The 72,089-nt window shown below is 37.0% G+C and overlaps 4 protein-coding genes across 9 annotated transcripts; 2 read left to right on the forward strand and 2 right to left on the reverse strand.

Moving 5' to 3' along the window:
• The first annotated feature begins 12,466 nt into the window (after window positions 1–12,466).
• LOC108995520 (peroxisomal membrane protein 11A) lies at window positions 12,467–13,612 on the forward strand. Of its 2 annotated transcripts, none has more exons than XM_018971097.2 (2): window positions 12,467–13,389; window positions 13,461–13,612. In XM_018971097.2, exon 1 carries the CDS (start codon window positions 12,600–12,602, stop codon window positions 13,365–13,367), a length of 768 nt encoding a protein of 255 aa, XP_018826642.2. In that variant the 5' UTR covers window positions 12,467–12,599; the 3' UTR covers window positions 13,368–13,389; window positions 13,461–13,612. The 2 variants fall into 2 exon arrangements, with proteins under 2 accessions (XP_018826642.2, XP_018826641.2); XM_018971096.2 differs by having other exon boundaries at window positions 13,477–13,612.
• Window positions 13,613–21,966: 8,354 nt separating this feature from the next.
• LOC108995554 (lysophospholipid acyltransferase LPEAT1-like) lies at window positions 21,967–47,065 on the forward strand. 4 transcript variants are annotated; one of them, XM_018971137.2, is made up of 9 exons: window positions 21,973–22,810; window positions 23,747–23,866; window positions 24,019–24,056; window positions 25,096–25,160; window positions 31,397–31,465; window positions 37,263–37,396; window positions 38,502–38,642; window positions 45,755–45,818; window positions 46,217–47,065. In XM_018971137.2, the coding sequence occupies exons 1-9, from the start codon at window positions 22,268–22,270 to the stop codon at window positions 46,234–46,236; spliced, it is 1,194 nt and encodes a 397-aa protein (XP_018826682.2). In that variant the 5' UTR covers window positions 21,973–22,267; the 3' UTR covers window positions 46,237–47,065. The 4 variants fall into 4 exon arrangements, with proteins under 4 accessions (XP_035547192.1, XP_018826682.2, XP_018826681.2 ...); XM_018971136.2 differs by having other exon boundaries at window positions 21,974–22,810; window positions 45,755–45,901; window positions 46,217–47,002; XM_018971134.2 differs by lacking the exon at window positions 46,217–47,065 and having other exon boundaries at window positions 21,974–22,810; window positions 45,755–46,211.
• A 2,670-nt stretch (window positions 47,066–49,735) lies between these two features.
• Window positions 49,736–54,625, reverse strand: LOC108995570 (deSI-like protein At4g17486). 2 transcript variants are annotated; one of them, XM_018971156.2, is made up of 4 exons: window positions 54,305–54,625; window positions 52,083–52,379; window positions 50,707–50,994; window positions 49,736–50,213 (listed from the first exon to the last, which is right to left on the reverse strand). In XM_018971156.2, the coding sequence occupies exons 2-4, from the start codon at window positions 52,330–52,332 to the stop codon at window positions 49,969–49,971; spliced, it is 783 nt and encodes a 260-aa protein (XP_018826701.1). In that variant the 5' UTR covers window positions 52,333–52,379; window positions 54,305–54,625; the 3' UTR covers window positions 49,736–49,968. The 2 variants fall into 2 exon arrangements, with proteins under 2 accessions (XP_018826701.1, XP_018826702.1); XM_018971157.2 differs by having other exon boundaries at window positions 52,083–52,395; window positions 54,305–54,617.
• A 6,113-nt stretch (window positions 54,626–60,738) lies between these two features.
• Window positions 60,739–65,704, reverse strand: LOC108995567 (J domain-containing protein required for chloroplast accumulation response 1-like). The gene is made up of 9 exons (XM_018971152.2): window positions 64,962–65,704; window positions 63,876–64,693; window positions 63,367–63,761; window positions 63,122–63,230; window positions 62,578–62,645; window positions 62,210–62,275; window positions 62,044–62,121; window positions 61,722–61,898; window positions 60,739–60,994 (listed from the first exon to the last, which is right to left on the reverse strand). The coding sequence occupies exons 1-9, from the start codon at window positions 65,432–65,434 to the stop codon at window positions 60,956–60,958; spliced, it is 2,223 nt and encodes a 740-aa protein (XP_018826697.1). The 5' UTR covers window positions 65,435–65,704; the 3' UTR covers window positions 60,739–60,955.
• Window positions 65,705–72,089: the final 6,385 nt, after the last annotated feature.

The following is a 72,089-nucleotide window of genomic DNA, read 5'->3' on the forward strand; positions in this document are numbered from 1 at the left end:
TGCTTGAATTGGTTTGTTCTTTAAGGCCAGGTTTTGGTTTGAAGCTAGCTTTTGGACTGGTTGCCACACCGGTTCCTTAGTTCTCCCTAGGCACCTTTGATCTTGGGGATCAGCCTGTAGCCCTTGTCCATAAATAGGCTCCACCTCAGTACCAAGAAAAACTGGACATGATTGTCTAACATGCCCCAGACACCCACATCCATAACAAAGTTTGGAAAGACGCTCGTATTTGAAAGAAATTTTTGTTGGAGCTTTTCCCAATCTTGGTAGATTAAACCCATCATACTTTGCAGTATTTAACTCCACTCTAATTCTAAGGAATTTTTTTGCATACAGACCAGGGATAGAGTCCTGATTAATCTCTAACAAGTTTCCCATAACCTTACCTATTTTATCTGCATTTTTCTCATTCATCATCTCAAGAGGGAGTCCATGTATTTGAATCCAGAAAGCTGAATGTACAAGATCAACTTCTTGAAGACTCTGCCAAGGTAGCCACTCTTTTAGTATCATGTGATAGCCCTTAAGGCTCCATGGTCTTTGATGAAAAACTCGATCTTTGTCTTGTTTTGTGGGAAACGTAAGTAGGAAAGTGTTTGTATCCAAATCCATAACGTTTAAGCTAGTTACAAAACTCCAAATTTCTTTGATTGTAGAGTGAATGGTATGCGTGTTGAGCACTTTCGTTGAAACCAATTTGCCTATCAAAGCATGATTCAAAATATTAGCTGTTGTTTCTGGAGCTGGTTCAAGGATGATATCCTCCCATGATAATGCTTTTGTTTGGGAGATTAGCTGTTCAATGTCTTGCAAGTCATTTTCCATAGTTCAGGAATGGTTGGTAAAGTTAAAGGTTCTCTTAGGTGGATTTATGGTTGACGTTAATGGGAAGGATTGTGGGTAGGGCTGTAAATGAACCAGTCTACTCGATAGCCCGCTCGGTACTCGCTCGGTTAAACTCGAATCGAACTCGACTCGTGAAAAAAAAAAGCTTGTTCGTTAAAGCAGATACCCGCTCAAATTGTAAATGACACATACCCGATAAAACTCGACTCGACTCGACTAAGGCTCGTTAAGGCTCACTCGTTTATGCTCGAATCGACTCGTTAGCCCGACTCGATTAAAACTCATTCATGTATTGATAAATATATACACACACATATATATGTAGTAACTAATAATATAAGCATACCACTTTTATAATTAAATATATAATATGTAATCTAATGACTTGTATCTATATAGTGAATATATACTTCATAGGCATATTTTATAATTTGTATAATAATTAGTAGATAAAATTTAATAATTTTATATACTAGTATATGAGAACCATATATGACATAGACATATAATATCATATTAAGTGTATGTATTAATAATATATGTAGGCATATAATATATTGTTATTTTAGATAAATATCAACTAGTTAGATATTAATTATTTATAAATTTTTTAAAATTTTATAATTCAATAGAGGTTATACTTGTTAGTTGTATAAATTCAATATTAGATTTTTATTTATTTATTTATGAATTATTAAATCTTATTAAAAACAAATACACAGTTCAAGCTCGAGCTCGGCTCGACTCGAACTCGTTTGTGGGACGAGCTCGAGGAGCATTTAGCTTATCGAGCTGAGCTCGAATGAAGAATAAAAAAAAAAAATCTCGAGCTCGAGTATATTGAGTCGAGCCCAAGCTCGGCAAGCCAAAGATCGGCTTGACTCTGCTCGTTTACAGCCCTAATTGTGGGTGTTGGATGGTTTGTGAAGATGATAGATTGTGGGTGTTGTTTGGTTGGTGAAGTTGAAGGTTTGAGTTAAGTTTGAGATGCTACTAAGAGTAGAGAGACCCATATCTAGAGAGAGACTAGTTCGGAAGAGTAACTCTCTTATTATTATTATTTTGATTGGGAGCATCTTTGATTCTTTCATTTTTAACCCTTTTTCTTTTATTTTTACTCTAAAATCTAAATAGATTGCATGTCGCATTTAATTGAAATTAATAGATTCAGCACACCGCACTAAAGATAGTCCTTAGGAAGGTCCAAACATAAGCACCTAGGAAGGTCTAAATAGATTTCACCTTTTTTCCATCTCCAACATGAGGTCTCCCCATCTCTCTAGTGAGTCAAGCCCGTCCTAATTGGATGATCATCTCTTTCATTTCTAACCAATCCATCAACCTTAGTCTTCATTCTGCGCAACTCCTTCTGCATTAACTCTTACCTGACATTGTGCACTTATTCCATTGTTCTGTAGTCATCACAATTCCCACGGCTACTAAAACGAAACTAACCATTTTTCTACACACCTCACCACTCTCACAAATCTTTCTTTCTTTTTGTAAAACACCATGGACCCTTCTCAAGTGCAACTTATGATCAATTTAAACCCAACCCCAAAATGGAGTGACTTGAATCTTGAACTAGAAAATGAACTTGCATTGCAACTCTCTACTCTTGTGTTGATTGGTCATATAGTCTCATCCAGGCCGTTGAACAAACAAGCACTCCATGCAATGATAAAATCATTATGGAGCTTTCCAGTAGGGCTCAATATTGAAGATTTGGATGTAATAAATTTTTATTTACATTCACATCAGAACTAGAAAAGCAATGGGTCTTGGAGCAACGTCCCTGGAACATCAAGGGCTTCCATATGCTGATCTGAGACTGGCCACCTGGTTTAAGTTTGCAATAGATCAATCTCAAGATGTATGTATTCTAGGTGCAAATTCATAGACTCCCTCTTGAGTTCATGAGCAACCAGAATGCTAAAAAAATTGCCACCAAGCTAGGAAATTTCATGCAAGTTGAGAAGATTACTAGCCCAGGACTTCTGCTTTGAAAATATATGCATATATAAATTGAAATAAATGTTGAAAATCCACTGCTTAAAAGTTTTCCTCTGGTTCGTAAATGAAGACCGGCCATTTGGATCAGCTTCATGTACGAAAGTCTTTCGAACTTCCACTTGTGGGTGTTTAGGGCACATTCAGCAAGAATGTCCAGTTCTGCAAACGCAATCAGTGTTATCCAACTTTGGGCCTTGGATGCGTGCTGAGAACCAAGTGATAAGAAGGAACATCCATGTTGATAAACCCCTATACCCCTCATAGTCAAGGTCCATAGAAATCGTGCACTTTGATGCCAATCCCTCAGACAAGGAGACAAAATAGGTTTTTCCGTTAAGCTGATGTAAGGGAAAAGGAATAATACATTAGCAGTAAGAGCCATGAGACATGGAAATCTCCAAGACCTGGAAATGTCATTGCACTAAACTAGAGTTCAACAACAGGATGAAGAAACACGATGAAGAAGTTCTATCAAGGAGGGGGAATTGCATGAGCATACGCTTCAGAGATCTTTTCACTGGGAAATGTGGCAATCAAGTAACAAAGGAGACAAAAGCAGCAGGGACGGGTACAAAAAGTCTTTTCCTACAACCAGATTTCGAATCAACAGCATATGCCAGGCCTAAGGAGATTACATCAATCAATGTAATTTCAACCATTCAAAATGCTAAAGAAGATCTAACGGCTCAAGTTGCGCCTCCTTCATTAATCAACAACCCAAAGGCTTTAATTCACATCAGTTCGAACCACAGTGCAATGCCGGCAGATCAACAAAAACCAATGGGTCAAAAATTATTTCATCAAATCCTAGCCCAATTTGAGAACCTCAAAAGCCCAATGGACCTCAGCCTTACAAATCACTCCCTTTCTCTATTGGCCAGCCCATCTAGAAAATCTGTCCTAGCACTAAGACCCAACCCAAAAATAGGAAGCCCGTCGCAAGCTGTTTTGAAACCCAACCTAGAATCAAAACCCATCTTCTTCCTTTAGCTTTCAGAACACCGCAACCACCCAAACCCTAGACATTCACTGCACACTTCCAACTAAAACCTATGTGGATCTAGATAGGTTCGAGTTTCCTCAAGAGAGATCAGAGGAAACAACATTTCTTGGAGATGGAACTAAAGGGAGACTCAATGGAGATGAGGATGCACCATTTGCTGAGTATTTCTAGCCAACAAAATCCAAAAGTAATGAGTCCTAAGGGAGGAAATAAAAAAGAATCAGATTCACACCCTATTAGAAGGAAAAGACCATCTTGGGTAAAACTACTTGTTCTACCTTTCTACAATCTCTTTGAATTACTAATGAGGCTAAAGTGGCAGGGCTGAAACTACCACCAAGCCATAAATGAAGGTTTTATCCTAGAATTGCAAGGGTCTTGCCTGACCCCTTGCAATCAGAAGATTAAGGGCAATGATCAGGACCTATAAACCTGATCTAGTCTTCCTTTCGGAGACAATTTTGACTAATGTGAATATCTCTACTATTATGAATAGGTTAGGCTTTTCGATGTATATATTTGCTCCCTCATATGATAAATGGGGAGGACTACTAGTAATGTGGATGTATGGTTTGGACTTAGAACCTATTCTTGTTCATTGTAATATAATTTCAATGGTTGTGTACGTATCCTTCCCACACTCCTTGGCTTATTAATCTGATATATTGCCCTGCTCAAAACAGTAAAAAAAAACTACTTTTTTGGGAAAAATTAAATTATGGTGTGGACAATTTTGATGGACCTCAACTAGATATTAGTGACTTTAATTCTATTATGCGTCGAAGTGAGAAAATAAGGGGAAGACCTTTTGCTAGTTCTTCAAACTCGAGTGGTTTGAGAGTTTATATGAATAGGAATGGAGTGATGGATCTAGGATACCATGGGCCAAAGTACACTTGGACTAATAATAGGTATGCTATTGGTCATATCAGAGAGGTGCTTGATAGGGGTATAGTAAACCATTCTTGGATGGATCTGTTTCCAAACACTATGCTTCAACATCTACCTATTCATGCTTCAGATCACTCCTCTATCTTTCTTGATACTTCTAGTAGGAAGTTTCATAAAATTGGTTTCAAGTTTCATAAAATTGGTTTCAAGTTTGAGTAGTTTTGGACTAGGGACCGCACTAGTCAAATGGTCATTCAAAATGCTTGGAACAATCGGTTTGTGGGCAACACAAGCTACATCCTTCTTAAAAAACTAAAAGTGGTCCAAAAAGCTCTAAAACACAAGAACGAATTCCACTTTGGACATATCCAGTCTTCCATAAAGGATACTAACAACTCCCTCTTGGATATTCAAGCTAGAGATCCAAACCCCCCAAATCTTGATTGAGGAGGCTGATCTTAAAGTTAGATTGAATGAACTTTTGAAAAGAGGAGATTCTTTAGAAGCAGAAGTCCAGACTATAATGGTTGACTACCATTGATCTTAATACTAAATTCTTTCACTTGTCAACTACAATGAGGAGGCGTACAAATTCCATTGACAGCATCAAACTTAGTAACCAAAACTGGACTTCAGATCAAGAGGTCATTCAAACCACTTCCTTGGAACACTTCAAAAACATCTTCACAACAAGCAATCCTAGGATTCAACCTGAGTTGGAGGAAATTTTTCCTTAAAAACTTACAACCTCTGACAACACCCTTCTTTGTGAAATCCCTACTAATGTGTACTTTAAGGTAAATTCCTTCTAGCAAAACCCCTGGTCCTGATGGTTTCATTGACCTCTTCTACAAGAACTATTGAGAGATCATTAAAGTTGATTTCAAAGCGGCCATAAAAAATTTCTTTAGAAGTGGTAAACATCTCAAAAAAATTAATCATACCCATATTGCACTTGTCCCAAAGACCAATAATCCCAATAATGTTCACCAGTTCAAGCCAATTAGCCTTTTAAATGTTTGTTACAAAGTCATAGCAAAAATCTTGGCTAACAAACTCAAACAAATTCTCCCTAGGTTCATCTCTCCGTACCAAACTACTTTTATCCCAAGTAGAAACATTCAGGAGAACACCATTGTTGCTCAAGAGGTTTTTCACTTCTTAAGAAAAAAGAAAGGAAAAAATGGTGTTATGGGTATCAAAATTGATATGGAAAAGGCTTTCGATTTCATGGAATGGGGCTTTATCTTCAAAATCTTGGAAAGCCTTGGATTCCATGCAAATTGGATTAATTGGATCAAACAATGTATCACCACAGTCTCCTATTCTGTGATCATCGATGGTAATCTTTATGGTTACATCAAACTAACAAGAGGATTGAGGCAAGTTGAACCCATTTCTCCCTTCCTTTTCATTCTCAGCACTGAGGTTTTATCTAGGTTAATAGCGAAAGAAGAAAGGTTGGGTCATTTGAGGGGTGTTTCTATCACTAGAAATGGCTCCCATATCACTCATCTTCTATTTGCAGATGATCTCATTCTCTTAGGTAGAGCTACCACTCAAACTACCTCTAGCTTCAAAAGTTGTCTGGAAAAGTACTCCTCATGTTCAGGACAAAGGGTTCACATTCAAAAGTCCTCCATTAAATTCAGTGACAACACCTCCCCTAGACATAAGTTTGAGGTCAAGAATGTCTTCGACTTTAAAAATGCCTCTTCCGGCATTAAATATCTTGGTTTCCTTCTCACTTTTGGCAACTCAAAAAATATTAACTTCCAAGATATCCAACAGAAAATCTCTTTCAAAGTAGCAAGTTGGAAATTGAAATTATTGTCTTAGGCTGGTAGAACTACTCTCTTAAAATCCGTAGCTAATTTAATACCCTCATACTTTATGGCCACTACCTCTATCCCAAAGAATGTTGCTAGTAATATAAATAGGAATTTCATGAAATTTTAGTGGGGTTTTCCCTGGAAAAAAATCATAATCTTATTCTCAAATCCTGGAAGTCTATTTGCAGACCAAAATCTATGAGTGGCATGGGAATTAGACTTGTCTCAGATTTTAATAGAGCTTTCCTTTGTAAAATTGGGTGGCATCTTACTCTGGGAAGTACTAATATTTGGACTAAAATGCTTAGTGACAAGTATTTGAAAATCACTTCCTTTCTCAATGCTTCTCAAAGACCTACAGACTCATGGGTCTGGAAAGATATCCTCAAGCAAAGGGAGTTTTTAAAAACCAGTCTCTATTACCAGATCAACAATGGTGTTAATACTAATGTCTGGGAAGACCATGGATCCCCATTGTCCCTCAATCCTCTCCAATTCCAAAGGATAACTCAATCCACATGGATCCCACTCTTTAAGTTTCTGAATTGATGATGGAAGAACCGAGAAGTGGAGCACCATTCTTCTACAAGCTCTTTTCCAATAAAGCTCTGTGATGGAGATTTTGAAAATCCCTCTTGCTCAATACAATTACCATACCATTGCTGATAAGCCTATTTGGAGTCATCATAATTGGAAAAAGTTCAGTATCAAGTCAGCTTATGCTACTATTGTTGGGACCCTAGATATGAACTCCAACCAAAATTCCACTCATGCTAATCCTTGTAAAAAAACTTTGGAAGATTAAAATTCAAGATAGGTTAAAATTCTTTTGTTGGAAGGTCATGAGCAACATCATTCCTACTCAGTCCCTTCTGAAAAATTCATTTCCAATGCAAAATGATGAAATACAATGCCCCATCTGCAACTTTGGTGAAGAAATCCCCTCTCACCTCTTTCTCAATTGCACTTTTACTAGAATTTTGTGGCGCAATTCTTTTTAGTCCATGAATATTTCTATTTTGGGAAACAATAATGTGAGTCAATGGCTTAACTGCATACTAGTTCCATCAAGAGAGTTTGGCATTCCTTTTATTGATGATCACTACTTCCAGATCTTTGCTATTATTGCCATGGATGGTATATGGTTCCTAAGAAACAAAATTGTCCATAATAGTTTTAAACCTGAGATTCATGCTTTTGTGTCCTCTAATTTAAGAACATATAAGAAATATTGTGACGCATGGGGCAATAAATCAATTAATATAAGTCACAACTGGAAAGCTATCCCAAAGGACCATTGCCTATTAACTGTTGATGTTAGTAGTTCGAGACGTGGGTAGAACTGCTGCAGCCATTTGCAAGAAGGAGGATGGTTCTATTATTTTTGTGCAAACTGAACACATTCACTGCCAAAATTCCAATAATGGGGAAGCTGCAGCATTGCTGTTAGGGTTACAGGAGGCTAAAAATAGAGTTATTGAGAAAATTGTGATTGCGGGGGACTCTTTAAACACTCTTCTAGCAATCAAAGATTCAAATGCCACTACGGATTGGACAACTCAGCCTATTATTTAAGACATAAAGTTTGCTCTCTTATTATTACAAAGTTGAGAAATCTGGAAAATACGTTGCACCTTCAATCGATATGCGCATTCAATTATGCAGTGGGCAGCAACCAAAAACCTTTTTGAAAGCATGCCCCCAATTTCTATTTCACCTTCAATGCTAAATTCTCATAGTGGGAAGGACCCACTTGCTTATGTATAATTTTTATTCTAGTTGTACTGTTGTTGTTTTGGAAACTAACATTGTTTTATTATAATATTAGAGGTGCTTTTCTTAAATTGTTTTTCTTTAAAAAAAAAAAAAACCTTTCAAAGGCTACTGTGCTGTAGAATTTTATGTAGTGGCCAAAATTGAAACTTTAACCTGCACAATGGATTTACTGCTACGAAGTATAACTATATATATATGCAGCATATGTTGTTTTTCTTCTAATTTGTTTGCTTCTAATTATTTTTTTTCAGCATAGTTGATTTGGATATGGATGCTTCACTTACTGGAGACGATCATCCATAAGGGGATGCCATAGTTCCTACACTGACAAGCACTTCCACCCTTAGACTCATACCTAGAACAGCTACTTCTTGTGCAAGTAGTCAAGTTCCAATAGATACAGAAGATGAGGGCAGTCGATCGATTACCATGACCTAGTAAAACAAAGTCGTGGACATGGGAACATTTCATAAAAATTATAGATGATCGTGAGAATCTGCAGGCAAGATTTCACCACTGTAGGCAACTTTGTGGTTGTCATTCGAAGAAGTAAGGCACCTTTGTATTCATAGCACATCTTATGGGCTGCCAACGGTATAAGATACACAACGGGTTGGTGGCCAATGATCAGACGAAGTTTAGTTACGAAACTTCTACGGCCACTAATGGTACACAAATTAAGAAACTATCAATCACTCAATACAATGAGAAGATGTTGAGGGATTGCTTGTGAAAATAATCATCTGTGATGAGATGCCTTTTACCACCATTGAAAAAAAAGCTTCCGTAAATTTGTGCCCACTCTTGAGTCATGATTTTTCATGCCTTCATAGTATACCGCGATATGAGATTGTTTGAAGAGGCATACCAAGGAGAAGGCAAAGATGAAAGAGATGTTTATTACCATTGGTCAGAAAGTGTCATTTATGAATAATACATGGACACCCATAAACAATGTCAGCTACATGTGTATCACAACCTATTTTATTGACAGTGAATAGACATTGGACAAACGTGTTATTAACTTCAAAGAAATTGTTAATCACAAGGATTTGTCTATTGGGGGAGGAGATGGATGATTGTATAAATGATTGAGGGATTAGAAAAGTGTTTTATATCACAGTTGATAATGTCAGTGTCAATAACACTGCAATTGATTGGTTTAGGTAGAATACGACAGTAAAAGAGTATATCATTCGTGAGTAAGAGTTTATCTATGTTCAATGATGTGCTCATATCATCAACTTCATAATTGCCGAGGGGTTGAAGGAGGTTGATGATTCTATTACCAAAGTCTGCAACTTTGTGGGATATGTAAGAGCTTTCCCCCTAAGGCTTGGCAAGTTTAAGGCAATAACAGAATAACTTGAGATCTCGTTTCGACTTGATGAAACTCTACATACATGATGTTGCATGTAGTGCACAAGTACTAAAGAGTGTTCAAGCGAATGGAGGTCGAAGATAAGAGCTCGAGGTATGCTTTATTGGAGTCAAAAGGGGGGAGAAGGGGGCTCAGTGCGCCTAACATAGTTGATTGGGCCAATGTGAGATAATTTGTTCAATTTTTAAAATTATTTTATGACATAACTATGCGGATGTCTTGTTCTAGATATCCTACTGCAAACATGTACCTAGATGAGCTCTTGGAGTTTTATGACCACTTGCAGCAGAGTTGTACTGACACTATCGGATTGTTGAATGTTATGGTTATGAGGATGAAATCTAAATATAATAAATATTAGGGGATGTTGAGAAAATAAATAGATTAATATTTGTAGTTACGATCCTAGACCCCCAATATAAGTTGGTTATTGTAGAATTTTAGATTAGGGATGTCCTATGTGATGACAAGTCTGATTAGTTTATTAAAGAGCTGAGATGTGATAGTGATGACTTATGTAACCATTACAATAGCAGTGGTCAGTCTTCAACCGAAGGTGGTAGCTCCTCACGACCAACTAGGTCGAAATCTTCCTTAGATGACACACATGCACCGAGTTCATTTGTTTTAATGCAACGGTTTCATCAAATCCGTGCATCGAGGAATATTATGTAGTGTAAGTATAAGATTGAGCGTTATTTTATGGAAGATGTCAAGCCACCTAGTGATGTATTTCAATAATTTACTTGGTGGAATGTTAATTCCACCAAGTTTTCAGTCCTTTCCCGAATAGCCCGGGATGTGTTAGTCATTCCTATCACTGCAGTTGCCTTTGAGTCAGTGTTTAGCACCAGAGGTCACGTGTTGGATGCTTATTGGAGTTAATTGTCTTCGACCACCGTGTAGACCCTCGTTTGCATACAAAATTGACTTAGTTCAATGCCCAGTGAACTAGATACCGTCAATGCTGAGAGTTATACACTTGAATCTAATAACTTTAATAACTTTATGCTTATAAGTGATTATTTACATATTTTGAATGTTTTAATTATTTAACTTATAATTTTTATTATTGTGTAGAGCTAGATGTGAACCCTAGAATAATTGCGGATGACTGAGACAGACGCACTGTGGGATAGAGAACCCCCTTTATTGGTGAGAAATGAAATACAATTAGCAAAAAAACCTTTTTTTTTTTTAGTTTAAAATAATGTTTTAGCTCTAACTTTTTTTTAATTTCCAAAACAATGTAGGATGCTTGAGATTGGAGGTTGATGGTGCTACAAAATTGAAAACTATTGTCAAATTGTAATTAGTAATTTGTAGTTTTTTGCGTTGGAGGTCAGAGGTGGGTTTTCCAACTCCATCGGAGTCGGAGCCACCCCCAACCGAGTGCTAAGACTACGAGTTGCCAATGTTTGAGCTACACAGGGGTAACGCTGGAATTTAATCAAGAAAATGTTTATTTTATAAGTATGTTATTAATACACTACCTAATACCTAATATTAAAAGAGAATGGGGTGGATTCTACTATGAGAAAATTGATTTTTTCATGTGAATCTTAAATTTTTCTTATTTAAAAAAATATATGAAATTTGAACACTTTAAAATTGTATAAATCATGTCCTCTATATATTATAAATAAAATTGTTTTATATTTCTTTTATAAATGACATTATTCTTTAATAAACTACAGATTTAAGTTTTTGTTTGAATTTAATTATCAAGTGAGAAAAATTAACACATAAAATCGATCCTATTATATTTATATTTAACACGTCAGTTTATTTTCGTGGATTTGTTTTTACTAAAATATTTAGGTCCGTTTCGATAGTGAGATGAGATGAGTTGAGATGATTTGTAAATAATAGTGAGATTAGAGCATTGGTAGAGGCTTATGCATCTTCATATTCATCTTCATATTCGTATAGGAAAATTCTAGATACCATTCTATCATCTTATTTTTATCTCACTAAGTAAGATGTGACATATTTATTATCATTAAATTATCATTTATTGCATGTTTCTTTATAATCTAATGGTATTGAATATGCAACATACTACTTAGTATGATCAAAATAGGATGAGAGTGTGGTTTATATCATTACTCATTTGCATAATATCTCCTCAAATTGGTCTGCATTGGATTATGAATCTTTAAAATTTTGCATAACTATGAACAATATTTCTTCAAAATTTAAAGAAATACCATTCGCTCTCAAAACATTATTTTACTGTTTTTTCTCTCTCCTACTCTCTCTCTCTCTCACAACAACAACGCAAACAGAAAAATTAAAGAGGATCGAATGAGATTGATAATTACTTATTTGAAGCATATCAAGAAAAAAAAAATTTAGGAAAAAAAATTTAAAAAATAATATTTTATTATTTAATTCAAAGATGTTAATATAATGTAGAGAGTTTTGTTAATATGTAAAATGCATATGTATATAAAAAACCAATATTAATATATATATATATATATATTTTGAAATAAAACCAATATTAATATTGATCTATGTATCCGATCAACCTTTACCTTCCGCGAATTTTGTACTATGGCAGAGGACACATTTGCCGTGTGGCGAATGTTTATTGGTGGTTGCGTGCAAGCCGTTCTAGTGGCACGCATTACAATAATGAGCTGACGAAGTTAAACATACCAAACGTCGCCGTATGCGTAAAATCTGTAACCGATTTCATTTCAGAGATCTCCCAGAGCGGCACGGCTGTAAGAAAGAAGAGACGATGTCGTTAGGTGGACTCAAATAGCCAATAATTTTCTTTCCAGAAATAATTGAGTTGGAAAATTTCGTTGGGCTTGCTCTTCTTTCTCAGGCTCTCTGTGCAACATCCATGGAGTCGAAAGTTTCGACAAAAATAGCTAAGACCTCTCTTCAGAGCCCGAAACCTAAAGAAAGAGACCTCTTGCACCACCTCGAAGCCTACCTCGCCAAGCGAGATGGCGTGGACAAGCTTCTCAAGATTTCCAGGTACGCCACCAAGATCATCCTCGCCTCCTCGGTACTCCCCGAAACCCTTACCCTAACCGGCAGACTGAAGAGCTTCGAGACCAGCGTGGGGCTCAGTCGGAAGGCTTTCCGGCTCGGCAAGTTCGTCCAGGACCTGAACGCTCTGAGGAACTCCCATTTCGATTCGAAACAAGAACTCGTCCTCTCCATCATCGCCAATGGGGGCGAGGGCCTGTACTACTTTGTCGAGCAGTTTATTTGGCTTTCCAAATCGGGTCTGATCGATAGCAAATACTCGCGTAATTTGCAGAAAATCAGTGCCTGGGCCGAGTTTATCGGCTATATGGGTAGTCTCTCGTTGAAATTTATGGATTTAAAGCGGATTAAGGAAGATGAGTTGTGTTTGGAATCGACTATTGAGATTGCGGTTACGAGGGGAAATGGGTGTCTCGAAGAGGAGCAGAGGTTGAGGAAATTGAGAGAGAAGAAGCTGATGAAGAAGCTCTCTATTGTTCAAGATTTCGCTGATGGACTAATGGCGTTGGCAGATATTCGTGACGGGAAGGGGCGGCTTTCGGCTCCGCTTTTTGTTTCATGTGCGGGGCTGTTATCGGCGCTGATTAGCACTCATAAGAACTGGGTGTCTTGCTGAGTTTGGTGGCCTTTTTCGCAAGGTATGATTGCGGGGCACTTGTGGGTTTTTCTTCTAACGTTTCTAACTTTTTAGTTGATTTATAAACTTCAGGATTGGTAATCCGCAGATTGGGTGAGACAGAAAGATAACTCTGTAAGAGAGACAAATGTGAGCACCATGAAGGTTACCCGGTTCTTTTACACAGTTCTTTCATGAATAAAACTATTCAGGGATAGTTGATCAATATGATTCGATTTATTTTAGATCGGCGTATTTTAAAATTGTCTGATCAGACTGATTAGAAATGCCCAAAATTTTAGATAAGTTTTTATATCTCTTTTATTGTAGCTTACAAATTTGAATTTGGATTCATCAGTTAAAATGGAGTTAGCATGGCGTTGATTAGATGGAAGAAGGAAATGAGTTTAAAAGCAAAAACTATCCATTGTTTCCCTTGTTTCGATGATGAAGGCAAATTTGACGTTGTTTAGAGAAACATATTCTGTTAGGAATATAGGATGTTTGGTTATCCCCACCATCTTTTCTCCAGGCGCAAACATGTAAAACACACTTTAAATGGGCTTCTTTTCTTTTCATTTTGGATCATTCGTTCCAAATGAAGCCTTTATATCTTTACTTGATTATGGGAAAAAGTAGTAGTAATTCACCTATGTAGAAAGAGTATGGATTAAAACAATTAGGAAAGGTCCATACAACTATGGCAGTTGCTGTTGGAGGTTTCTGCAGTCCTCAAAGTAGGTTCTTGACCTTGGGATAATTTGGGTTGAGGTTTGTTAGTCTTAGTTGTGATATGAATTGTGAAGAATTTACTTATAAAAAAAAAATGAATTGTGAAGAAATTCTTCTATTGCTGAATACCATTCTAAAACTTGAGGTTCTTCAAGTGGATCCTTGTCATATGAGTTAATTTTTCATTAACTTTCTCTGGTAGAATTTAGGTCTCTATCTTATGTAGACTAAGGGCTAGTTTGGGTAGTGGAGTATTCATTATTTTATTATTACGCCTACTTTTCACTACTATTCAATATTCTATTATTATTTTTTTCACTACTATTCACAGAATATCTGATATCACCTCAATACTCAAATGCAACCTAAGAGCTAAAGTTGGTAGAAATGGATCTATGGCACTCAACCTCATGAGTCATAGTTTGTCTCGTTTGGATGTTGAGATGAGATGAGATGAAAAATCTGTGAATAGTAGTGACATAGTTTGTGAATAGTAGTGAAATGATTTGAGTTAAGGTATTTTATGGGATTTTGGGAAATTGGTACGAAAAAGTTAAATAAAAATATTATAAAGTTAAAATATTGTTAGAATATAATTTTTGTTTTGAGATTTAAAAAAGTTGAATTATTTTGTTGTTTTGTTTGGAAGTTTGGAAAAATTGTAATAATTAAGTAACGATTAGATAAAAAAAGTTAAATATAGGAAATTGAAAAGTGTTTGTGTTAGAAAAATGTCATCCCAACATCCAAACGGGGCAACCGGACCAAGAGCTAATTGTTTAAGATTTCAGGGTTTCTGTCCAATGCCTGCTTCTAATTACTAAACTATAAAGAATTTGTTTAACCTTCCAAATTTCGGTTTTTAATGTGGTGATGGATTCTGTCTTTGAAGTTTGAACCTTTTGTACTTGTTCTTTTCCTTCTAGTTATTAGGGAGGTGGTGTCTTATATTTAGATGAAAAATGCTACTTTGCCCACTCCATTTGCCCCCTCAATTTGACACCTCATGTATTTTATTTTATTTTTAATTATTTGATAGTTAAGGAAATGACTATTAGTATATTGATATTTTTTTTATATTTTTTAAAAATATTTTAAAATGATAAAAAATATGAATAAAAAAATAAAAAAAATAAAAATGAAAGTTTGAACTAGCAATAACATAGAGTGGTGCAAGCGGCAGAGTAGCTAACCCTATTTAGATTATCATATTTGGGAGCTGATATCTAGTTTCATCTCACATTCCACAAGGTTTCTGTGATGGGCATATTTTTCACTGAAATTCATGTCTTTGCCCCCACATCACATATTTCACTGCCTAACAATAGATTGAGTTGGTTTTACCCAAACATTCAGTGAAGCTAAGATCATAATTCAGCTGGACTGAGTAACAATTGAGAGGGGTGGGCTCCTATATTTGTGCAGGTTCCTGGAGATTCTGTCTTGGTGGTTCCAAACCTTTCCCATTATGTTGAGATTCGAGTGCACCCATTAAAATCTCTGAGGCATTGGAATGATGTTATATGATTTTGGATATCATTTTTCCTCACCAAGTACAATTTGTGATGCATTTACATCAAAGCACTCCAAGTACCCCTGAGGATTGCAGAATTTAGACTTACATCTTCATCTTGAGAATTTCAGATGATCTTTTGCTTCTCCATTAGCATAACTCAACTTAAAAAAGCCTAACCTAACAGCAGCTCAGCCTAGTGTAGAATGTTCTCATTTCTCAAAACATTGGCTTTCCCTTCCAATGGGTTGGCCTCTTCCATCAATGCCTGCTCATCATGAGGACATTCTACAGGAACCTCTCTTTCTACTTCAGTCCAAGAAATAAACACCTCGTTTGTTTTCACAATTCCTCTCAACCCATCTCATCTAATCATTACAACTTTTCTAAATTTTCATACAAAATAAAATAAACAACTCAACTTTTTTAAATCACAAAATAAAAATAATATTAAAAAAATATATTCTAACAATATTTTATTCAACTTTTAATTTTAATTTCAACTCATCTCATTTTTTTTTATATAAAAAAAAAGAGACGAAGGCCAGTCCATGAGTGACTCCCGCCAAGCTTTATTAAAAAAATCATCACTTATGGCGAATGAATACCGTGCAAACAAAAAATCAGCACCCCAAACCTTATGAAAAAAAAACAAAACAATAACGAAGCACCAAAACAAATCTAAAAAGCCACATTGTCAAGTTCTAACGTGCGGCAAGTCCAGTTTGTCCAACCTAAGCATACCCCTTAAGGTTCTCGATAGCGAACTCCAATTCGTGTATTGCTGAACAATCCCCGCCTCCCCTTGTCTCACAAGATAGTCTGCCGAACCATTACCTTCTCTAGGTTGATGTGCAATAGTGAAATGAAGTCTCAACTCATTTTATCTCATCTACGAAAACAAATGATAAAAAAAAAGGTATGTCTCTTTGAACTTTGAAGTCATTCTCTGCGGATCAGAATTGAGGAGAGCAGGGAAATGGACAATGAAAAGCATGGTTGGTTTCAAAAGATTTTCAAGGATTTTTTTCGCTTTCAATCCAAACATCTTTTAAATTAGTTATAAAAATATATATAAATATATATATATATATATCTTTTAAGTATACACCAATTTTTCATCTCTAAAAAAGATCATCTAATTTTATGCCTAAATTTTTTCAAAAAAATTAACAAAACCAAAAAGATTTCACTAAAACTAATCTCACAAAAATATTTATATTCTATCTATTTATTTTTATAAACTTTAATACAAAAAAAAAAATTGCCTAAATAATTTTTCATTCTATCAAATCCGCTTCCATAAACTCAATATGATACACAATTTCAAATTCGTGCTATTTAGGGCCAAGGCCCTCCAAATGGGCTTTTTCCTGGCCACCTAAATGGGTTGCTTGTTGCGAAAGACTGTAGAAATTAGAAAGAGAAAATAATGCTAAATTGAGGCAAATGATTAACAAAGTTTTATTATTACTTTGTTAAGAGCTAGTTTGGATAGTTGAGTATTATCATAATATTTCACTATTATTTATTATTTTATTATTACTTTTTTATCTACTTTTCACTACTATTCACTAGGCGTGCACACAAACCTGCCCAAACCAGATTTGGGTTTGGCCCGACCCAACCCGTAAGGAATGGCACACTAACCTGACCTGACCCAACCTGAATTTTACCCAACCCTTAAAATTTAGGTTGGGTCGAAATTCGTTGTTCTTCTTCTCCTCGTTCGTTCCAACCATACAAGGGCAAAAAGACTCAAACGACAACAAAAATCTTGAACAAACAAAAATCTTATGGACGATTGTAAAAGAGAGAGAATAATTTCTCTCTAAACTAACCATAATCGACTACTCTTTCTGGGTGCTATATAGGAGAGGAAATAATGATATCGGGTGGAAAAAGTATGTAGTGGTTTGACCTTTAATGAAATTTTCAAGAACTCTTGAAGTAGGAGAAGAAGATTAAAAAAATAAAATAAAAAAATCAAGATTGAAAGGACTAGCTCCTTTCATGGCTTCCTATATTAAGGCCCTCATTGGGTATATTTCTTTTTCACCACAATACTTATTCCATTTACAATAAAAGCGAGAGAGAGAACCCTAAACACCCAAACCTGTCGCCACCCCTCCCCCACCCTAGCTGGTTTGTGGTATCTCACCACCGCAACAGAGGTTGGTGTCGATCCTCCCTCCGGTGACCGGATTTCACTGCTTCTGTCTCGATTTTCGTCGTCCGTGTAGTCCTTCTGTGACGTCTGTCGCCATCGTCTATCCCTGTCTCTACCTCTGTCTCCGTCTCTCCATCGTCTACCTCTATCGCTGAAACCATATTTGTCTCTGTCTCCCTACATAAACGCTGCCACCCTCTCCCACTCTAGAACGGTGAGTGACCCCTCATCGCCAACACATATAAGGTCGACGGGTCCTGGTGACTCCGCCGAGGGCCGTCCTGTGTTAACCCCCTATCCGGTGACTAGGTTTTTTCACAAAAACCAACCTGGATGAAGCTTTGTTGTTTTACTTTAAGAAGATGAAGTTGGAGCAGTAAGGAGTAGTGAACACAGAGGGATTTGACAATGATGATGCGCGATGTGGACTCGTCTCAGTTGGAAGGTGAGAGGTGGTTGAAAGTGGAATAAAAAACTTTTGTTTTTACGAAAGAGGGAAGAAATAATTTTTGTATTTCTGAACGTAGCAAAAGGATGTCTAAGTTCATGTATCTAGGGGGGATGACAGCTTCGTGGGTGGCTAAGGGGATTGAGGATTGTTTAGAACTTATCTTTCATAAAGGTTTCTTTAGAGAGTTAAGGATGAGTAATGGAGTTCTTATCATTCAACATCATGCTAACGCAATGGGTAGCTTTTTGCAACTCTTAGAATTTTGGAATGGAATGAGGAAATGATTGTTGGCGATTCCGGAGGGCACTAATGGCATTGGATGGAAAGGCTTTCTGCAGTCCGTTCGAAGTGTTATTGGGGAGTTTGGAAAAATAGTGGGAAGGCCGTCCTCAGTCAAAGGTGCTTCGTACGCTACGGTGTTGAAGTCATTGGTGGGTAGTCCGGTCGAGAACAACTTAGTGGCAGAAGGATACAGTAAGGCACTTGTAGGAGACAAAGGCCGTCAGGTGACATTGGGAGAGGTGGAGGGGGTCTTGTGGGATGTCAAAGCTCAATTGAAGGGAGTTATGAAGTATGTGAGAGATCTGATGATTAAAGTGGATAAGGGGCTGGACTTAGTTGTGGGTTTTGGCGGTGGACCGAGCATGAATGAGGGAGGGCAGGGGGTAGGTTCTTCGGGCTTGAAGGCCACAAGTATGCCGACAAAGGGCGTTTCAACGCCATCACATATAGGGTCGTTGGACGCTGGCATCTTTGTCCATGCTGATGTCACTATGCCTCTTGAGGGAGCTGTAGGACCTCAATCACCATATGCAAATGGGGTTGATACTTCTGTCTAGGGTTCATCCTTAGTTGAAGACGGGGGACCCTCCTCCAGGGTCTCGAATATTTTGGAAGAAATAGTCAAACCTCTTTTGGAAGATGCAAACGGGGTTACAAAAGGTAGTGCTTCCCCTTCCTGTGTTACATAGGGAATAATAGGGCCAGACAAAGCGACACGACAAGGATCGTTGGGGGGTGGTGCAAAGTCAAGCAATGTTGGTGGAGGGGAGGAACCTGTAATGGTGGCAGAAACAATGGACACTAGCGGTTTGTCGTTGGTGCCTCATGTGGGGGAAGGTTTGGAATCGGGAGTGCAGTTGGGTACGGTGGCTGGAGATAATGTCGTTCCCTTGGTTTCTATCCCTCCGTTAAATGATATAGCAGGTTCACTATCAGATTGGGTTCTGAATAAAGTTAACGGATTTCAGTAAATTATGGGGCTTTCATATGGAGAACATGGAGAATATGAAGATCAATTTAAAGCTCTCCTCACTGCGATTGAGGCGAGTCACGCGCTTGAAACCAAATCACATTTTAAGAAAACTAAGGAGTTAAAGCGTCTTCTATGTTTAATCAATTACGATGCTAAGGGAGATAGCTCAAGTCGAGAGAAGAATAAAGGGAGGGCATTGTGAAGACGATCTTATTGTGGGATGTTCGAGTAGAGAATTAGTTTTATAGAAACAAGGGATTGGGGTTGGGGTTAGGGAGGTGTGTCCAATTTGGGCTTGGTGTACTTTGGATAGGTTTCATGGGATTTTTGGGTCATTAGGGGCTCTCTTGTATGGGTTAGGTGTTTTCTTGTATACGTCTAGTGTACTTAGTTACTCCTATTGATTTATATATATAATATATTTTTACTTATATAAAAAAAAATATTAAGGCCTCAGCCAGTCAACTTGCTGCAGACGTTAGCTTGAGACCATATTTCACCACAATAGGCTTCTTTGCTTCTACAGTTTTTCCTTTGGCCTCTGCCCAGGCTCTTTTCAAGAGACACTCATTCTTTGCAGCCTTGTCCTCATGCTTGTACTTGAGAAGCATCTTGAACATGTTTGTTGCCTAGTTCTTGCCGAGGGTTTGGTAAACTGGTTGAGAGCTAGTAGGACCTTGAGCCTCTGCTTGAGGATTCTTTTCTTCCTCTGGATCTAAACGGTCTTGGGCCACAAGTGAAGACAAACAAAGATGAAAAACAGGGACAACAAGTGAAGAGGAAAAACAGCGGTCAGGGTTTGAGGAGAAAGAAAAACATTTTGGTCGGGTGATTGGTTTCGACCGACTTTGAGAGTTGTTAAACCAACTTGTTGCTTAACCCGATCAACTCGATTTTGTTCGGACAAGACCCAATCGGGTCTTTCGGTTAGATTGGATCCAGAGCCATTTTGCACAGGCCTACTATTCACTACTATTCAATATTCTATATTATTTTTTCATTACTTTTTCACTATTATTCACAGAATATCTGAGATCACCTCACTATCCAAACGTAACCTGACAGTAAAAAATTCATGAATTAGAAGAACCTTCATGGAGAAGCTACTGTTATCGAGCTGAGTAATATTAGATACAGTCTTAACATATATAAGTTTCGTACACTTATTTAAAAAAAAAAAATTAGAGTTCATCATTAAAAAAATAATATTTTCACGTGAATTTTAAATTTATTCATTTTTTTAAAGGGAGTGCATGAGACTTACATGTCTTAAAACTGTAAATATCATTCCCTATCATAGCAATGACTAATAGCATGCTAAATTTAAACGATAAACGAGGATGGAACCTTCTAGTTTCATCTATTTGGATGTAATAAATAAGTTATAGCTTATCGTATTATCGAAAGTTGGATTATTAAATAGATTTTTTTTAAATAGATAAATAATAGGTAATACGACACAATTGTAATGGTTAGATATTCAGAAAGAAGGCCAATTACAACGAAGAGCAGAATAAAATGAATTATTAAACAATTAAATAGTTCAATTATCAAAAAAGGAAATGTTATTTTATTATTATTTTAACTTTTTTTTACCCTGGTATCAACTAATTAGAAAAAAGTAAAAGATTAAAAATAAATTTTCAATTATTTAATATTACACATGGGTTTGAATGATTAAAAAAATGGTGAGCTATTACATAGGATTGATGTGGGAAACTTTGGGATGTGGCTGCCTTTGATAGTGACTGTGATGAAGGTTGGTTAAACAAAAGGCCACAATGACTTCAGCATTCAACCATTTTATGTCTTAAATTGACAAATCTCGTCCAGATTATTTAAACAAAAAGTAAATTTTACTATAAAAAGTATAGGAAGATTTATTTATTGTTAGTAAAATTCACTTTTTACAAAGGACTTGTGTCAATTTTGTCTATTTGAAATTGGGTGACTCTACAGTTACTGTTCGGGACTCCCGCTAGTTGATTTTATTTTATTATTTTTTTTACATGTAATTTTTAATATTTTTAAATTAAAAAATTTACAATATTATTAAAAAATATTTACTTAATTATTAAGTAAAAAAAATTAAAAACAAAAAAACTCAGCAGTAATCTCCAGCAGGAAGAGTTTAAATTACTATAACTAATTTTATAAGACACATTTATAACTAATCATAAAAAAATTACTATAGAAACTAAATATGATTGATATTTGAATTTATTAAATTATAAATGATTTGAAAATTGATCTCTTTATAATTATTTTATAACTCTATATGAAATTAAGAATAATTTTATAAAATTAAAATTTATTTTTAATAAAATTTCATAATTATATTGATTGATTATAAAATAGTCATTAATTATGATTTTATTATTATTTAAGTTAAAAATAGCCATTAATTATTTTTTGAAAAAATTAAAGTTAGGGAATATTTTTGTTGAAGATTCTGACAGTTGGATCTTTGGTCTCAACACTAGCAGTTTCCCGTCTTCGCATTCTGTTCTTTTCTTAGCTTCTCGGCTCTCGCTATCAGAGCTCAGCTCGAATCTAATCCAACGGTCAAACCCCAATCATCCGACATTCCTCATCTCCACTCCTAACCTATAAAATTCCAGCTTTAATGGTGGATTTGGTTTAAGCTTTGTTTTCTTCTTCCCCACATCTAGATGCTTCTCCCAGATCTACATAAACTCCTCTCCGCTACTTTCTCCTCCCACCGCCAAAACCTCCCTGTAATGCCAATGTCTTTCCGCTGATTTAGGGTTTCGCAATCATGGAGACCGAACTCAAAGACCTCGATTCGACTCGAGGGCAAGGCCTGCCCAAGCCCCAACCATCCGAATCCATCCACGACAATGGCTCCACCAAAGACGACCGCCCGCTACTCAAGCCCGAGTCTTTGTCTGAGTCCTCCTCCTCCTCCTCCCTCCTTATGTCTCAAGAGAGCCTCGACAAGAAGTTCGCCGCCTTCGCTCGACATGACGTGTACGGCCCCTTGGGATGCGGCGAGCTGCCGTTGGAGGAGAAGATCCTGCTCGCCATCGCCTCGGTGATCCTGGTGCCGATACGCGTGGTGCTGGCGACGAGCCTGTTGCTATTTTATTACCTGATATGCCGGATTTGCACACTTTTCTCGGCGCCGAATCGGGACGACAGTGAGCAGGAGGACTATGCGCACATGGGCGGGTGGAACAGGCTTGTGATCGTCCAGTGTGGAAAGTTCCTCTCGAGGGTCGTGCTGTTAATTTTCGGTTTTTATTGGATCAAGGAGACGTTCCAGATTTCTGATAGTGACTTGAAGTCATCTGCCGCTCAGGTACCCAATCCCACTCTCTTTCCATGTCAAAATAGCTTTTTGAATGCTACTGTGTAAAGTTAAACGGAAGATGTATACATCGAGGCTTGAGCACATCGATAAGAAACTAATGGCTGAAATACATTTTTCGTATCGATCAAATTTTAAAGTGGCAATGACAGTCCCTCCATACATTTTTAGTCTGTTCAATTTGCTTAATGCTACCTTATGTATTCAGGGATGAAAATCAAAAGCAGGTCAAATTTCATGGACCAAAATTGTACTAGATTGGTTATATGAATCACATCACTGTACTTATCAAACAAAAAAAAAATGAATCACATCACTGTTCTGTTGTATGCCCTATGTAAATCAACTTTACTCTTAAAAGTACTGCTTTCTATAAGCTATGTAAATCCACATCTATTACTATATATAAAAGCAGAGTCATATAATTTCGACATGGCATTTTACTCATAAAAGTAGGCATTCTACCCATTAAACTTGAAGTGTTATGTTTATGGAGCGGTAAGCATTTTAAAAGCAATGTATCATTATGAATTGTTGTAACTTTTAAGTTTTATTTATTTTCTAACATATAAATATATAAACTGATTCAATTCTCCACCCAAAGACACTATTTCAACATTTATATTGTTTCGCCAAATAAACCGCCCTATAAACCATTTCAAATTTCTTCACTATAAAACCCAATCTCTCTCTAAATCTCTCTCCCTCATACACAACACACAACAATCCGCTCATTGCGCGGATTATAGGCTCGTAACCTTTAATTGTAGAGTTATTCCGAAGATGAGTAGCTGACTAAATTACTTTGGTTCTCCATTCGTAAATGTTCTTTCTTGTTTGTTGTTTGGGTCCTGCTGGATTTGTGTACGAGATTTCTTTGGTCTTACTCCTTTTCAAATTTTCTTGATATGTTTTTTCTAATGGCAGAATGAGGGAGAAGATGAGTCTGAAGAGCCTGAAAGACCTGGTGTGATTATATCTAACCACGTATCCTACATAGACATACTGTACCACATGTCTTCTTTCTTCCCAAGCTTCGTTGCTAAGGTTTGTTCATTTGGCTGGCTGCATAAAAAAGAAATTACTTATTCTCTACTTTTGTTACATTTGATGGATATATTTTCTTTGCTTTTAGTGTTCTCACTGATACATTTCTGTTCTAAATCTTTCGATTGTAATCCTGGATTTCATTGCTGAAGCAATCAGTGGGCAAACTTCCTCTAGTTGGTCTCATCAGGTTAGTTCATTTCTTGTGAGCTTCCTCAAGTCTTCTGGTTTCTTGTGATGATTCTCATAATTGAACGATTGAATAGTCAAGTATATTATTGCAAATAATGAGACTACTAATATAAAAGGTATAATATGCTAAATGATGTTAAACTAGATGGTAATCCTATGACGTTTTGACTAATCATTGCTTAATCAAATTTTGTTTTGCTTTTATTATGCATAAGATTAGTGTTCCTTCTGCCTAATGAATTCTACGATTGTTCAACTTTAGTCTATGATTTTGGGAGGAGAAAGATGTTATTTTAAGGAGAATGTGCTTAAGATATGTTTGACTGGATTTCTGAACAGACCCTTAAAGATCTTGGTGCCATGTTGGAATGTTCTTGTATGTCAGTCGGGCAGTAACATCAAACATGATAATTACACATTGCCACGAGTGCTGCAAAAAGAACATACTTTGTAAAAATAGCCTAAAGAGGCTGAACATCGGACTACAGGGAAATTATCAAACGCATAAATAAAATAAAATAAAAAGGGAAAAAATGAGAGATCACCTTTATTCAGGTAAGGAGTCCTGCTTGTCAAAAAATTCAGGGGAGTCCTGACAGGACATGGTACGATAACAATAGAGATTATCCATGGAGGGAGTCTTACATGTGTGTGTGCACGCTAAACACCATCTATTAAAAGCTGCACGTAAACTATCACACACTCTATTTACAGAATAGTCACCACCAGACCAAAAGGAGAGAACTACAGCTGAAAAATTTTAGCAATTATCAGAAGTTCAGATTAATATTATAAGTTAAGTGTTGGAATTAGTTAATAATTTTTTTATTAATTTAATCAGAAAAACACTTTTCGATTAACATAATCAGAGAAAACACTAACAACTTGCAGGCCTTACTTTTGTCAAATATTTTATGTCTTACCTTGAATGGGTGCGAAATGGTTGAATGGGGAATGTCTGTAATACTTTCTCTATTGCTGAAATAGCTTGAATGGGTACAAAATGCTTTACAATTCGTTTGGCATGTTTTTGGCAGCAAGTGCCTTGGTTGCGTTTATGTTCAGCGGGAGTCAAAGTCATCTGACTTCAAGGGTGTTTCAGGTACAACAACATGGATAGCTATATTCTTTACTTTTGTTCTACGTATTGGAGGATAAGCACATTACTCAAAATGCCTCCCTTGCCTTTTTTTTTTTTTTTGTCTTTTCTAGTGTTTATCTTTTTTTTTTGATAAGTAAGGAATTTATTGATTGAAAGAAACTAGTCAACGCCCATGTACACAGGAAGTATACAAAATGGACTCCTAATCACATTCTAGAAATCTGAAAAGAAAATAAGAACTCGTGAACATTCCCTCCCTTTAGTACAATAGCAGCCAACCATTGAACTAAAGAAAACACAAAAAAATTCCATAATTCCCCCACATTTCTCTCCTTCTTGTTGAAGCATCTCTCATTCCGTTCCATCCATATACACCACAATAAACACAAAGGAACCATCTTCCATGTCGCTTCTAGTTGAGGACAATGATGTTGCCTCTTCCAACATGCTAAAAGTTCTGTCACGCTCTTAGGCATGATCCAGGACAGGCCGGCTCGACTGAAAATACCCGCCCATAACTCCCTTGCCACCTCACAATGCAAGAAAAGGTGCTCAATTGATTCGCCATTACTCTTACACATGTAACACCATTCCATCACGATCATACCACGTTTCCTCAAATTGTCAACCGTCAAAATCTTTCCCAAAGCAACAGTCCAAATAAAAAAAAGAGACTTTTGGTGGTACGGGAGCTCTCCAAATACCTTTCCAGGGGAACCGAATGGGCTGATGAGCTGCCAACACTTTATAGAATGACTTAACAGAAAAAATTTTGCGCCTTGAATGTTTCCACAGCATTCTATCCCACCCATTTCCTCCTAACTTCTTGGAATATAAAAGGCTGTAAAAACCTGCTATTTCATCCACTTCCCAGTCTTGCGCATTTCTGGATAAGATCAAATTCAACAGAACACTCCCATTGTCAGTGCACAATACATCAGAGACAGCGGCCTGCTGGTTTTCAGCCAATCTGAAAACAGTTGGAAAAACAGTAAATAGAGCACTCTCACCACACCATACATCAAACCAAAAACTAATTCTAGTCCCCACTCCCACCTCAAAACTAGTGTGCTTTACGAACTCCTCCCACCCCTTTCTGATAAATTTCCAAAGGCTTACACCAAAGGAACCCCTACCCTCCGTGGAACGCCAACCCCCCCAATCACAACCATACTTCCGAACAATAACCAATCTCCACAAAGAATCCTCTTCCATTTGAAATCTCCACAACCACTTTCCCAAGAGAGCTTTATTAAAAACAGATAGACTACGCACCCCCAAACCTCCCAACTCCTTCGGACAACACACTTGCTGCCAACTCACTAGATGAAATTTATGTTCTTCCCCCATACCACCCCACAAGAAATCCCTAAACAATTTCTCCATCCTATTTGCCACTCCCACCGGTAAAAGGAACAAAGATAGAAAATAAGTAGGGAGATTGGATAGAGTGCTTTTGATGAGGGTAAGTCTCCCCCCTTTCGATAAGTATAGCCGTTTCCAACCTGCCAATTTTTTTCCTACCTTCTCTACAACTCCGTCCCATATGTATTTAGCCTTGAAAGAGGCTCCTAAAGAGAGGCCCAGGTATTTCATCGGAAGAGAAGCCACTTTGCACCCCAACAAACTTGCTAGCTGATTGATATTGTCCACCACTCCCACCGGGACCAACTCTGACTTTCCCAAATTCACCTTGAGACCCGAGACAGCTTCAAAACACAAAAGAACAGCCCTTAAAGCTTGCAACTGTCCACTCTCAGCATCACAGAGGATTAAAGTATCATCTGCATACAATAAATGAGAAATGGAAAAAGCACCTGAGGTAGAGTTACCCACTGAAAAACCAGCCATAAAACCTCCCCTTACCGCGGCCTCTACCATATGACTCAAGGCCTCCATCACTACAACAAAGAGAAAAGGAGATAACGGGTCCCCTTGTCTCAAGCCCCTCGAACTCGAGAAGAAACCACAGGGTTGCCTGTTTACTAAAACTGAAAACCGAGCGGATGATACACAATGTTTCACCCAACCGCACCACCTATCTCCAAAACCACACCTCTTCAACATATATAACAAAAAATCCCAGCACACATGATCATAAGCCTTTTCCATATCCAACTTGCAAATTACTCCTGGAATACCTGCCCTCAACCGGCTATCCAGACACTCATTTGCTACCAAAATTGAGTCCAAAATTTGCCGTCCACGTACAAAGGCATTTTGGGACTTGGAAATGATTTTATCCATCACTAAGCTCATTCGATTCGCTAACACCTTTGAAATAATTTTATAAATCCCGCCTACCAAACTGATGGGGCGGAAATCTTTCAATTCAATAGCACCTGCAACCTTCGGGATGAGAGCCATGAAGGTAGCATTAAGGGACTTTTCAAACTTTTGGCAAGAATGAAATTCATGAAAGACCCTCATCACATCCTCTTTCACTATGTCCCAACTTTCTTAAAAGAAAGCCATAGAGAAACCATCCAGACCTGGAGCTTTATCTTTGTTCATCCCTCTTACTACCTGCAGCACTTCTGACTCCTCAAACGGTCTCTCTAACAAACTCGCTGCACTACCATCCAACTGATCAAAATGTAGTCCATCCAATTTAGGGCGCCACACCTCCGTCTCTTTAAGAAGCTCTTCATAGTAATTCTCTATATGTGCCTGAATGTCTGCTGGAGATTGATGCACTGTGGTACCTGAATGAATCACCTCTATCACATTATTACGCCTGTGAGAATTTGCCATTTTATGAAAGAAACTAGTACATTTGTCACCCTCCTTCAACCACGTCATTCTAGATTTTTGTCGCCAAGATATTTCTTCTAACAGTAACACCCTCTCTATTTCGGACACCACCTCAGTTTTTCTCAACGAAGACTCCTCGTTTACCTCCCCCTCTTCTAAAGAGCTCAACTCACTCCACAGGGTACTCTTTTGTTCCCTGTATGTCTAAAAATCTCCATATTCCACTTCTTCAGATCCAACTTGAGTGCTTTAAGTTTAGAAGCCACAATAAAGCTAGGAGTACCATGAAAAGAATATGAGGCCCACCAATTACACTTTCTCCCCAAAACCGACCGTTTGAAGCCACATATTTTCAAATTTGAAATACCTCCTTCCCCCATGGAAGCCATCACAATCTAATATAATGGGGAAATGGTCAGAACATACCCTTGGTAAACGCTTCTGAATTAGATCCGGAAAATGAGACTCCCATGAAGAAGACTAGAAACCTGTCCAATCGTGACCCCCCTCTACTATTAGACCATGTGTAAGACCCCCCCACTAGAGGAAGATCAATCAAATTGAGATTGAAAATCAACTCCGAAAAATCTTCCATTGCCCATGTCAAAGAAGAAATTCCCGCCCTCTCACAAGGAAAGCGTACCACATTAAAATCCCCACACACCACTCAAGGTAATTCCCAAATATGTTGCACTCCCGCTATCTCCTCCCACAACAATCGTCTATCTCTATCCATATTAGGACCATATACCCCCACAAGAGCCCACCTCCAACCATCCTCAACATTCTTAAAAGAAACGGCCACTGAATGGTTCCCAATGCAATCCTCTACTAGATCCACTACTCTTTTATCCCACATTAACTATACCCCTCCGGATGCACCCAAAGAGGCTAAAAAACTCCATCCCACAAACGAGCAACCCCATAGACTCCGAATAATATTCCTATCAACATTGCTCAACTTAGTCTCTTGGATACAAACTATATCAACTTTCCAACTACGAAGAAGAGAACGGATGCGAAGCCGTTTTATTTGTATCGTTAATACTCCTGACATTCCATGATATAATTTTAGGCTTCAAACTATAATTAGGAGAGGTTTGGATTCAGATATGAGTTGAGATGGGTTGAGATGGTTTGTGAATAGTAGAATAAAAATTGAATTATTTATTATATTTGATGTTGGAATTTGAAAAAGTTGTTTTGGGATTTGAAAAAATTGAATTGTTTATTATATTTTGTGTGGAAATTTGAGAAAGTTGTAATGATGAGATGAGAAGAGTTGATGTGAGTTTTGAATCCAAACGTCTCCTTAATGTTCAGACTGCATGTCATGGTATTATTTGCATCAATATGAATCAAGCTGAAAAATTTAGTTTACCGTGTTGATTTCATCTATATTTTGGGTATGTTATAATAATATTTCCACAATGCATAAATATTAGCTCGTAGAAGTTATTGAAGATGTGCAACGAACTTTTAAAAGATATGTTCTGCATTACTGTAATTTCATGGACAGAAGAACATGCCAATACCTCAAATTATGAAATTTGTGAAGTAATGGCAATAAATTAAATAATTTATCATATGTCACAGCTTGCCTTGACTGACTTCAATATTCTAACTCATGCTAGTCAAGATGCCACCTCACAAGATTCCTCCTATGCAAGGCTAACACTGCGAAGTTTCCATTCATTAAACTTACAATACTCTGCAAAGTGAGGGTCTCTTGAAGACACAGGTTTGGGTAAGGGGATGTGAAGGGTGAGAGGAAAATTTGAAAAAGGGAAGGTGTAGAAAGCCCTCACTCCTTTGCTGCTACACTTTCATCAGCAGCCTCCCCACCTGTGATAGTGTTGGTTAAGGAAGGTCAATCCAATGATTAACGTTGCAACCTTCCTACATTTTTTTTTTCTTTTTTCTTTTTCTTTTTCTTTGTGGTGGTGCACTGGGCCCATGCAATTGTGCAACACATGGGTGGATGCTCGAATGCCCCAGCAGCAAGCTACTGTGGCGGGCCTTCCCCCTTTAAAAAATTAATTTAATATTGTGTGGCCTATTGGACCACATATCAAATATATATATATTTTTTATGAGCAAGAAGATATTTTATTGATATAAAGATAGGCATAGCCCAAGTACACTGGAGGTATACATTTGATTACACCTATTTAGGAACTAGAAACAGTTACAAGGAAATCATGGAAGCTGAGACCATTTAAATCTATATCAATGGTCCACATAAATAAAGTCTTCTAGAAAAAGCTCTTAAACTCTTCCAAGGAGCGCTCACGATCCTCAAAATGTCTATCATTTCTTTCGCTCCAGATGCACCAAAATATGCAAATGGGAGCTATCTTCCACACAGGTGCAATCTGTGTTGTTCCCGTAATCCCTCTCCAACTTGCTAGTAAACCACCCTCCCGGCATTACCTATGCTAATTCCACTTTGCTGAAAAAGTAATTCCATATTGCCCGAGCATACTCACAATGTAGGAGTAGATGATCCACTGTTTCACCACTATTTCTGCACATACAGCACCAGTCAATGATTATAAGCCCACGTTTTCTTAGATTATCAATGGTCATAATCTTCCTTAAGGCTGCTGTCCAAACAAAGAAAGCAGCCTTAGTAGGTGCTTTACTCCTCCATATATTCTTCCAAGGAAACTTATGCCTAGCTTTAGCCTCATAGAAAGATCGTACCAAAAATTTTCCTTTGCTAGAAGGTCTCCATTCCATCTTATCCGCCACTGTAACAGCAGGACTAATGTTGTAGGGTAGGTTAAAGAACTCCACCTGGACACCTACTTCCCAATCATGTGCCTCCCTAATGAAGCTAACATTCCATTCTTGCGAACCATTAGTAATTGCCTGCAAGTCAGCCACCATAGCATCTTGTTCCCGTGCAATTCTGAAAATAGATGGATAAACATCCTTAAGAGCCATATCTCCAACCCAAACATCATGCAAAACTGATCTACTGCCATCATACACAGGCTAGTGTTTCACCAACCTTTCTGGATATGCTTCCATAACCCCACTCTGTATGCCCCACTAACTTCATTGGAACACCCCACAACCCCGGTACTTCCATAACCCCACATATCAGATATTAAACTGATAAGGATAGAAACTACACCTAGGTTTATACCGTATGAATAATGAAGGCAATATATGAAGACAGATATACACATGCAATAAACTATAAAATATGTACTAGCAGTCTACAACATTATAAAAAAAAAAAAAAAATCTTCAACATATACCAAAAGAAAAAAAACATTGGAATATTTGACCTTTGTACTGTTGATACATGTTTAACTAATTGGGAAGTGTATATATTTCTCCTTTAACTTCTTATGAGAGGCTCGGAACACTCATCACTAATTGTGCTCTAGCATTATATACTATGCCTTCTATGTAATTGTGTTGGGCTTATCCATGTGTCCTGCTGATTCTAATCCCTCGATTGCTTGCAGGTGCCGTGACCGAAAGAGTTGAAGAAGCTCACCAAGATAAGTCTGCTCCAATAATGATGCTTTTTCCAGGTAATCAATTGTCTGTACCAAACAACCAGTATCTTCAACAAAATCTCGAGAAGACTTAAATTATTAATAAATTTCATCTCAACTGCAAGAAATACTTATATAAAGATCTGAACTTACAAAAAAAAAAAATTCATTTCAACTGCAAGAAATACTTATATAAAGATTGTAGAATTATAGAGAGATTTATGTTTAAGGATCTGTTAGCAATATTAGGGGCTAATATCTAGGAGATCTACAGCTAACAGATCAGTTTTTCTTATCCCATGATTTTAGGAGATTTGGTAGTCTGTTACCAAATCTGTAGATATAAGTTTCCTATTTTATAGCTTTCAGTTTTAGGTAGTTCTGATTTCCTTTCTAGATTAACTATAAGTATCCCTAAAATGGATGAGCATTATCATCTATATAAAGAGGGGCCTGTAACCTTATTTTTGGAATAATGGAATCTTACTCTTTCCTTCCACAAACAAGATGGTATCAGAGCAATCTCTGAACCCTAATTCCCTCATATGACCAAATACGGGAAACGTGATTCAAGAGCTACCGTTTTCCAAATCACCTCCAATCAGGAAGCCATGGCTTCTAACAATGATAGTAACCTCATGCCCATTACAGGACACAAACTGAATGGGAACAACTATCTCCAATGGTCCCATTCCGTAATGATGTTCATATGCAGAAAGGGCAAAGATGATTATCTCACCGGAGATGCTGCCAAACCAAACAAGACGGATGAAAAGTTCAAAGTCTGGAATGCCGAGAATAATATGGTCATGTCATGGCTCATTAATTCCATGACAAATGACATTGGAGAAAACTTTCTTCTCTATGGAACAGCAAAGGAGATTTGGGATGCTGCCAAGGAAATATATTCTAACAATGAGAATACATCGGAATTATTCGAGGTGGAAAGTGTTCTTCATGACTTCCGCCAAGGAGAATTAACAGTGACTCAATACTTCAACACTCTCAATCGGTATTGGCAGCAGCTAGACTTATTCGAGGAGCACAATTGGAGCTGTCCGAATGATGGAATCAGGTATAGACAAATAATTGAACGGAAAAGAATATACAAATTTTTGATTGGATTAAATAAGAACCTTGATGAAGTACGAGGAAGAATTTTAGGATCCAAACCACTACCAAATATCCGAGAAGCTTTTTCAGAAGTTCGGAGAGAGGAAAGTCGAAAGAAGATCATGATGGGATCTCAAGATTCTGTGACAAATCCTGAGAGTTCAGCACTTGTGGTGAGAGGGAATCCATCCAACAACAACAGCGATCACAGACCAAAGAAAGGGCGACCATGGTGTGATCATTGTCGACGTCCTGGTCACACCAAGGACAACTGCTGGAAGATTCATGGCAAACCAGCAGATTGGAGGCCTTCCCGGTTTGCCAATGACAAAGAAGGACGAGGCAACCTTGCTTCCATGGATGAACAACCTCCACCCGAACCAACTCCCTTCAGCAAGGAACAGATAGAGATCTTGCAGAAAATGTTCAGCCAATCCTTGCCTGCACCAGCTCCCATTGTAGTTGGTATCGGATCCCTGGCACAAAAAGGTAATTTTTTAAGTGCTCTAAATGCTAACAAGGAGAGGCTCAGTCCATGGATTATAGACTCAGGAGCTTCTGATCATATGACTGGAGATGAGAAGCTATTTTCAACTTACACCCCATACTATAAAAATTTAACTGTGCGAATAGCTGATGGTTCACTCTCAAAGGTGGCTGGTACAGGCTCGGTTCAAATTTCAGAGAACATCACTCTTGATTCCGTTCTACTTGTACCAAAATTAAATTGCAATTTACTGTCCATTAGTAAACTCACTCGGGATCTCAACTGTGTTACTAAATTTGGCTCAAATCTGTGTGTATTTCAGGTCTTGGACTCGGGGAAGATGATTGGCAGTGCTAAGATGTGTTCGGGGCTCTATCTTCTAGAGGTTAATGATCCTCCTCAAGGAGCAATTCATCAATCAGATTGTTCAGTGTCCAGTAGTCCTGTTTCTTTGTCTGTGAGTCAGTCTAATAATGATAGTGCAATTATGTTATGGCACTATAGGTTAGGTCATCCAAATTTCTTGTATCTTGAGAAGTTGTTTCCTTCATTATTCCATAGTAAAAATCCAAATGAATTTCAATGTGAGATCTGTCAATTCTCTAAACATATTTGCAATTCTTATCCTAACAGATCCTACAAAGCATCTCAACCTTTTTCCATGATTCATAGTGATATATGGGGCCCTTCTAGGATAAAAAATGTTACTGGTTCTCGCTGGTTCATTTCATTTATTGATGATCACACTAGACTCACATGGGTATTCCTCATGAAAGAAAAATCTGAGGCAAACCAGATCTTCAAAACCTTCAATACCATGATCCAAACACAATTCCAAGCAAAAATTCAAATTCTGAAAACTGACAATGCCAAAGAGTATTTCAATTCCAGCCTTAATGATTATCTCATGAGTCATGGTATTGTTCACCAAAGTTCCTGTGTTAACACTCCTCAGCAAAATGGTATTGCCGAAAGAAAAAACCGGCATCTTCTTGATGTGGCTCGGTCTCTTATGTTCTCTACCCATGTACCAAAATATTTCTGGGGTGAAGCCATCCTTACGGCTGCATACCTCATAAATAGGATGCCATCTCGGATTCTTAACTTCCAGACTCCCTGTCAAATTCTCCTTCAGTCCTTTCCCACTACTCGTCTCATCTCCACCATCCCATTCAAAGTTTTCGGGTGTTCAGCTTTTGTTCATGTCCATCAACAACACCGGGACAAACTTGATCCTAGAGCTCATAAATGTATTTTCCTTGGGTACTCTGTAACTCAAAAAGGATATAAATGCTACTCACCAGTCACTAAACAATTCTATCACTCCATGGATGTCACATTCTTTGAGCAACAACCTTATTTCCCCAAATCTGATATTCAGGGGGAGACTAATTTTATCCTAGAATATCAGCTTTGGGATATTGAAGAATCACCTCATGTCTCTCATAATTCTGACCAAACTTGACCATCACTAAATCATGAATCACTTCCTCCTCAAAATCTCTCCCTTGAGTCTTCTTACTTCCTAGAACCTCCTACTCAAGATCAAGCCAACAATCCACCTCAAAATCTGGACACATCTCAAAATCTGGACACTATTCAATCAACAAAGAGTGATGAATTGATTACCTACTCAAGGAGGAGAAAGAACCAAAAGGAGATGGAACAACAAGCATCTCTTGAGCAAACCCAAGAGTCTGACTCAAGTCCTAGACCAAGTGAAGATCCACCAGGTAACACTAATCCTGAAACTAATGATGACAGTGGCCTTCCTATTGCTGTGAGAAAAGGGGTAAGATCATGCACAAAACATTCGATATACACATTTGTGTCATATGAAGGATTGTCACCGAAGTTCAAAGCTTTTGTTGCCAACCTCGACAACATCCAAGTTCCTAATAATATACAAGAAGCTCTCGGCTCACCAGAATGGAAATCAGCAGTGTATGAAGAAATTCATGCACTAGAGAAAAATGGAACTTGGGAAATCTCTGACTTACCAACCGGGAAACGCCTAGTAGGCTGCAAATGGATCTTCACAGTAAAATATAATGAAGATGGGAGTGTTAATCGGTTCAAGGCACGGCTGGTTGCAAAGGGATTCACCCAATTATATGGAATCGATTATGAGGAGACATTTGTTCCTGTAGCCAAGTTAAACACAGTTCGGGTTTTATTATCTTTGGCTGCAAACCTTGACTGGCCTCTCCACCAACTAGATGTCAAGAATGCCTTTCTAAATGGGGACCTAACTGAAGAAGTGTACATGGAAATTCCCCCCGGATTTGAGACACAAACTACATGCAACAAGGTTTGTAAACTTAGGAGATCTCTATATGGGCTCAAGCAATCTCCAAGAGCTTGGTTTGAAAGATTCACAAAGGTAGTGAAGAAGCATGGCTACTCTCAATGTCAGACGGACCATACACTATTTGTTAAACACTGTTCTGCAGGAAAACTTGCTGTCCTCATAGTGTATGTGGATGACATAATCCTAACAGGAGACTATGAAGAGGAAATCTGCACCATCAAAAGTTTACTAGCTGCAAAATTTGAAATCAAGGACCTTGGGAATCTTAAATATTTCCTAGGTATGGAGATTGCAAGGTCAAGAAAGGGAATCTCTGTCTCACAGAGAAAATATGTCCTAGATCTCTTAAAAGAGACTGGAATGCTCGGGTGTAAGCCGGTAGATACTCCTATGGATCCAACTATCAAACTAGGAGCTAAGGAAAATTGTGCACCCGTGGACAAAGGAAGATACCAAAGATTAGTAGGTAAACTAATATACCTATCTCACACACGACCAGACATTGGATTTGCTGTTAGTATGGTAAGTCAGTTCATGAACAATCCAAATGAAGAACACATGGAAGCTGTGTATAGAATCCTGAGATACCTGAAACTAACACCAGGTAGAGGATTATTTTTTGAGAAGAACCAAAGAAGAGATATTGAAGTGTTCAGCGATGCAGATTGGGCAGGATCAGTACAAGACCGAAGATCAACTTCAGGATATTGCACTTTTGTGTGGGGAAATTTGGTCACTTGGAGAAGTAAGAAGCAGTCAGTGGTGTCAAGAAGCAGTGCAGAAGCTAAATTCCGGGCAATGGCACACGGTATTTGTGAGGGAATTTGGTTAAAAAGGGTGCTAAAGGAATTAAAAATTTCAGATGAAGAACCTATGAAAATGTTCTGTGATAATCAATCAGCACTCAGCATTGCCAAAAATCCAGTTCATCATGATAGAACAAAACATGTGGAAATTGATCGACATTTTATAAAGGAGAAGATAGAGAAAGGAATAATCAAGATGTTGTACGTGCCTACATGTCTTCAGACAGCAGACATTCTTACCAAGGCTCTATCGAGAAAGGTGTTTGATGATCTGAGTTCCAAGCTGGGGTTAATTAATATTTACCGCCCAGCTTGAGGGGGAGTGTAGAATTATAGAGAGATTTATGTTTAAGGATCTGTTAGCAATATTAGGGGCTAATATCTAGGAGATCTACAGCTAACAGATTAGTTTTTCTTATCCCATGATTTTAGGAGATTTGGTAGTCTGTTACCAAATCTGTAGATATAAGTTTCCTGTTTTATAGCTTTCAGTTTTAGGTAGTTCTGATTTCCTTTCTAGATTAGCTGTAAATATCCCTAAAATAGATGAGCATTATCATCTATATAAAGAGGGGCCTGTAACCTTATTTTTGGAATAATGGAATCTTACTCTTTCCTTCCACAAACAAGAATCTTAGATAGTGTGCTTAAAAAAATGAATTCCTGAGGTAGAAAACTTCACTTGTAGGTCTTCCAGAGTGTCTGTATTGCCAGTCACCTCCCACAAATATGGGAACATATAATTGCCTGACTTTGGCATAGCTTCTTTAGTTGGTAAACAATAGCAAATCTTCAGACAGAATTCTCCCATATTCTTTCACTTTTAGCTTCATCAATGGAAGTGGCAGTAGTATGTGTAGGGTTACCAGTGTAATTGTCACACTACTATCTTTCCTCCTTCCAGAATTCATGTGTATCTTTTACGCTTATTAATAAAGATTTCTCACGTGGAGAACAGAAAATTGTTGCACTACAATGTTGCTCACTTGTCTTGTGATCAGATAACTGTCTCTAGGGTCATAGTAAATTCTTCTCCCTCCATCAAAATTCTATTGGCACATATATTTGGCCCTGATTACAATTAAGTATTTACTGATTTTTTTTTCCTGTTTGCAGAAGGCACAACTACAAATGGGGACTTCCTGCTGCCATTCAAAACAGGTGCATTTTTAGCAAAAGCACCTGTGCTTCCAGTGATTTTAAGGTATCCTTTCCGAAGATTTAGTCCTGCCTGGGATTCAATGTCTGGGGTGAGTGCTTCTTATGCTCAACTTTCATAACCTTTAACAAATTTAGATAATGATAGTTTGTGCAACACTGTGTCCATCTCATTAGGTTGACTTGAAAAGGCTCATTGTTTTGTTAGAGTACGATAAATGCATTCCAAATGTTTTATTGGGCTCAATTTGTTATTTACATTTGGAATGCATTTATCATACACTTAACCCCTAGGGGTTGGCTCAATTGTTAAGTGTCTTGTTCCTGGGGGTATGCTTCTCCTAGGTCTAAGTTTTGAACTCTTGGTTGCAAATAATTTTTAGGGGCAACGTCCTGTTGGTGAAAGTTGATGATTTATCTGATCTGTGTAATGTGAGCTTGTTACATAGTTCTAGGGTTTAACTAGATAAAAGATATGTTGCAGTCTCTGGGATTTCACATCATTAAAAACGCATTTATCAAATACTTGTGTATGAAATGATAAAGGCATGTCAAATGTAAGTAATGAATTGATAAAAGTGAAAATTATTTTACTTTTGATCTGGACAATAGTTTTAGGATGCTCTAAACAGAGAAATGTGTGAACGGATGCAAGGGCGGAGGGAGGGCATCTCTTGGGCATTTTCTTGCCCTGTAAATAACCAATAATAAAAAAAATTCTTCCCCTGTAAATATAAATGCTTTTGAACAAGAAAAGTGTATTAGAAGTACTGGCCCTCCCAGAACCAGAGCCTAGTCACAAAATCCTAGGTTCATTTAAAGTTTAAGTAGTTTCTTATAAAAAAAAAAAAAAAAGTTATAAGTAGTGGAAAAGCTCCAGCATACATGATTTTCTTGTATCACTTCCTAGCTCCTAACTTGTTATTAGGTGTTTGCTGTTTGTATACTTCCTGTACTTAGGCTATGCCTATTTACTGGTTTTACAAAATCTTATATTTCCCATAAAAAAAAAAATAGTAGAAAATCTCCTTGGAGAACTGATGAAAATTTTTCAAAGTCTAATCAATTCCACTATGTGCAATAGTAAGCTCATATCTGCATGCACTCTCCATGTTTCTTAGGAGCTAATATGTTCAGAGGAGGTTTTGTGTTTGTGGCAATTTGAAACCTAATTTTTGTCTGATTCTTTTTGTGCAGGCAAGACATGTCTTTTTTCTTCTCTGTCAATTTGTAAATCACTTAGAGGTGATACGATTACCTATCTACTACCCCTCACAGCAAGAAAAGGATGATCCAAAACTTTATGCTGACAATGTTAGAAGGTTGATGGCAAGTGAGGTACATTTCCAGTCATTTTTTTAATTTGAAATTACTAAATAATAATTACATTACTTCTTGAGTTCTTGCTTGAGAACCCATAAAAAAAGGTTCTTGCTTGAGAATGAAACCATTAGTTGATAGTCAGAGACAAATATTGGAGCCTTTGCTTTCCTGAAGGGTCAGAATCACTACTAAGTGACTCCCAACTTATCTCCCAAGCTAGATAAAAAGCTGGCTGGATTTTTATTTATTTTAAATGTATTAAGCCCTTGCTTTTGGGGAATCATCTGACTCTTTGAAATTTGCAAGTACCAAATCATGGCAGTTGTACATACTAAGAGATAATAATGTGTAGAAATGGGGATGGGATACATGTTGAAATAGAGTGTTTAGGACGTTAAAATTCCACCAGGCAGTAGATGTAGGTGTACCATTAAAATTTCTTACCAAACAATAAAAAGAAAAAGGAAAAAACTGAAGCATTGACAGTGTGGTGAAAGTCAAATTTGTGAGTCATAGATAAGATCTTCAGTTTGTTGATCTGTTCATGAAGTGTTTATTATGTCCAAAAATCTACTTGGATATCTTGCTTAATGATAAGCGGCAAGTCATCTTCAAAACTTATCCCGATTCACCTCAAAGAGATGAGCATGAACCATTAGAAAGCTCTATGTGGTTTTAACTAACATTGGCGAAAAACTTTTGCTTACTTTCTCTCACCTAATATTTTCTCTCCATACATATGTGTGAAAAACTCCCTTGTTGTAACCAATGATGTTTCTACTGGTGTAGTGCTGAGTTGGTTTTGATGGGGTTAACAAGGGAATTGGTGATAGATTCGAAATTATTTTTATTAGTGGAGGAGGGAGGTTTGTTACATATCATTGAGAGAGGATGGAAGAAGGATCATGAGATTAAGGTAGAAAAAAATACAGTAGGTTGGCTTCAGAAAGCTTTGGAGGTCTGTTTGAGAGGGGAGGAGTTCTATAGCACCATTAGAGAAGGGTATCGCAGCTTTATAGCCCAGAGGTGTTTGAATTTCTGAGGTCATTATGTAATGGTTGCATAATACGGTGAGGGTGGAAGAAGAAATTTCATCTTCATACCTGAAGGGAAGGGGGGAAGAGGATGGAGGAGGCTAAGGGAGGCCTTGGGAGAGTGTATGCAGGAAGGTAGAAGTGGTGGGGCTTTTCAGGTGGGCCCTTCACAGCAGCAGAATGTGGTGGAGAAACCATTGCTGCGGTCTTACAAGGAGGCTCTCGTAACAGAGGAGGCCCACTGTGAGCAGAGTGGGGGTGGTGGTGGTGTTAGCCTCTCTGACAGCTCCTAGCGTCGAGCCCTCACTTTGTACAAAATGTGGGAAATGGCAGGAGGGTGGAGTGGGACGTGCGTGAGATGTGGGAAGAGGTGATGTGCTGTTTACGGTAACTGCAAAAGGAAATTGCAGAAATAAAAGCTTCTGTCGGGCATAAAAAGGAAGATGAAGGTGTAAGGTTGGGGGAGTTTAAAGGTAAGGGGTCGGGCTTGGTGCAAAAGCCCTTCAAACAGAATAAGGGGAAGGGCCCTTAGTGGATTAAGTCTTCAGGGCCTCAGCCCATGGGCCCAGCTATGGGGTCTCTCAACTTGGGTGGGACTTAGCCCACGGGCCCATCTGGAGGCATCCAAGTGAGGCAATCCAGGCAATCTGGTTTGGGCCAAGTTGGTCCTCAACCCAGAACTCAGCTGAAGGTCAGCCCTTCTCAAAGGCTTATGGCTTCTTCCAGCTGTGGGTTGTCGTCGAGGACCACGTTGCGCCACTTGCCGGCGTAGGTGGAGCTACCGACGGGTAGACAGAACTTGCCGACATCGACAGTGGCACCCTTCGATGACAGCTCACAAGTGCGGGAAGCTCGGATTGCATTGTTAGACTCTGCGAAGGGCACTCTGACTCTTTTCGGTGGTTGTTCTCTGCCGTGTGGGGGCCAGACCGTGCCGATGAGGTGCGAGGTGGAGGGGGCGACGTCAGCAAGCCTCTCTGTTCAGGCTCTTGAAGATGTGAAGGGCTCTCCGACCCTTTTTGGTGGCTGTTCTCTGTCGTGTGGGGGCTAGACAACGCCGACGAGGTGCAAGGAGGAGGGGGCGTCGCCGGCAAACCTCTTTGTTTAGGTTGTTGAAGATTCTGGTTTTGACTTGAAGGAGGGGGAGGTTTTTGCGGATTTTGTACACTCTGATGGGGTGGAAATGGTGTTCCCTGATGATGAGACCTCTCAGAGTATTGTCCAGGTCTTGGGTGAGCAGCTAGATGAAATTATTTTGGTGGAAGATACCTGAGGTACTTAGATGGACAACAGGGAGGTAGATCCTTTGCCTTTGAACTTTATGTTTCATGGCCTTCTTGAGGTCTCGGATTGGGTCATTGATACGGTGAAAGCTATTAAAAAATTCGTGGGTTTGGAGTGCGAAGGATACGAGGAACATTTTATGGCCTTGCTTACAGCTATTGAAGCGGGGCATAAACAACAAAGAAAAGCTAGCTCCAAAAAACAGCGTGAGCTCAAAAGGTTGATGTGATCAATGAATACTGAGGGTAGTGCCAGCAGGGGCAAGTCGAAAGGGAAGGGGTTGGCCTTTTCCCAATGAGACCAAAAATTGTGTCGTGGAATGTCTGCAGGCTCAACGAGGTCAATAAACATATGCAAATTAGAAATTTGCTTCGTAAGTGGATGGCAGACATTGTATGTTTACAGGAGACTAAGTTGAAGCTAATCAATAGGAAAATTTTGAGAAGCTAATGGAGTTGTGTTCATGTGGATCGGGTTTATTTGGCCTCGATTGGGGCGGCAGGAGGGGTTGTGGTTATGTGGGATAGACGGGTGGTGGAAAAAATGGAGGATTTCATAGAGATGCACTTGGTTGCATGCTCTTTTAAGAGTGTGTTGGATAACATTTTGTGGGCATTTGCAGGTGTCTATGGACCAAACTTAAATAACAACGGAGCATCTTTGTGGGACGAATTAGCAAGTGTTCACAGTTGGTGGGAACTTCCATAGTGCATTGGGGGAGATTTCAATGTTACTAGATTTCCAATTGAGTCCTTAGGTAATAGAAGAGGGCGGCCGGCAATGGTTGAGTTCTCTGAGTGCATCTCTGACTTAAACTTGGTTGATCTGCCACTAACTGGGGGTACAACCATGTGGGCTAATAATCAGACATGGTCTCAGTTGGATTGCTTCTTAATATCTCCAAAATGGGAAAGTCATTTTCCAGATGTTTGGCAAAAGCGTTTGCCTCGTGTTGGGTCAGATCACTGGCCAATCATGCTTGATTGTGGTGGCCTCCGTAGAGAACGACGGTATTTCAAATTTGAAAACATGTGGCTGAAATCTGAAGGTTTTGTAGAAAGAGTAAGGCATTGGTGGTCATCGTACCAAATTAGGGTACCCCTAGTTTCATCCTTGCGGAGAAATTGAAAGCGTTAAAAAGAGACTTGAGGTTGTGGAACACCCAATCGTTCGGAGACATAGGGGAAAACAAGAAAAACAAGTTGAAAGAGATCCAGGAAATAGAGACACTCCAAGAGGCTAGGCCTCTTACTCAGGAAGAATTAGATCGGAAGGCGTTGTTGGGGACGGAGCTAGAGAGATTTATGTTATTAGAAGAGACATCTTGGTGGCAAAAATCAAGAGATTTGTGGTTAGGAAAGAAGATAGAAGCACAAAGTCCTGTCATAGTATTGCAAACTTTCACAGGAGAAACAATAACATAGAGATGTTGAAGATTGACGAGGTGGAATGTAGGGAAGAGCAGGCAATTCATGACCATGTAGTTGGTTTCTATGAGCAACTACTATCCGAGCCGATGGGATGGTGGCTCTCCCCTGATGACCTTGTTTTTTATACCATTGGACCGAGTGATGTATCTCAGATGGAGAGGGTTTTTGACGAGGAGGAGGTTTTCGAAGTAGTGAGGAAGATGGGCAAAGACAAGGCTCCAGGGCCTAACGGATTCTCTATGGGTTTCTTCCAAGAATGTTGGGATGTCATCAAGGAAGATCTTATGAAGGTGTTTCTGGAGCTCTGTGTTTGGAGAATTTGAGAAAAGCTTAAATACCACTTTCATTGCGTTGATTCTAAAGGTGGGGACTAATGAGGTTAAGGATTTTCGATCCATTAGCTTAGTGAATGGAGTGTATAACATCATATCCAAAGTACTTGCAAATCAACTAAGTGAGGTAGTAGGGAAGATCATCACCAAACCCCAAAATGCTTTTGTTAAAGGTAGGCAAATCCTAGACGGGTTATTTATTGCTAATGAATGTCTGGACAGTAAGCTGAAGGTTGGTATAGCAGGAATCATTTGCAAGATTGACATGGAGAAAGCATATGATCACTTTAACTAGGATTTTCTTCTCTACCTCCTTGGGAGGTGCGGTTTTGGTGAGAGATGGCGGACTTGGATTCGCTGGTGCATATCAACGGTGAAATTTTCCGTATTGATAAATGGTAGCCTAGCTGGTTTCTTTCATAGTTCGTGAGGCCTAAGACAAGCAATCCATTGTCGCCTCTGTTGTTTGTTTTTGTGAGGGAGGGTTTAAGCAGGATGACATCGGCTTTGGTTAATAATGGCTCTGTTGATGGCTTTTCGATTGGAACCCCGGATAGTGGTATCATTAATATATTTCACTTGTTGTTTGCAGATGATACACTTGTTTTTTGTAAGCCAGACCAAATTCAGATTCAAGTGTTGAAGACCTTGTTGCTTTGTGTTGAAGCAGTCTCCGGTTTGAAAGTGAATTTAAATAAATCAGAGAAATGTTCCAATTGGAGATGTTCCTAATATACGGCAGCTGGCTAGCATGTTGGGGTTTAAGATAGCCTCTCTTTCTTTGACGTACTTGGGACTTCCGTTGGGGGTGGCTTCAAGGGCATCCTCTGTATGGGAGACGGTGATTGAGAAGATAGAGAAGATATTAGCGGGATGGAAGAGAATGTACTTATCGAAAGGCGGCATGATCACTTTGATCAAGAGTACATTTTCTAACCTGCCAACTTATGTTTTATCACTTTTTCCTATACCTGCAAGTGTGGCATATCAAATTGAGAAGCTCCAACGTGACTTCTTGTGGGGTGGCATGGGGGAGGAGGTCAAATTCCATCTAGTGAAGTGGGAAATGGTATGTCGTCCTATCTCCAATGGTGATTTGGGTATTAGAAATGTGAGGATCTTTACTCGGGCGTTACTTGGAAAATGGTTATGGACATATAGTAAGGAACCAGAAGCCTTGTGGAAGGTGGTGATTGAGCATAAATATGGAGGCATCTGGGGGTGGGGGATGGAGTACTAAAGTTAGAGGAGCATATGGAGTGAGGTTGTGGAAACACTTTAGAAGAGGATGAGGGGTTTTTACTCAACACACTCAATTCCAGTTGGGGGAGGGCTTCAGGATTAAATTCTGGAACGATATGTAGTGTGTGGATATTCCCCTACAAGTTTCATTCCCATCATTATTCCAAATTGCTAGTGATAAAGAAGTTGCAGTGGCTGATGTCATGGGTTTTTCGGGTGGACAAATCCATTGGGACATCAGCTTTAGTAGAGCAGCACAAAATTGGGAAATGAGCAGCTTTACTGATTTTTACAGCCTCTTGTACTCCATTAAACCAAGCAATCAACAAGAAGATGGATTGTGGTGGTCACCTACTGGGAAATGTGCTTTTTCGGTTCGCTATTTTTATAAGGTTCTCACTCAAGAGCCTAACTCAGTAACTCTTATTTTCCTTGGAAAAGACTCTGGAGACACAAGGCACCCTCCAAAGCTGCTTTTTTTGTGTAGACAGTAGCGTTGGGCAAAATCCTCAAAGCTAAAAATTTGAGGAAAATGAGGGTTATCATAGTAGATTGGTGTTGCATGTGTAGGGGAGGGGGAGAGTCGGTGGACCATCTTCTTTTACATTTTGAGACAGCAAGGGTTTTGTGGAATGAGGTGATCGATCGAATAGAGCTGGCTTGGGTTATGTCGAAGATTGTAGTGGCAGTGCTGGCCAATTGGACAAATATAGGAGGCATGCAACAGATTAAAGCGGTTTGGAAGATGATCCTTATTTGCATCATGTGGTACTTGTGGCAGGAGCGCAATGCGAGGACGTTTGAAGATAGAGAGAGATCATTAGAGGAACTTAAAGCTTTATTTTACACTATATGTACCTGGGCCATTGCTGTTGATTTTAATGGCATGGATCTTCATGACTTTCTTATTTCTTTGGTGCCTTCTAATTAGGGCGCACAATTTTTTTCTTATTTGTATCGAGCTTTGCCTAATTTTTTGATTAATAAAGTTTATTTTACCTGGAAAAAAAATAATAAAAAAAAAAACTAACATTAGGGTGGTGGTATAAAGTAGTATCAGTACTCTTGCCAAATACATGTAACTGAATGGAACCACTTGTTGAGGTTGGCCATGGGGCTCAACACTGTCTGTATGGTGCTGTGCGCTGGTTAATGAAGGAAATTGATGGAGTATTGAATTTTCATAATTCAAAAAGTGCTTAGTGCATGTTTGCTAGTATGCTGTAATTAGGTATATTTCTCTTGTAAACTACCTGTGTACTTGGGCTTTGCCTAATTATGAGGATTAATAAATTTTTCTTATCAGGAAAAAAAAAAAAAGTGATTACTGCATGCGATGGGAGTCCATAATTTTTTAATTCTAAGATCACTGACATCTGGAGGCCGAGATCAAGAATTAGTAGTAATATGTGGATATAATTTGCAAAACGTATTACATAATGCAAGTAGAGAATACATGTATAGTCAGTCGTTTTTTGTATGCTTTCCTATCACTAATTAAGGACAAGATAAAGAAGTAGCTTCTGAGGGGTGATAGCTATGTCAGATGTTGGTTCTTGAATATGAAGAGGGGCCTAAGGCACCTCTATCATTTAATGACCTACTGATTGGAGGCAAAATCTACTAGCATTAAAAAACTGCATATGTTTCATCAGTTTATCTATTCGAATTATATATATATATATATAAAAGTCTCTGTTTATGAATGTTGGCTCTGTACAATTTTTAGTGCTGTTGTAACCCTATTTGGCGACTGATATTAAATTGTTGCTGTTGCTGTTGCTGTTGCTCTTTTTTGCGTGAAGGGAAATTTGACACTTTCAGATATTGGGCTGCCTGAAAAGAGAATCTATCTTGCTGCTCTCAATGGTAATAATAGCCTGCCTAATGTTTTGCATCAGAAAGACGATTGATAATTTCATGGCTTCGCTCCCAAATGATATCTTGTCCCAGTTGAGTTTCTTAGTTTCAATTGGTATTTGCTCATGAATGCACAGGCATAGCCAGGGGTGTGTACTCACCCATTATTTATCCCCACAGACAATTGGTGTGCTGTTATTTCCTTGTAACATTCTTACAGAGAGAATATGGCCTTTAAATTGTGTTTTATTGTGCTGATGTATCTCTTTCATCAAGGCATCCAATCTATTAGAGTTGTACGGCTTTTGTGGTGGTCACATACTCAATGTTGAATGTCCTGAAACCCTTCTGTGGCACAATTGTGCATCTGTAAATCTGAATTTTCTCTTTCTTTCGTGTGCCTGCAGGTTTGTTATGCCAATGCTAATTCGGAGCTGTCTGTATATTCGTTGTATAATTCTATTATTTATAGAAAAATAACTGAGATTATACAGAAATCATGTTGTGCCGAACAAGTATTTTCATTGTCTCATATGTCGGCATGCACTAATCCGATTTTTGAGTTCCACCTTGGGGCTAGAGTGGCATTTTTAAAGCCGGGGCCATTCTGAAGTTTCGACTGGGTGGTTAATAGAGATCCTGGAAGATTATACCATTCTGAGGTAGCTTAGGTGCTGATATTACTGTTGCTGAATATTCAGTCTTGAATTTTAAAAAATTGGTGGGATTCGTTTGGAAGGGACAGACTTGGGGAGTAGAATTCTCTACAGAATTTTCTATGATCAGAAAGAACTCTGTTCAAAGGGGTTGAACAAAATTAAATTCTTGGAGCAAGTTCCAAATATCATAAAAGGTCATTGGAGATGCAAGCTATATATTGGGAAATGATAAGGCTAGCTCAAGAGGCAAGTTATTGATATGCTTGTTCTGGTTTGTTTCCACTGGCACTTTCTTCTTCCCAGGGGTAACACGTGAAGGCTAGGCTCAAGTTATGGGGCTGTTTTTTTACAATTTTTTACAGAATAAGAGTGTTTTTAACCTCGATGAAAAGATGGAATGGATCAATTTGGGAAGGGAAAAAGTTTGAGAGAGAAGAAATAAATATCAAGATGCTTATTCGTTTTGAACATCAAAATGCCTATTTTCTTGTCTTTTTTTATTTTTTATTTTTTTTTCACCTTGTCGCTTCATCGTGGTAATTGTTTTCACCTTATTTATTTAAATAAATAAATAAATTTATTACCACTCTTGAGATAGCTCGAAATGGCATGGACCTAATGGTTAGAAATCATTTTGAGGTAAGAGAGATTATTCCTCCAAAGCTCTCGGATTCCATCGCCAGTAGAGATGCATATTTTCAGGAAAATTTATAATGGTTAATCTATGGATGGGAACTGATTCACAACTTTACACCACCAAAAGCTTTACAGCCAACACATTAACCTATAATGCTTTTTTTTTAAAAAGAAAAAAAATGAGAGAATATTCAGGGTTGGCTAGCCATCCCTTGGAAGGGTTGTCCGGCAATCTCTCAAGGAGTGGCTGGGTGGTCGGACCATCCCAACTGCTTGGTGGGGTGGGCGGCCACCCCTTGTGGGGTCGATACTGCTATTTTAAGCTCGGCAAGAACTGCCTCTAACGGTAACCATCCCTAACTATTCTTGAGGATATATCTTGTCAACCCTCGGTATTTTTACTATTTTTTTTTATGGTATGATCTCTATACTTTTAGTGAGAATATTTTTAATATTTAAATAGGTTACAGGAAATCATGTTCCTAATACTAAACATGTTACTTGAACTCATATAAATATAATAATTGATATATGTATATGCGAATTTTATAAAGATATTAACAAAAAAAGTAAACATTTTCTTGTCAACATTTGTAGATAAAGACATAAAATTCAATATAAATACTCTATTTTTTGACCTCGCTCAAATATTAAATTAGCTGTCATGAACTAAAAATATAGCTAGTTGAGAAACTCAAACTCAACTCATGTTTAAATAAAAATTAAGAATAAATATAGATAGAAGTTATTATTGGGAGTATTTATTTTGCACATATGATGTGGCATCATCTAGATCACACATCTCTCCATGTGAGTGTTGGAAACAATCAACTAGAAGCAGCCACGCAGTGAGTGCAAAGTGTGCACTGCTATAGTGACTTCTCTCTAGCATTACTCATATTTTTAAGTTTTAATTTTCTTATCATCTTAAAAAAATCTAGAAAATATAAATAAAAATTCCACATTTTTTTTCAAGTACTTTTTACAATTCGAAGAAACAGACAAGATGTGGATTCCAAGTATTTAATGTCATTGTTTACATTGTTCATAGATAATATTTAATATTACAAAATTTACATGTTGTATCCATCTTTTCAAATTATTATGTGCTTGAAATAAAAATGTCAAGAACTACACCCATTTGTATACCCAAATTACGTGCAAAAGACTCGTCCCTTCAGACAAGCAAACCCAAAAGATAACACATTTGCTTGCTTTCTTTCTACGTCAATTACACAACAAAGAATCCGATTCCGACAGCAACAAAAGCACTTTTTATGGCCCGTCTATTCAAACGCGTTGAACTTCTTTACCGAGAAACGATTGATGGAGAGGAAGAGCTCTCAGCTCCATTGAATCTTATGGACCGTGAGAAACTGGCCGTTGATTCCTTAAGCTCCCGAGCATGTGTTATCAATAAACAACTTAGATCTTAAATAATTTATTTCCTTCAATTGGTAATGGGTTTTGTCAGAAACCAACCCTTTCGAATCAGGTGCTGAATGTTGATGGGCGGTGGAATAGGCCGCCATTTACCACGTATCGGGTCTACGTTGCTACCTTATTCTTTTGAAAAGAACCAAACTCAACTGGTATCAAGGACAAAACGTACTCAGAAACACTGATTTGTATCAAATGAATGATATGTTAGATGACTTGAATCATGTTGAAAAAACTCATCTACAAATTGTTTGCCCACTTGAGAGACACCGCTCGAGCAAAACTTCAACCCGAGAGTTCGCTTATTAGTTGCTCAGCAGGTAGCTTGAGTAGGACCCAGCCTGTGAGTTCGCTCGACACTCAGCTCGAGCGAGTGCCAACCCGAGAGTTTGCTCGTTTGTTGCTGGACAATCAGCTCGAGCCCAACGTCAACCCTAATGTTCGCTCGAGCACTGCTCGACACGCCGCTCAAGCGAATATCTATGCTTGGGACTTCTTGCATCGTGGACTATAAATACATGCTATTTTTCATGTATTATTAACTTTGAAGTAGCCGTATGATATTTATATATATATATGTATAGCGAGAGAGAGAGAGAGAGAGAGAGAGAGAGAGAGAATCCTTTTATAAAGAATCCTAGAGTTCAATGGGTGTAGCTGGGGCTTTGGGGGTGGTGATTTTATAATTGATCTCTTGTACTCCACTTTTGTTGATAATAAATTCATTGAGATCAACCCCACTAGTGAACATAGGCTCACATTGAGCCGAACCACTCAAATCTTAGTATTCTTTGTGTGATTGTCGAATTTTCTTTTGTTTGCTTCCGCTATTATACTTCAAATTAGCCTTTGATAACTAGCTAATCCCAACATGATACAATCAGCTAGAGAAGAAGTCTTATAAAGCAACCTTAAAGGCTAAGATCAATAGTTGAAATCTCTCTTTTTTTTTTACCATTCATTTGTAAGAGGGAGGTGAGAGAAAAGTGACTTCATTGTTCCCACTTTCCAGCTAAAAGTAACAATTAGGGAAAAAAAAAAAAAAAAGGTGAAATATCACAAACGTCACATAATATTTCCAAGCTGAAAAACAAACTTAAAAGCAGTAAGAGATTAGTAGCATACCGAGAATCCATGTGAACTTTGAAGAGATCTGCCATGGACAACAGAAAAGTACCCAAAAAACCAAGATACTAAAGGACGGCAATGCTTTGACATATATGGTTTCTTCTTAGTGTTTTTGACAGCAGATTAATGTTACAATGAGGAGAAGCATCAGCTCACAAACTGTACTAAATTCAAAAGAAAACTAAAGGGCAGCACACCTTTTAAGGGCTGGCAGACAAAACGAATTTTCCCTTGACAAGCTAAGCCGTTCAATGTACTAAAAACATCCATTGATTGCATACGTTTCAAGCAATTTCTCACCTTTCTTTGAAGGAACCGTTGTGAGACCTTCTCAATTCCCATGGTGGTAAACATCCTTTCAAGGGTGATTGTAGAAACAATGAAGATGTTGACAATTGCTTTTGGCGCATGGAGATGGAAGATAGGCAACTGAAGGCACCGGTTAGCCTCTTCTTCTCGCTATCATAGAGTTGGTAACTAGGGTCGTGCCTCACAGCAGATATCTTGAGGGCTTCAGGTAGTACCCAATTGCATATTGAACCTACCACAAAGTAAGAAAAAAATGATTAAAAAATTACATAATCATCATGGCATATGACAAATTTTTGAGCCTCTCCAACTAGAAGTAAATACCTTAGAAAAATAAAAGGCCCCTCAGAATCTAGAGTAGCAAGCAACTACAAGCAAAAGTTGTCCAGCAAGAAGGTGACAATTTTAATAGAGAAGTTACCATGTTGAAATTAATTATGATGTCTGCATCTTCAGGGTCAAAATAGCAAAATTTTTCATTATGACTTCTACAAAAATACATTTATACGGTCATTTATGAAAAAATCTACCACCTTTTGATTGGATAGGTAGCACTAGCAGAACAAGTATGGGATGAGAATGTAGAAAGCTTCAATTTCTGGGGGTACAGGGAAGTATTTTTTAATCCAAAATGTTTAAAATAATATTTTGCACAAAACTCAGTGCAAGTAGTGTGAAATCAATTACTAAAACAATGTGTCAGAATTGGAATAAGGAAAAAGTACCTATTTTTGCCAGTCGATTCACCCATTTTGGAATTGGTTTTCCTGTGAGCTTGTAACATACGTCCTTGCAGAAATGATTGCAGTTCTTGGCAATTAGGTGATAGGTATCACCATTGTAGCTCGCTGAGTGGCGCTCCATGAACTTTCTCACCTGAATAGGATCCAAGCACGTGGTCCCAATGAATATTGACTTCCTGAACTTGAAGCCTGGGCACTGCCGGGGTTCAACCTCAAAAACCCCACTTGTAGGGTAGTCATGAGCTCCAAACGCATATTCTACATTGTGAACTGTAGAGTGCAGTTGGGGCTATCAGAAAATCATGGGCTTCATTTCATAACCAAACGGTAATAAAAAGAGGAGAGAGTAACTAAGTACAGCGTTCATATGCTACTTTCCTTAAAACTTACTACCTATGCCGCTGTTCGATGCACAAGAACTGCCCCTAGTAAATCTGGTGGATCCCTATCTCATTGCATTAAGTGAACAAAAGCTTATCTATCTTCTCTTGGTTTCTGGATAAGTTTGGATGGTGTAAGCAACTATGAACGGCAGTCGGGAAACGCCACATTATAAGAGTGAGAGAAACATCTCAAAATGCAAGTTTATTGTCAATCACAATACCTCAGCTTTTTTAATTATCATTTTCTCTAATCTTCTGAACTTTCATAATAGGATAGAAAGATCAGTGCTACCTGTTGTGTTTTGGGGAAAAGGTGATTGCCAGAATCCCCTCAGAACACCAACCTTTATAAGTGGAGATCAATTGTCAATAATCAATAAGAATCAAGAAAAAAAATGGAAGTATATTATTTCTAACCACTAGTTGCACTACATCTCCAGTTCAATCATAGTGATATCTTACTTTCCCCATTTTCTGAATTAAGAAGAAGAATGAGGGGAACCGCTTAAAATTGAAAGCAGGACTTCAATCCTGCCTCCCATCCCAGTAATGATTTTAGCTGTAATTTCAACTTTAACTAGACCACATGCATCCTTCAGTCAGCAAATTAGGTATCCACCCAGCATGTATTATGAATATCTTCTTCCTAGTTTCTCAACAAGATTTCTTATCCCAAAAAAAAAAAAAAGGTTTCTCAACAAGATTCATATTAAAAACATTTCTCTCATTTAGTTTCTATCTCTATAACCATCTTCCATCTTTTGTCCCTTCATTTTTCACTTATGGCAAAGAACTCGTAAGGTTTTAAGAGAAATAAAGTTGATCCTTGGGTTTCCATTTTGAATCGATAATCCTTCTGTCGTTAGTGACCTTAATGCTATGCCCCACCAATGCCAATAGAATTGCATCAAATGCAAAAACATAATCTTGGCAGTTCTAAAATAGATGCAAAAACATAAAAGTACCTAAGCTTACCTTCCACACCAGAATGAAATATACCAAGGCCTGCCCAGTAAACATAGCCATTCATGGGTGTCAAGTCATAGACATTGAGATAGACTGGTGTATTGCCCGGACCATAGCTAGTTGACTTCATCTTGGGGAACATACGAAATTGGGTGGCAGATTTGCTTTTCACACGAGACACACAAAACCGAGTGGCTGATTTTCTTTTCAAACGAAGAGGCATAATGGATTTCCATCCTTTCTTTGATCCAAACTTCATGTTTCTTCAATAGTCAAAACAGAAATCAGTTGATGACTTTCTCCAACCTGAGCATATGGATAACTATGCAAACATTAGCCCCTTTATTTTAAGATATATGATCAATGAACAACAATACTAATGAAAACAACAAGAAAACAGAGAAAGACAACCCGAGAAGGTGTTATAAGAATGCAGTTATGCGATGTAAGCTATGTCTGCCTCTTCTGCGGTTCAACAACTCTGATACAACTAAATCATGTTGTTTGTATTTCTTCAAAATTAAAACTTACTAATGTAGCTCAAGAAATTACAGTTTCCTTGAAAGTGATAAAGTATTCATAACATGGAGGAAGGTTTTGGCTCAGAGCCAGCTTTATATGGTGTTTAGGAATTAATCTTATCTAATGCACAGATATTTCTCTTGGTTATTTCCACGTATGGAGAAAACATTTTCTAAAAGATAACCACAGAATAGAAAAAACAAGGGGAACAACAACAGGCAATAGTAAGTGCAGAAATCAAAAGCTAATACAAGAAGATCGAATGCTAATTTTTTAATAGAAGGTCCCAGTTGGAGCAGATCGCTGTTTGATGCTAGATGACAAGTTATGCTTTCAGAAGAAGACTAAGGGGAAACCACGGATGGAATATCAGGGCGTAGACATGCAAATAGAAGAAATCCATCCACCAAAATATTAGGAGGCAGTGACAGAGGGAGTGATGGGTGTGTTACAAAAAGAAACTTTGTACCATGAAAACTTGGTCAGTATAATAAAACAAGTTAAACTGGAACTCTTGCTGAACATGGAAATGAACTTTCCAGGATTTGGTTAAAGAAAAATTAAAAGCCAACTCTGTTGTAGTTTTCATCAACAATCACTTCATGGAACCGTTTGTTTGAAACAGTTTTCATCATTGTTTTACCTTGAAATCAAGTACCCAACTAAAAAATTGGAACAACATCATCAAGCATCAAGGCTCCCAGATTCTGATTCTTTCTGGACTGATCCTACAACTTCAGACATTCTTTTCAGCGTCACACTAATTGTTTGTTTAAAATCTCTCCTTGTCAAATTGACATTCACTGATAAGTGTATATACTGTCAATTTGTCAAATTTAGTTTCTTCTCTGTTGTATGTATTTTGCTGGTTGAGATGAAACCACTCAATGCTAGTAATGCATATTTTAGGAAATCAAAATTAAAGGACTGATATTCTGTAGAGTTGTAAACACGTTAGAAACTATATGCATCGAAGAAGTTTACTTTATTTATTTTATCTATCAAAAAACAAAACGAAGTTGACTTTACTCCTAGATAGTTAGTTATGGATCAGTTTCTTCAAGGACAATTGATAAAGGCAGAGAGGGAGAGAGATTAAACCCAAAAAAAAAAAAAAAAAAAGGCCTCCACTTCTCCTTATTCTATATGGTGAGGGCAAATGAAAATTTTAAACCACAAACAAATAAAATCGTAATAAATTAAAACCTAATAATAGCATGTAGTTCTAACGAAGTTCACCAATTTCTCGCCACCAAATGAGCTCTCAGATAACTAAATTCAACATAATTAAAAACAGAATAGACAAAAAGAAGCATTTCAGATCTAGTCGAAACTGTAATGCACCAGAAGACAAAACACACAAATACAGAAAATGCCCTCCAGAGTAAGAGATTAGAATGGCAAGAAGGATAGCCGTAGCTACTTACAGCTAAAAACAAGAAACACAAATTTGTCCCATTACGGAGAAAACACAGGAAATGATGAGAAAACTTGGTACAGAGCATAATTACCACGTCCAATATCTTTCCTCCTAATTTTCTCAGCAGCCAAACTGCCCCAGAATATAATTACTGATAAACAGAGACGAATATAGAAGATAAACGATGGGTATGCAAGACCAACCCAGAAGACATAAACTTTGGGTGATTAAACAGACACCCCTCACAATTCAAGGGAAAAAAAGAGAAGAAAATGGTAGAAGAACTCACAGATTCAGAGAGGACAGGCATTAGAACCCAACAAAACCATCTTCTTTACCATTGAAACAAACACCACGGTTCAAACCAGCAGTAAGTATGATCTACAAAAGGCCATGAATCATGATATTCCTCAAACAAAAACACTCATTCCCCAATCCTGACGCAACAAAAAACAAATGAAGTAAATGAAAATATAAAAAAGCCCAAATTTGGAAGTCAATGCCGACTCTCTCCCTCTCTCGAAGTCGAGGCTCTTGCTTCCTTTTTTTTTTTTTTTTTTCAATATATTGCACTGCCACAGTCGCAGACAATGGGGATAATTGCTGAGCTTACTTTAGTTTATAGTTGCAGACTTTGCAGTCTTCCAGATATAAGAATGGTGTCGTAGTTTTATTATCGTGTATGGATGATCACATCGTTTTTCCGTGAGCTCTATCTCACCCATTTCTAGGAACTAGGAAGGTTTAATGGACTTGAGGCCAGCTGTAGCATACATCAATATCAGGGCCCACACTAACCCTCTCTCCATGCCGTATGGAAATTTAGAAATAATCTAGGCGCCCATTTTTAACAAATTTGAATAAATACGAATAATAAATTTATATATAGTTTAAAGTTCTTCAAGTCTTGTGCATTTTGTCTGAAAATAAATAGAATATATTATGAAAAATATAACTTTTTTATCTAGGTCTTAGATTTATCTATTTTTTAAAAAAAAATTCTCAAGACTTGCATATTTAGAAATACAAATATCATTTCTTAAATATGAAATTTATATAAAAGAATTTAGTTTTTAACAGTCAGTTTTATTTTTTAATTTTTTCAAAATGAGCGTGCATAATTTATACACTTTAAAATTATATCTAAAACTGTTCATTCGGATTTCGACTCAAGAACTCGGGTTTATCCAGACCAGAACTCGGGTTTCAAAAAGTTTTAAGTTGTCTCGGGTTTACCCAGACCAAAACTCGGGTTTCAACTAAAACCAAGATTGAAACCGGTTTTTAAAAATCTGGAACTCGGGTTTCAGGTTGTACCCGATTTGTTTTTTAATTTTATTTTAAAACCAAAACCTGTATGTTATGAATATTTTTTCATGAAAAGTTTCGTTCCAACCTCAGTCATAAGTTGTCTCGAGCAATTGAAAATACTTGAGATTGATGATAGTGAGGTGGAGGAAATTGTTGCAATTGAAGGAGGAGTAGGAGAAGCAGTTACAAGCTGCTTGGTGTTCTCTCAAGTAACTAATTTTGCATTTTAACAAAATACAAAGGAGTGCATGTTTCAAAATGACCAATGTTAAAAGAGAGTGAATTGAAGGATGTGAGAAAGTTGTAAAATGAGAAAAAAATAAAAAAAAGAAAGAGATCGGGTGTACCCGGATTTTTCTATTTGGGTACCGGCCGGAACCCGAATAAGACCGGACTTGAAAAAAATCCGGTCCAAATGAACAGGCCTAACTATATCTAATATTATTCTTTTTAATAAATTTTTTACTATAATGTAATAGATATATCGATATTTATCATGTCAATCCTTCAATATTATATTTAGAGAATTATGAGAGCCAATTTTTCGTACATACATCCACATTAGTCATAGACGGGTGCAATGTAAGGGTGGCAATTCATGTGTTTGTATCATGTCTAATCATGAATATTAGACTATATAAGTTAATTCAAATTTAACCCATTAAACTAAATGTATCAAATTCTAACACGACCCATTTAGATAATAAATCGTGTCGTGTCACCTGTTTTGATTCGTTTAATAATTAATTTTAAATAGGTAAATACGACACAACTTATTTAAACACATTTCATGTGAATGAATTGAACTAACATGCATAACTCATTTGACTTGATTAACATAATTTTATATAAAAGTTAAAATCTATATTTCTTAGTAGCCACAATATCTTTTAAAAAATAAGACAACCTACTAACAAAAAACTATCAATATTTTCTAAATTTTAATATATAATAAAACGAATATTACAAACTCTACAATAACAAATATAAGTATAGGTCTAGAATTACAATTTAAATAATAAAAACATAAGCATATTGAGAAATACTAATATTACAATTAAACAATAATAAAATTGTAATTTTGAAATAAAATTTAAACGGGTCAAAATTGATTGATTTTGGGTTAAGCGAGTTGACTCATTTATAAATCATGTCTTAACGAGTCAGCCCATTTTGATTAGAACCCATTAACATCAAACACAAATTCGATAATTTTGTATCGTGTTCATGTTTGGTTCACGAGTCGTGTCACAAATTGTCACCCCTAATGCAATACAATAGAATAACTAAATTTATTAAATAAGTAATAACTTATAGAATTAAATAAATAATAAACTCAGGTTACTACCTGGCTTTATCCGGTTATAAAAACCTTATTATTCAATTATTAAGATTGTAACCGAATATCTGAATTTGTCAAACAACAATTCTAAAGATGAGAACTACAAACACAAAATGACTTTATTTTTTTAAAATAAAAATGATGTCGTTTTATTTGTAAGTTGAGCTATTTATAAAATGTCAAAACTACGCCGTCGCTTAATATAATCATACCCGCATCTAGATAGGGGTGGGTGCATAATTCGGGTACCTACTCAAATGAGCCATATTTTTTGAGTTCTAAATTTGACTAGAAAAATAAGATCCGGATGCACAACCCTAAAAAAAGCATATCAAGTATAAAGCACCTTATAATTCAAAAGTGAAATATATTGTCCCTTTTTCATATCTTTCTTGGTTATGAATAATATATGAATTAAAATCTCCAATTGTTTCTTTCTTAATGAACCATATGAAGTTATTTTACTTAGCACAATACTGTTGCATGGTATTGAATTCAAACATTAATTAATTGTGTGCAATATTATGAAAGAACTTCATAATATTGCACACAATACTGTTGTACATCTGCCTCTTTCCATTGCTATAAAAAGAAGTTCATCATCTTGTGGTCAGGAGGCTGTTAAATTCCCACCAATTCCAGCTCTGCATTAATACCAGTCAAACGACATAACAAGATTGAACAGAAAAAAAAATAAAAACGACAGAGAGAGGAAAGCTCAGTTTGGTATTCAGAGAATCAGAACTCAGAAGAGGACAACAATTGCTGTATTACACTTGTTGTGGATTATATGTCCCACGTGCATTTTCTGCAGCTGCGCTGTCCTTATCACTCAGTTTTTTTTTTAACTAATTTTTCATTCAAAAAGTTTATCGCAATAAAATATGATATAGTAAATTATAAATTTTTTTAATATAAAATAGATTTAATAAAATATATTAACTTAAGTAAGTGTATAAACTATATTTTATAAAAAAAAATTTTATACATCAACTATTGTTCATTTTTACACTTCATATTTATAATTTTTTTTTATAAGGTGTAAAGTGTTTTTTATAAGATGTGTAGTACGAGATAGTGAATAGTGACTGATGAGAATAATTTTTTTTTTTATAAAAAGGAGCGCAAATCAAGAATTTTTATCGAATGCTGTAAATTTTTTTAAAAAATTATAAATTAATTAAAAAATAGTTTTTTAACATTAAAAAACATTTTAAATTTATTTGCTTCAACTGTTTTTTATGTTTAACTTGAATGAATGAAGCAGAAGTTGGTTAAATATTGTATTTAGAAACAATAAAAAACCAGGCATAGTAAGAAAATTGGGTCAAAAAGTTTTACCTGAATACATTTTTTTCGACGAAATTTCAGGTTTTTAGTGGCGATAAGTTTTCGCCAATAAATCATTTAAAAAGTGATAAGTCATTACCAGCGATGTGAAAATCGCTGCTAAAATCTTAATACCAGCAATTTAAAAATCGTCGCTAGTTAATTTACCAAACCAAACGCTAATGATAGCAATTGAAAATTTTTCAATCACTGCAACTAAGTTCCCCAAAGCAACAAGTCAGTTGCAGCAATATGAAAATCGTTGGTAATGATTCATTGGCGGTGATCTAACAATCGCTGCAAAAGAGTTCCCCAAATCAACAAGTTAATTGCAGCGATGTGAAAGTCGCTGGTAAAATATCAAAACCAGTAAATTAAAAATTGCCGCCAATTAATTTTGAAAACGAAATGCTAATTCACGGCGATTTTATAATTGTCGTTATTCAATTATTCCCAGCAATGAAATGATCGTTGCATATGTGTATTGCTCAATTGTAGCGATGTGAAAATGGTTGGGATGAAGCTATAGCGGCAAACTTTTATTGCTGCAACTGTTATTTCAAAACCGTTAATTCTATAACGACGATTTCAAAAAATCGCTAGCAAATTGTATTTCCGACAATTTTGACTCTTTTAGCGAGATAAATTAATCGCTAGAATTAATATTTTCCAACGATTAACAACTGAATCGTAACTTGAAATTGTGGTGATTAAGGGTGCTATTTGGGCGAGTAAATTTCGTTGGTAAAAAAAATATTTGTCGACGATTTTTGGCTTCCTTTAAAGTAGATCTAAAGTAAAGTTTTAATATAGACGAATATCTAGCGATTTATAAATCACTAAAAAATGTTATAGGCGGCGATTTTGTGAGCTTTACTAGCGAAAATGAATCGCTGGTAAATGTATTCGGCCTTGTAGTGCGAACTAAGGATTTCATCACTTGCCTGTCTCATAGTAAGTAAGAAAAATATATTAAGAAAGTTAGATTATTTTAATTGATCTATGTTATAACTCATTTTATAGTTATTAATATTATTTTATTAAAAATATCAATTTTCTTTTTTACTTGAATTTCAAATTTCCCGTCATTTATTTTTTATATTTAAAACAAAATTTTAAAAAGAGTTTGTACGCGGATCGATCTAACTAATGTTTAGTTTTTGTCGAAAAGTATTTATGCTTTACGACGTGTGTATATAGATATTCATTAAATTAATAATTTTTTTAAGAAAAATTTTATTCATTATTTTCATATATCACACACCACATTTGTTATTATTATTATTATTATTTTTTCTTGCCAAATGTGTAATATATGGATGATGAGTAAAATAATTCAATTAGTTTAAGAAGAATAAAATAAAAAAGAATTAAAAAATAAAAATAAGTGTGGTGTGTGAGAATGATAAGTAACAAAACTCTTTTTTTTTTTTAAAGCTAGAAATGCAAAAGGGGCAGTGAAAGAGGCCGCACGTGAGATTCATGCGCTGCCATACCGATGAGTGCTTGTTGTCGCCACACGTGGCATTCTCAAGGCTAGCGATCTCAGATTCTTCAGACCTGACCATCCTCCACTCTCTTTGTGTGGGATGTGGGCGATTATCTGTCAGCGATTCGGTTCATCTCTAATTTGTTATTTTGTTATGTTTTTATTTTTCTTAATCATGGATCGTGGGAAATAGGTAGTGAAAGTCTCTAACAACCAGTCTAAACTAGCGAAATGCAGCACACACTACTTTAATGTGACTTCTAGTCGTAGTGTATAATCTATTTTTGGTTTGTATTAAAATCGCTTAAAGTGACTTCTCTTTATAGAAAATTGGTTGGAGTCAAGTCATTGGTACAAGATTCTTCTTCTTTTACTTATGTTTTGTGTTCTATTTCCTGGTTTAAAATGAATATTGGAACCTCTTATTCTGTTAACTATTATATTTTGTAAATATTAAATATATCTATAATATGTCTATTTAAAAAAAGAAAAAAGAAAAAAGTCTCATGCAAACTTCAAACTTGTGATGATTATGTCTCTGTTTTGAGTCTTTTGGACACAAGCAGCCAAAGTGGTATCATAAGCATTCAAGAGAGACAAGAAAACCGTACTTTCACTTTATTAGGTGACATTCAAAATCAAATCGGATAAAAGATAGAATGACCATTTTCAAGATCAGAAGAAATCTGAAAAAGTTTAAGGCAATTATTAATGTAGCCCCAAAGCTAAAAAGAGAGGCTAGTTTTGGTTGGTGGTTGTATCAAACAGATGTAGAAATGGATTGCTTGAAAGAGTGGCAAAGAACGTTGCATTATTGTGGTCCATCGGCATTCTATTGGACGGAAAACAGTGTAGTATTGTGGTCAAAATTATAAAAAAATAGATCTTATTAATTTAAAAAAAAGTTTTTTTTTATATTTTTTTATTGTAAAATCTATTTTTTTATAAAGACTTGCACGATATTTATCTATTTAAAATTTATACAAATTATTTATAATATAAAAGATAGCATATAAGACTTGACTAATGATACACGTATAATTTTTTTAAAAATTTTTTATACGATCTTATTTAAATAATATTATTTTTATAATTTATTTTATTAAAATATCTCTAATTTAAAATATGGTCGTGTAAAGAGTTGTATGTATATAATTTTCAACGAGACTAATGAGCCTATCTATGCTTGTTCAAGAAATTAAAAGCATCTTAACATTATTGTAAACGGTAAATTCAAATGCAAATTCTCCAAGAATAAGAAAATGAATTTTTTGGTATACCAACATGATATTTCAAATGCCTCATGGAATCAATTTACATTAGCTATATATGCACAACCCAAAATGGAATTTATTAATTACAGTTGAAGATTTATTCATGTGTACATGCATTTTGTTTCTGAGCACCTCGTCTGTGTCCTCTTGGATAGTGGACTGACTGACTGAATGTATTGACAAAGAGGATTGAAGTCACAATGATCCAAGCGAGTTGAAATGAGTCCATGCCTCCTGAATGAAAACAACAAGATACACTTCGTAAATAAATGAAGTTTGAATTGTGTAAATGGCTAACAACACAATACAACTTATGTTCCCAGTAACCAACTTTCAGTGGGCTGCAACTAACTATCAATCTAAGCTGACCAGACCATATCTAAATATGGTAAAGAAAGAACATTGAGCATGGCAGCAGAACTGTGTTGACGACACGAAATTGTATGATCAGTTGATCATACATGATAATGATGCAAGTAGAGGGTGTGTCTGAACTTCTTGGTTGCTATTCTATTTATCTTGAGTTTGATATGTGATTTTGCATTGTTTTGGATCACAAGAATGGACATGAAAGTGATAACTTTATGAATTATGATATAATATATATATATATAGCTCGTTAGCTACTCTCGAATATATAAAGTTCAGTGGTATATTACATATATGGTGTTGCAGTTCTTGCCTCTTCTTCAGAAGAGGTATTATATTGGAGCACTTCAAGAAATTAGAACAAAGCAAAATCAGATGGTCAACTAGAGTGAAGACATGAAGGAATGAAAATTCCCACAGACAATGATCAAAAGGAAAGATTATCAAAACCTGAATGAGGTCTAGACACTTTTGAGTCATTTTGAGGGTTTCGGTGACTAGGATAGGCAGTTATCTAGCACCCTCCTTGAAAGGAAAAACATATAAAATAATTATGTCTGGGACCAAATTCTACTACAAGCCTGAACATTACCTGCAAAATCTCAAGAACCTTTTCTGCAATGTATTTTTGATGAGAAGCAGCACCCTTCTGCTGTAACTTATCTGGATGTAGGCAGAGTAGAGCTTTTTGATACGCTCTTTTCACTGAAGTCCCTTCAATGATATCAACAAGAGGTACAGTCTTCCACCCACTTTCTGGCCAAAGAACCTGCACAATAGGAGCTTTCTTTCAGTACTTCAAGTAGCCGGAGGTAGAAAGCAAAAGCTTTCTTTCTTCACTTAGGAGGGGGTTAAAATGAGAAAGCAAGAAGTGGGGTGGAGAGTGCAAGGATGCGAGAACCATCCATACTCACATATTGTAATGTTGATAGCAATGAGCGAATATTTCGTGTCTTTCCATTAGACCACTGTCGTATTTTTGCATCAATAGCCTACATTATGTGAAATAGCACAATTATTGCCTCCCAATAAATTTAAAAAGCAACATTAAAGTTGAGCCTATGCTTGTGTTCTCATTACTTGGATTTCTTTGTCTTCATCGCCACTTTGTAGCAGTTCATTCTCGCCTTGGGGTACCTGCTTTATCTGTCAAGAAACCCAAGCGAACAAGCTCCTCAGAAGATGTCATAAACAATGTATGTAGTGCAAATAGAAGTAGTATCTTATGCTCTTACTCTGTTTACTGAGATTTTCATGGTTCAACATTACTATTTTAGTTTCTAAATTTTATAAGATGCACATGGGGACACAATTAACATGGGAATTCACATAATTTTATTCAAACCACTTTGCATCCAATCGCTATGTAAACCAAATTAGACAGATATAATGAATAGAAAATGAGAAACCAATAAAAGTTTTAATCTTCGAATGGAAAAATTACATACAAGGAAGTTCCCTTCAAAGGACTCGTCTGTATCTTCAACTGTAGCCTTCGAGCCATTAAGAGTCGATGCTGACAAAAATACATGGATGTGTTATACATATCTTCTGAATTTTCACAACGCACTCAGTTCTGGATAAATAAACATATATTGAATACAATAAATTGGAACTTTCATTTTTTTTTTTTTTTGAGTTTATACAAATTGGAGAACGCAGCAAATGAACTTCATGTTGCACATTGTACTGCTACTTCTTCTCACATGTTTACCACAGGGGGAATCATGCATGGTGGAAGTTATCTAGAAATAAGGAGTACTGAAAGGAGTTGGGTCAATATATAGCACCAATTATTCCATATTTTGGCCTTAAATTGATGGTAGATGACATTGCAATTTATATATGCAACTATGACATTTCCAAATCATCACCTTCTGATGAAACATGGGATATCCTATCATAACTCGTACGTTTTCGACTTGGACCTGTTCCCAAGCATTAAGCTAATAAGTCTCACTACTACTTTGATAAAAGAATATGGAAACTAACCAGTTCTTGATGAGTAATCCTTTTGTCCTGACAAAGTATCACTAAGTATATAGTTGGAAGTCTTGATGGCAGAATGTTCTTTCTCCGACTGTTTCAGGTATTCATCTGCCTGACAAGATGATAAGAAATATTAAAATTTTCAGATTCACTTAAAAATTTTCAGGCATAAAATAGTTTTTTAAATTCAAAAGAGATGAAATTTGAAGTTTTTAATATCGTGTTGAGTGAACTCAAATTAAATTTACCGTGGCAAAAGTCTCTGGGACTCTTATGATTACACTGGCCCTGGGAGTTTTCTCTTCTACTCCAGTTGCACTAATGTTAAATTCGTCCACTACTATGTAATTGTCTCTCTTCCACAATTTAGGGCTATTGCCTTTGGGTTTTTGAGAAGCTTCTTGGTTGAAAATTTTAACGAATTCTTTGACCCTTCCCTTAGCTCTGTTCCTCCCAAGCTTATCAGCTGAGCGCACGGATGAATCTTGGAAAGTAGCTTTATCAGCTTCTACATCATTCTGGGTTGTTTCTTTTCCATCTTGTTTCTTTGCATTTTCACTTACATCAACAACAGAAAATGGGGTTTTTGTGCTTTCATCTGTGCTTTCCTTTCCTTCACCCTTTTCCCTGATTCCATCATTGTCTGCAATAGAAGAAAATGAGCGCAGCGTTAAGATATAAATTGAATAATAAATCTATCTCTTCCCATTAGAGACAATATATGTGTACCAATGCACTTGATCTGGAACCAACTTACCTTGTTCATGATCCTTTTCAGACAAAAGAGAACGAAGGGGTTTCCCTGCAGGCTTGTGAACTTTTTTTGTAAGCACAGTATTTTCTTTCTCGGCATTATCATGCAAATCTATCGTTGGGAGAGATTGAGGTTTTACTTCTCTTATAACATCGTGAAAGATGGTATTACCAGGAACTTCCTCAACAACCTTTTGAACGCTGCTCAAGCTTTCTGATTCAGGTGTGTGAAGAATTGCTTCTTCAACATTTTGGCATGGTTTTACTCTATCTTGAGTGCTTGCATCGGGAACGGAGTAATTTTCTAGTTTGTTGCATTCCATCCTAAGCGAGTTTTCAGGTGTTTCCCTCGCCCTTCTTCTACTTCCCAACCATCCATTCGAGCTTGAGCACCTCTCAATCTTTGCAGATTCTTTTAATCTTGAGCTCCTCCCTCCTCTAAAAGGCATCGTCAATGGCACTCCTTTGCTAGCCCATTTGTAAATTGAGAAGTGAAATTGGCTACCGTCTTTTGGGACCTCCGATTCCGTTTCAATATTGCCTTCCGTGTCTCTTTTATCAGATTTAATCAAGTCCGGCGACCCCTCTCTGCTACGAGAGATCTCCTGAGACAAAGGGCTTTGTTGATAAGATGATTGAACATCATTTCCCAACTCCTCTTGGCTTTGGATTGCTTGGCTTGACAATCGAGAAAGATTCGAAGTTGAAGAATAAGAAAAGCCAATGCCACTGCTGGATGGACCATCCTTGTATTTAGATGGACTATGACGGGTGGAACCAAATACCAGCAAATCCGTCCCTCTGGTCAATTTGGCAGGTAGGCTAGGATATGAAACATAGTTCAAGTAAGACACCGGAAAACAAGCACACGCCGGAAAACATGGAGATATAAACCTTATTTGAAAAAGTAAAAGGAATGAAACCCAATACAGCGTATAATAGTTTTGATTCAATACCATGAATTCTCAAAACAATTATGCATGTGAACTTGGTGAAAGTAAATAGATTGATGCTTTTTGCTATATTTTTTTAATTTTTTTTCCTCGGGTTTTCTAAATAACTGAAAGGATCGTCAGAATAAACTCAAAACCTTAATTGTGGAGCGATTGATGAACTGATCCCAAAGGGGTCAGCTTTGGGTGGCAGGGGTCGGGCAGGGCTTAGAATTCGCGAACCTGGAGATGAAGTAAAAGGGTCCTTATCCAGCTTCCTCGGAGTAGAATTCGAAGATTCATCGCCTCGAAAAATGTCATCGAAGAAATCATTGCTTAGGTCCCGCCTTCGATTCGCATTTTCCTCCCCAAACACCGCCAACTCACCTATACGACATGGAAGTGCTGCTTCATCATCGCTCTTACGTCCATAGAAACCCGTGGCTTCGTTGAAACTGGGCCGCTTCTCTTGCATCGACAACCGCTTCGGTGGCCCGCCGAAGACATCGTGGAAATCAAAATCGGAGTCTCCGCTAGGTGTCTTGGGTGAAGAGCTGGAGTTCGTGAAAGATCCTCGACGACTAGTACTATACCCTAACAGAACACTTTCTCTATACGAAAATCTATCCATTTTTCTTCAATCAAAATCAACCGGACCAGCGTTTCACAGAAACGTAAGTTATTAACTCAAAGATAATTCAAACAAATAGTTGGCGGGAATTTCTCTGTGCGGATGTGTTGGCCGTGATCTACGAGAGGGTATGCATTCTTGAATGTGCTGCATAAAGCTTCGAGGTATTGAGCCTCGAGTTTCCAAGGCTTGTTTTCTCAGGAAAGTGACAAGGAGGAAAATATTGCAGAAGACGACGGAGGAGGGGGGGGCTAGTGGAATTTGAAGCCACACAGTGTTAGAGAAGGTCCATCTGTGGGTTCTTGTGGATAAGACACAAACTTCCAAACGTCAAAAGCCGTTATTACTTGCAGAAATACAACTTCTTTGTTCTAGAAGCTGTACATTTTAAGGGCTAGTGGATAGTGGATAATATTTTATTATTATTTATTATTATTATTTAATATTTTATTATTATTATTTACAAAATATCCAAAATAACTTTACTATCCATCAGTTATATTACACATTTGTTACGTGGATCTTTATTTTTTATTTATTTTCTTAGCAGGCGTGTGGTGAGGGATTTATTGGTAGAATTTTTCTTAAGAATATGAGAAAATATATTTATAATTATAAATTATACAACCGTCACATAATTATTTTTAAAATAATAAATAAAATATATGACTCACATGAAAAAAATTAATTTTTTAATAATAAATCTTACTTTTTTAAAAAATGATTACACAATATTTACACATTTCATAATTATATATAAAATTACTCATTAGTATACAATCCATACATACTTCATTTTAAAAAAATAATATTTATTATTAAAAAATAATTTTTCTATTTTCTTTAATGATGGTGCTCTAAACTTAAACGCTTTAAAATTATAAAAAAACATGTCATGTCAACAAGTATGATTGGAGCTATGACATGTTGAAGTGAAGATTATCATATCAAGCATAGAAACATTATCTAAGTTTTACCTGATTTATTTTTTATTTTACAAGTTTTTAATTTAATTCTTTTGATTTCTCAATTTTACTATTTTATATTATTGATTTTGTTTCTCAATCAAGATTTCCTTAACTAATCTAATTAAAATGATGAGGTCACAATCCATGAAATTTGCCATCTAGGTGAATTTTAGATCCATTTAAATAAGGGTGCTGTTACATACACAGAAAGAGTCTGTCAAGAGAGTGTCCAGTGTATTTTTTTTTTTAATTGACACATGAAAATATGTAAAACATATGACGACAAATATAATTACAATGATAAATTTTTTTATATATTGGATTATATATTGTTTTTTTTTAATTTACACGTTTTTAACATTATCATTTTGATTTTTGAGTTCCACAAATTTAAGTTATCAAATTTATTCCTCCACCAATATTTTTATAACTTATCTAATTGAAATGTTGAGGTCACACTCCATGTGATTTGCCATCTAGCGAATATCGGGTCCATTTCATTCTTTTATATATAAATACATATGAGGTGTAGAATCTAGAATGGAAAAAAAATATATATATTCAAATTCAAATATAAAATGAAATAGGGTCCAATCTATTAGAAGCTCGTTACAATGAATAAAATGACGAAAAAGATAAAGAAGAGATAAAAGCCAAAAGAGGTAGCCAAATGAGAACATCAGATTCGAACCCCCACCATGTATGAGAAAAAAAAAAAAAAAAGTCAAAAGAGGTTGACCAACCTAAAGAAAGTAGGACTCACTACCCCAAGGAATGAAGGAATCTATAAATTGAGCGGACTACTACAAACATGGGGATCTAATTAGAGCATTAGTATTGGATTAGCTATCTTATTCTTTAAATTTTGACTAATATATAACTTTTTCACCTTTAGCTAATCATTCAAAACTTGAAATCTACATTAGATTAGTCATTACACTCTCTATAATAATAAAATATTATTATTTTTTATTATTTATATTTTATTATTAATTTTTATTTTATTTTCATAATCTTTAATAACCTCTAACAAATCATATTCATTTTTATTTTCACAATCTAACAATCTATAATATAATAATCTCATATATATATAGATAGTAAAATCTCATATAAATAAAAATATCATATCTATAATATAATAATCTTAAAAAATACTTTTAGATTTGCTATAGTTCTTTTCATATTTGAAAAGAAGAATGGATTTACTGTAACTTATAGTTTGGATGAAAACAATTTAGCTAATTCAATGTGGAGCAAATATGGATGATGTTTGCTAAATTTGAAGATGAAAAGGTATTTGGCTAATCCAATGCCAATGCTCTATGAGGAAAACTTCTCTATAACTGATAGGACTCTCTCTCTCTCTCTCTCTCTCTCTCTCTCTCTCTCCAAAAGAAACGCATATTCTTCAACATTTCCTCAATCCTATTTTCTCATTTTACTGAAAATTATGTGAGGCCATGAGATACTAAACAATCACCAAATATAGTTAAGAGAAATGATAATTACAGTCGTGAGTGCGCAAGCGCCGCATAATCACTTTAAAAAAAGTAAATATATACGATACCTACATGGAAAAAATTTAATTTTTTAATAATGGACCTCACTCTTTTTCAAAGCGATTGCATGACACTTGCGTACTCCACATTTGCATATAGCATTACTCTAGTTAATTTCGCCTCTAAATGATCCGTTAATGTAGGTCATTATGTCGAATTATATATATATATATCTATGTCTCTTTATTTATATTTTATATGCTTTATTTATTATTTATTTTATGAATTTCCAACCACTCTATCAATATCGAAGCACTGTATCTAAACGAAAGAAGACTTGTATATTAAAAAAGTCCTTAAAAGTATTGATTATAGAGTGCTATTTATAGTCAAATACAGAGGACTACACTGAGTCGGTTACTAAGGCAAGCAGGTGGTGTGCACTAGCATTTCTAGGCCACCAATGACACGGTTATAACAGAAAAGATTCCTCACTATAAAAGCAATAATAACAGAATTAATCAGAAGAAGATCTAGAAGATTCATTGAGAAGAAAGCTTGAATTTATTCTATAGTAGCTGAGGTGGAAGCTGAGCGTGATTCTTTGGTCTTTGGAGCTGAGGTAGAGGCAATCAGGCAACAAAATTTATATTGCTTATACCCTCATGCGAGTCCAACATGGGCACCATGGTGAGGCTTGATCGAATGTGTAGAAATAGAGAGGTTGCAAGAGGCTTGGTAAGAGCATTGGCAAGTTGATCACGAGAGGAAATAAAAGCAACATCCAGAGTTTTGGCTGAGACACGATCACGCACAAAATGGAAATCAATTTACATGTGTTTGGTGCGGGAGTGCAGTACAAGATTAGCGGACAGATATGTTGCACCAAGGTTGTCACACCATAACCATAATGTAGGAGGCTTGGAGAGAAACATCCTAAGATCTTTAAGAAGTGACTGAATCCATAGGAGCTCAGCAGTGGTGTTTGCAAGCGCTTTATATTCAGCTTCCGTGCTTGAACTAGCAACAATTTTTTACTTCTTGGAACCCCATGAGATAATGTTAGGACCAATAAAAACATAGAAACCTCCTGTTGAATGCCAATCATCTGGGCATCCTGCCTAATCGGCATCTGAAAAGGCATTCAAAGAGTAACTAGAACATGGCCGAATGCTGAGACCAAGATTGGTAGTGTGCTTAAGGTACTTGAGAATTCGTTTTATAGCTTGCCAATGAAGGAGCTTTGGTGCATGCATAAATTGGCACACTTTGTTTACAGCAAATGCAATATCCGGACGGGTAAGGGACAAGTACTAAAGACTCCCAACTGTTCTTCTATAGAGTGTAAGATCAGTGAAGGTATTTCCATCAGTGAGAGATAAATGAGCAGAAGTAGACATAGGCGATGTAATGGGCTTGTTCAAATCCATATGGGTGCGTTTCCATAAATCACAAATGTATTTCTGCTGGGATAAATGAAGGCCAGTAGGGAGTGAATTGATTTCAAGGCTAAGAAAGAAACGTAATGGACCCAGATCCTTCACGGGAAAGACAAACTCAGTGAGTGAAGCACAGAGGAAATAACATGTGGGTGTGAACCAGTGAGTATTAAGTCATCGACATAAACAAGGAAGAACAATGTAACAGAGTCATGCTTGTAAACAAAGAGTGAGGGGTCGGTAGTTGATGATGTAAAACCAAGTTCAAGAAGACGAGTACTTAGCTTAGAGAACCATGCCCTTGGAGCTTGCTTAAGACCATAGATGACCTTATTCAGCCGACATACATGAGTGGGAAAATCTGGGTTGATGAATCCATCAGGCTGAGTCATGTATACTTGCTCATGATGATCACCATGCAAAAAGGCATTAGAAATATCAAGTTGCCGAAGGTCCCATTTCTCTGTAATAGCAATGGATAAAATTGTCCGTATGGTTGTTGGTTTGACAACTGGACTGAAAGTCTCAAAGTAGTCGACTCCAGCCTATTGGTGATAGCCCTTGGCCACCAAACGGGCTTTTCGGCGTTCCACCGAACCATCAGATAGCCTCTTGGTCCTGAAAACCCAACGACAACCCACCAAATTAGTGATGTTAGAACAAGGAACAAGAGACCAAGTGTTTGTTTGTAGTAGAGCTTTGAATTCCTGAGACATGGCGGCGCGACACTCTTCAAATTTAGCAGCCTTTGTATAAGAGTTTGGTTCCTCTGGGATAGAGGTGGTAGTGGTGAGATAACTGCGTGGTGGTGACCAGAATGCCGTTCCATCAGTGTACTGTCTTGGATGAAGAGAATTTGTTTTGGACCTAGTGACAATCGGAGAGGACGAAGAGAAGTCACTGGAAGGATTTGTGAAAAGCAAAGGGAAAATATTCGGAGGAGAAGAAGCAGATGAGATTTCAGGATTTACGGAAGAGGATAAGGAACGTGATGGGATATTGGGTGTAGTGGACTGGGCTGGTGAAGAGGGAGATAAATTAGAAGGAGGAGAAATAGGTGGGGATGAAGAGTGAGTGGACCGTGTGATACTAGGCTGGATGGGAGATTTGTGGGAGTGAGGAGAAGGTCCCAGAATTGACGGAAGTGTGGTTTGAGGAGTTTTGTGAGCTGGAATTGATTTAGAGAAAGGAAAAGTTTGTTCATAAAAAATTACATCTCGGGAAAAATAAATGCGACTTGTAGGAAGATGGAGGCATTTGTAACCTTTGTGAGAATCACTATATCCTAGAAATAGACATGGAAGAGAATGAAGGTCCATTTTGTGACGGTTGTAAGGCCTCAGATGTGGCCAACATGTAGTACCAAATATTTTGAGAAATGCATAATCAGGTATTTTGAGAAATAATTTTTCATAGGGAGATTTATTTTGAAGAACAGGGGTAGGAAGTCTATTAATTAAATATATGGCTGTGTGGAAAGCATCGACCCATAATAGTTGAGGTAAGGAAGCTTGGGTCATGAGAGCAAGGCTCGTTTCGACAATGTGTCGATATTTACGTTCGACAGCCCCATTTTGTTGATGGGTGTGAGGACAAGATACACGATGGGAATTGCCTTGTTTTTCAAGTAGAGTGTGGAGTGAGCGATATTCACCACCCCAATCACTCTGAATAGAGATTATTTTAGCATTAAAGAAAAGTTCAACATGTTTATGAAAATGAATAAAAACTGAGAGAACATCAGATTTTTGAACTAAAGGAAACCACCATGTATAACGTGTGAAATCATCTAGGAAGGAGACATAATATCGAAAACCTTCTCTAGAAAGAACAAGGGCAGGGCTCCATACATCAGTGTAAATAAGCTGTAGTGATTTAGTAGAGAGCTGATGAGAGTGCTGAAAAGAAAGTTGAGTGCTCTTGGCTTGACAGCATGCTGGACAGATAGAAGAAATTTTATTGCTAAAAACTGGAAGGGAATTTGACTTGATGATGCGCTGCACAAGCTGTAAAGAGGGATGCCCAAGTCTTGCATGCCATTGAGAAGAAGAAGCACGTTCACCAACTAGAGCTTGAGGGGAAGAAGAAGTCTCAGACGATGGAAAGGAATAAAGACCGTCATGCATGAGACCATGAAGAAAAGGAGTCCCCGTCTTGGAGTCCTTCACAACAAAAAAGGAACTATGAAACTCAAAAAATACAGAGTTGTCGAAACAAAATTGTCTAATGGAAATTAAATTTTTGGTGATATTAGGGAACATGAAGTAATTTCTTGAGAAGAAAAGAATGAGAAGAAGTGGATAAGATAGAGTCACCAATATTGGAAATTGGAAGAACTGAACCATCACCAATGCGTATCTTATCAGTACCACCATAAGGAGCCGAGGAGAGGTTGAGATGGGAGAGGTCAGATGTGAGGTGGTTGGTGGCTGCAGTGTCTAGGTACCAAGCTGTATCTGGTGCTAAAGTAGAGGTGGTATAGTGGGCTGTAAGGGAGCGAGGTGGGTCACTTTGATACGCTCGGTTAAAGCGATGATAACAATTTAGGACAACATGACCCACTTTGCCACAGAGTTGACAAGTTGGTTTAGAATGAGGAAGGGTGAAAGACACATGTGAAGGGGAATTTGTGGAGGGCATATGAGAGGGTGGGTTGTGACGACCTCGTCCACGCCCACGATAGTTGCCACGGTTATTACCACGATAAGCATCACGACCCCTATTAGGAAAAGTCGTGGAAATGTTG

This window comes from Juglans regia, chromosome 6, assembly GCF_001411555.2.
Source record: "Juglans regia cultivar Chandler chromosome 6, Walnut 2.0, whole genome shotgun sequence".
In the NCBI taxonomy this organism is placed as follows: domain Eukaryota; kingdom Viridiplantae; phylum Streptophyta; class Magnoliopsida; order Fagales; family Juglandaceae; genus Juglans; species Juglans regia.

Bases quoted from the DNA above. Each gene is read 5' to 3' on its own strand.
- LOC108995567 (XM_018971152.2), bottom strand. From the start codon at position 65,434: ATGGATAGATTTTCGTATAGAGAAAGTGTTCTGTTAGGGTATAGTACT. The intron at 64,694-64,961 runs GTTTTGAGTTTA...TTCATATCCTAG, and splicing joins TCAATCGCTCCACAATTAAG to CCTACCTGCCAAATTGACCA. The intron at 62,122-62,209 runs GTAATGAGAACA...CACATAATGTAG, and splicing joins ATGAAGACAAAGAAATCCAA to GCTATTGATGCAAAAATACG.
- LOC108995554 (XM_035691299.1), top strand. From the start codon at position 22,268: ATGGAGACCGAACTCAAAGACCTCGATTCGACTCGAGGGCAAGGCCTG. The intron at 23,867-24,018 runs GTTTGTTCATTT...TCATTGCTGAAG, and splicing joins TCCCAAGCTTCGTTGCTAAG to CAATCAGTGGGCAAACTTCC. The intron at 33,032-33,351 runs GTAATTTTTTAA...TGTGTATTTCAG, and splicing joins CGGATCCCTGGCACAAAAAG to GTCTTGGACTCGGGGAAGAT.
- LOC108995570 (XM_018971156.2), bottom strand. From the start codon at position 52,332: ATGAAGTTTGGATCAAAGAAAGGATGGAAATCCATTATGCCTCTTCGT. The intron at 50,995-52,082 runs GTAAGCTTAGGT...TGCACTCTACAG, and splicing joins ATTTCATTCTGGTGTGGAAG to TTCACAATGTAGAATATGCG. The intron at 50,214-50,706 runs GTACTTTTTCCT...ACTTTGTGGTAG, and splicing joins GAATCGACTGGCAAAAATAG to GTTCAATATGCAATTGGGTA.
- LOC108995520 (XM_018971097.2), top strand. From the start codon at position 12,600: ATGGAGTCGAAAGTTTCGACAAAAATAGCTAAGACCTCTCTTCAGAGC.